This window comes from Culex pipiens, chromosome 2, assembly GCF_016801865.2.
Source record: "Culex pipiens pallens isolate TS chromosome 2, TS_CPP_V2, whole genome shotgun sequence".
NCBI classification, from domain to species: Eukaryota; Metazoa; Arthropoda; class Insecta; order Diptera; family Culicidae; genus Culex; species Culex pipiens.
The window spans coordinates 38,486,819-38,558,527 of record NC_068938.1 but is presented as its reverse complement, the minus strand read 5'-3'; the positions used below and the strand labels follow the sequence as shown (position 1 = coordinate 38,558,527).

Here is a 71,709-nt window from a genome sequence, read left to right as displayed (position 1 = left end):
CACAGCACCTTCCTGGAAAATACCGCAACAGTTCATATTATGGTACCTTAATGCTTGATAAATCGAATCATTGTAACAACTAGATTTCCAAGCTCACGAAAATGGTGAAAATTCCCAGTTCAAGTGGTCATAACTAAACCTTAAGCTCTATGAGTAATTACATATCTACGTATTCGCAATTCGACTTTTAATAGTATTTTTCATTAAAATAAAACAATGTCTATGCATCGGTCCATGCAATCTTTATGTCAAAAGAAGCCACTTTGCATCATTTGTTTTTCCAAACACCCTGTGTCAATTTTTATGTACAACGGTAAAAAACACGATTAAAAACCATTTCTGATAACTTTTTTTTCATTTTAATGCAAAATTTGTTTTTGACGAGACAACATTTTTTCGATGGATCAACTATGGTCCCCTTGGAACGAGCTGTCAAATAGGAGCTTTTCTGTCAAGAAGGACCGCGAGGGCAATTTTTCAAAATTGATTTAAAAATCAATGTTAAACTCTTTGTGGTCGAACAAAGGGTCATGGTACTCAGAAAAATAAGCTCTATCGCTGTGAACAATAATATCAGCAATCTAAGCTTCATTTTAGGACCCAATTTTGCGAGCTGGTCAACACGAGAAGAGTTTTTTTTCTGATCGGCACCATCCTCCGGCAAAGTTTTATGTTATGACACACGAAAAATAATAAGTCCCAATTTTTTGTATGACTTTTAATCACTCAAACTTTAATTCACAAAACAATAATTTTTAAATTTTCGTATTTTTTATATGTTGAAGAAGACTAAACAACCAAATATGGTACAAAAAATTTGAATTTTAGGAAAAAATATCCAAAATAATTTAAACATTCATTTTTACATTAAAAATCATATTTGCAATCGAAAATGACCTCACACATTTTATGATAAAGTTTATCGTTTGCAAGTTAAAAGCATTTTTAGGCAATTTTTTTCGAAAAATTAAGCAAAACAATGTAAATAGGCCAATGTCGAAGTATGTTTATCTTGGACGAAGTCCTCAGAAAAATATTCGAATCTTCATTTCATTTTAATTCTAAAATGACGGCTTCTAATCGAGGCTTCGGGTGAACGTATCTGGACTGTTTTCTGACAATTACGCTAAAAAAACGTTGTTATTAGATTTCAATTCAAATGCAATTACTTATGAATATTTAAACTCAATCTTTTATATTGGCCCGAATTTGGTTAAGGTTAGTTCCTTCACTAAATATTAAACTTTCTTTTTCTATTTGGCCATCAGAGTGGTCCTAGTCTGGCTCCAAAAATTTCAATTAAAAATAAAATGAAAAATTCATAACGCTTCGTCGTTTTGAACGATTTAGCTTCGAGATATGCGGTTTTGAAATGAAACAAGCGAGCCAACCAAAAATTGTGGAAAATATGCCTATTCCAGTAAATTAGCCATAGCTTAAAAAATATAGTCACAAATGATCTATTCACTTTTAAAAGCACTGTAATTTTTGGTTTCGTTACGTTCGTAATTAACAGACAAAACTTTTAGCCATAAAACCTCTTGAACAAATTTGGGTCAATCTCAAATTTTTAGTTTAAGGGTACACAGCAACGAAAAAAGTTGTTGTATTCTTGTTCCAAAATTTTCAAACTTGCGGACCCAATCCCGCAACAACGGGATTGTAGAATTAGTCAAACTTTGTTACAAATTACTTTGTGGACAGTATTTTAGGGGATGAGTAAAAAATATGTCGATAGTACCCGTAGTTTTGAAAATACTAAAATGTCTGTAACAAAAATGTGGGTGCAAAAGCTCTGGTTGATGTACACCGTTAATCTTTTACATATTATGTATATAGGAAATATAGGATTTTATCTACAAATATAAAGTCAAATACAAGCATTTCCATAACTTATCCCAGTTTTATTTGCAAATCAACCTAATCACATACCAACTGTACAGCTCAAAAGCACCAGTTCTCTCCTTACCACAATTTGTCATTTCAGTTTATTTATTTTTCATGGAAGTCTTTAAATTCTCCAATACACATTTTACTTCATTTCTAAACAGTAATTTTTGGGAGCAATATGGTAGCTTCGGTCGCCCTGGACCAGCTCTCCTCCGGCTGCTTCTCGTCCCGCTTCCTTCTCCCACCACTCACCTCCGATCAGCTCTTCGCGATCTTGCTGCACATGTCGTTGTTCTTTTGGTTGAGCGCATGCGTCAGGCCCGCGATCTTGCGCGAACTGCTCGTTGTTTGGACCTTGCGGAACTTGGAGCCCGGAATGGATACCGTTTTGACGGTACGCTTGTTAAGCACACTGTCCGACTGCATCAGCTTCATGCAGAGCGAGGTGTCCGAGGAAAAGTCCAGATCGGACGAGAGGTGAAGTTGGGGTTCTTGGTTGACGTCGAACTCAACGGAAAGCTTAACGAAGGAGGTTTGGAGGAGCAGGCTTCCTTGGAGGGCGATTCCGGTGCTGGAATAAAGAGTGTGATCGTTATTTGGAGACCTTGAAGATATTCTTTATAGATGAAACTTACTTTTGTTCCACCTTGGACTGTGCATTCCGTCCCCAAAGGCTCATCGTAACCTGTCCGTTCAAGTCGATCGAAATGGCGCCCAACGTGCTCAATTTCAAAGTAGCACCGTTTTGAAGAGCGTACCGTTCCTCGTTGTCCTGCAGCAGGGTGGTAGCCTGATAAGCTGGAGTCGGTTGCGAAGCGGTTCCACTCCAAACGTGTCCCATGAGTTCACCCTTACCGTCGAAAAACACCAGAGGTCGTAGCACCGAGCCCTGAACCGTCAATTCCATCCCGGCAATGGCGTCAGAATCGTCTTCATTCTCCTCGTCATCTCCACTGCTGACGAAGGAGGACATTCCACCGGCGAACAGCCCCAGCGTGAACATGCTGAACTTCTCTTCTCCAACCTCAAGCGCAAGATCGACGACTCCTCGCTTCAGCACTCCTCCGCTCATTTCCTGGAGTGATTCCAGCGATGCGTTGAACGACGGAACCGTGGAGTAGGTTCTGGTGAGGGCGGTGGACAATCCCCGTGCACCGAGCACGTGGTAGTTGTTCAGCTTGGAATCTCGCAGAATGACCTTTCGCAGCATATCGGCAAAGTCCGGACAGCGGTCCGCCAGCATCCGCAACTTCTGCAGCAGGTATTGCTTCACTTCGTAAACTTTGTCCGAGGACTTCAGGTGCTGAATAAGGTGAGTTAGCTCGTCCAAGTCCGGCTTGAGATCCAGAAGAATGTCCAACGCCAGCGCACGTGCGCTGGAATCGTACTTCTTCGATACCTGGAAGAATATGTCCTCGAAGATCGCTTTGAAGTCATCGTTCCACAAAAACACGGAAAACGATCGGAGGGCCTTCATCGCGGCTACGCTGATCTTTGCCGAACCTTCCAGGGCTAGCTTCGTCAGCGTGTCCAGCGTTTTGGGCGATTTCAGATTGTGCAGTCCGCGTATGAACTTCTGCTTGCACTCATCCTTTTTACATTGCTCCAGCTGTTGAAGCAAAAAGTCCTTGACCTTATCTACCAACTCTGTATCGAACGAATTGCCAGGCAGCTTCGCGTAGCGATGAGCTAGAGATGCTACTGTTTGAACAAGTGTGTCGAAAAATTTGTCATTTTTGGGCTGTTTTTCAGCAGTTGCAAACAGATCTTCAATAACGGCCTTCTTCGGGCGGGCTCCAACGGCAAGCGCTTGCAGGTATCGCTCTGCGAGATACAGTGCTTCATCGTCGTCGTAAATCAGCAAACTTTTTGCAGCCTCGTGAGATTCTTCGGTTTGAATAGCACCCAGAAGGTCCAACAGCTGGCCTTGTTGTTCCTTCATAGTTTTGGCTTTGAGAATGCGCGCGAAATCTTCAGTTTTCGTCCTACGTCCAGCTTGAATCAGTTGGAGCAAAGCGGACGACGACTCGTGCTTGCCGATGCGTTCGTTCGTGAGGCTCTTCTTGACATCCTTAATCAACTTAACAAGGCCATCTACTTCGACCTTAGCTTCGTAATCCTCCGACAGCAGTCCAGACGGCTTAACATCCAACGTCTTCACGGCTTCCTCAACGGTCTTGCCTTCCAGTGTAGCAACCTTGCCGTTGCGTTCTTCGATCTCCAGCCGTGTGATCGACTCCACAAACGCACCCAAGTTGTCGTAAGCATTCACCAAGTACTTCAAATAATCCTGCGCTACAACCTTCTCCAGCGTTCCCTCCGTACTGACGGTAAAGTCCGTGCTACGAGCCTGCCTTTTCAAACTTCTCAGTGGATACTCAGTCCGTTCAAAACGTTCCCCACCGAACTCGCAGTTGTTCTTCGCCTTATGGTAACGAGTCGTCGAGTGGGACGTGTACTGAACATCGCACTTGCCCGAGGGATCCTCCTCGACGTACTGCCCGTCCAAGATCTGGTACTGGAACAGCGCTGCAACTCCCTTCCGGAAGTTGGTCAGCGATGCATCGTTCTCCTTGTCCTTCAGATAAATCGTCTTCACGTAACCCAGGTTCCAGTACACGTAGAACGGTGCCTCGCTAGAGCTCGACAGCGAAGTCACCCGCTTTACATCTCCAGGTGTCGTGTACAGCGTGGGATCCTCAATCTGAAACGAAATTTGTCAAATCTGTATTTTGTCAAAACTCTTAAATGAACTAATCAAACCTTTATACGCAGCAACTTGTGTTCGTCGTCGCCCCAAACCGTGGCCAAGCGCACTTTGGCCCGGACGGTGTACCCAACCGTGAGGGAGGCATTCTGGGCGCTTCCCGCACGGACCTCGTTCAAGTAGCTGTACGTTTGCTCCGTGCCCAGCTGGAAGGCATCGCCGAATGCTGGAAGAACGTGGGAATTGATAATTTTAAAATATATAAAGTCAATCGTAATTGTAAGAAACACATTTTTTTTACTAACAGAGATTTGATGTTAATATTCACTATTTCTTTAAAAGAAAAAGTCTAGACTAAAAAAACGTGATAGTGCCATAAAAAGGCGCCATGACATCACATGAAAGCGAATGGCGCAACCATTCAAATTCACAGCTGGAGCGCAAACATTCCAGGATCAGTCTGGATACGCGCGATGAGAGCGAAACCGTTATGTTTATATTTACGCGACTCTCACCACGGCCACGCTTAACGATATGAAAAGGTGCAAAATATTAACGACTAGCAATACTTCAACGGTAAGAAGAATGCTCTTTTTTGCGCTAGAGGGTGTTTCGAATGTTTCGGTCTGCTTGACTCAACAATCGGGCTACACTGGAAGTGTGGATTAGTTTTACATGGAATGTTGTGTAAATTTTAACTGATTCTTACCTGGTGCTACGTGGCAGTATTCTGAAAATAAAATAGAAAAAAATAAATCACAAATTAGCTTTCATCATGCAATGTCCAGTGAAATGCCTCTCGTGGCAACATCGAACGATCGATGCTCGCGATAAGCGCATCGAAATCAGCTGATACATCCGAAACATGCAAATCTCGTATGAATGGGCTCCGGACACGTCAACCTGTTTCTCGATAGTGTAGTGCCGGCAAGAGGAAAGACCACGTTGTCTATATTTTGGTGTCTGATTCGTTTCTCTCCTCCACGCAGACACCGGCTAAAACTCATTCACTCTCCTGGCCGCAACTTCATTGCCAAGGTTAGAGGTTATCGACTCTCCCGAGATTGAGGAGAGCTTTTCTTCGAATTTCTCTCCTGGGCAGGTTTGAGAATGACTTTGGGCTTTTGTTGTGACTCTTATGCAAGATGCGTTTTTGGATAGTTTCGCTTGAAAATACTCACCAAACAGTGACACCAAAACGGCAATCGATGCTAGCAACTTCATCCTGACCACTTAATTCATTCAATTAAAGCACCCAACCCGAAATCAGAACGTAATTTCACTTCCAAATCAGCCCAACATATCCAGCACCGCCAAGCAGAGCAGCAAAACAACTGTAAAGTTATGCACGAAATTGATTCTCGACGTTCGTACAAACTCTCTCCACTCAAGTACAGAAGCTCTCGTTGCTCACTACCAGAACCAGAATCAGAAAAAGTTTTAAAGAGCTGATTGCCGAAAGGACTGACTCACTTCCAGCAATTCAAGGGATGAGGGAGGGTGATCGCACCCAACCACTATCGGCGAATGAGTGGGAAGTCCCGCGCAGAAGATGCGACCGATCACCGCGAACGACAAGAGAGAACTGGCGATGGATGGACGGACGGAGAGAACAACCAACTGTTCATTGAGCCTCTGGGTCTTCCAGAAGACCGGCAGAGACCGGTCATGGTGGTGTGGAGATGACGGTGGTTGAAAATAGGATTTTTGGTGAAAATTTAATGACCTTTTGTTGATAAAATTGTTTTCATTCAAAAATCATTATGTAATGCTTTGACTTGAATTTAAAAAATAAAATAACAAATAACAAATAACAAATAACAAATTACAAATAACAAATAACAAATAACAAATAACAAATAACAAATAACAAATAACAAATAACAAATAACAAATAACAAATAACAAATAACAAATAACAAATAACAAATAACAAATAACAAATAACAAATAACAAATAACAAATAACAAATAACATAAAATATGACAAATAACATAATATATGAAACAATGGCATTAGCTAATTATAAAAAAGAATTTTAAACATAACCTTCAATTTAAAATAACCTTTTTTACAAACATATGTCTGAAATGAAACGACGTAATTTGAGTAACACCATAGAAACAAGTGGCAAGAAGTAGCGACCAAACTTGCTGAACTCCTTATCGCCTTCTCTTTTTTGAGCATAATTCTCAACACAACTTTTGTTGTGGTGGGGTGACTTCAGAACGCAGCCTGATGTTTCGTTGAATGTGTTGTTATACAGACGAAGCATAGAATGGAGAGAGAAAGGGGAAATATGTTTCTTTCTAGAAAGAGAGTAGCAATAAAAAGCAACAAATACATCGTTACACGTAGCATGGTGTAATCACTGCGAGGCCCAATGTTTATTTCTTAGGTTGTCTTTACACGTATGTTTTGATGATTTCCTTATCAATAAGATCTCTGTACTCTAGTTCAAAGTTGAAATAACCGTTCAAATCACAGTCTCACTGTAGCTTGAACGATTGCCTACCGCAAGGCGCTACTTCAACTCACTGTCGGCCATCTCCTCGGGCACCGTAAAGCTAGTAATGGGCGATTTGTACAGCGGACTCTGCATCTCGTACGCCGTCTGGTCCTGCTGCTCACGCTCAAACTGTCTGTACATGCGGTGCTCGTCGATCATCAGCTTGATCTTGAACAGCGCAATTACGATCAACCCGAGCAGCAGCGTTAGCGCTCCGATGATGAGTCCTGCCGCTCGGATGTTGAGTTTGGAGCAGTCTGTGTTGAGGATTCGTAGTATTGTTTGGTGATCTTCGAGCGCGTAGGTGTACTTGAAATCGCAGGTTAGCTCCTTGTGGGTGATGCGAGCGGTGCAGTTTAAGGTATCTGTGGAGAAAAGTTTAAGTGAATTGATACTTTTAATAGTTATCGTTCATACCATCTAATGTATCGAAGAACTCTGCACTGTACAACCCCAGCTTCGTTTTGCACTCAGCTTCAAGATTGTCACACTGTTCTCCCAGCTTTTGGTGAATCGCACATCGGGCGCAGTCCTCATAGTACGAGCATAGCTCGGATTCTGCTCCGGCTGTTGCTTCACAGTACGGTCCAAAGTAAGACTCGCTGCAGGTACACTTGCCACAGACGCATTCTCCACGACCCGAACATAGCTCTTCTTTCTGGGGTACCTTACAGGTTCCCTGATCCGTCGAGCAATCGCACTCCTCTCCGGACCATCCGTCGTGACATTGACAAGCACCACAGTCACACACTCCATGATCGCTGCAGATCAGTCCGAAAATCCTACGAAAATCAAAGCGTTGCAGTTTTGCTAGGTAAATCTTCTCCCAACTTACGGTGTACACTCGGAACACTCGCAGTGTTGTCCCTCGAAGCCCGGATTGCACAGACACTGTCCGCAGAAGCACTCGCCGCGGTCGGAACAAACCGGCCCGAGTTCGTCGAACTCACTCTCGCCACGACACTGATTCAGCAGATCGACGCTGCTCTCGAACTGCTGCAGGTTGCAGTCGCAGGTCTTGCCGATCCTGAAACAAAAAGAGTTTGAACTCGCATATACGATAAGATCAAGTCAACTCACCATCCATGCTTGCACGTGCACATTCCACAGCTGTAGTCACCATTTCCAGTACAGAGATCACTTCCTGTCACCGGTTCGTTCTGCAGCTCACACTGGCAAGCCTGGCGCAGGTCGATCTTCAGCTCCACGCCTTCGTTGCTGATCAGTGTTTCCTCGATCTTCACCGTAAGGTTGGACACCGACTCCGGTGGATAGTTGATCAAGCGAACCTCAACGAAGAATTCGTACTCCTTGCCGATCTCAATGTTATCACACTTGGAGGTCAGCTGTGGCTTGGTGTACATTCCACCACAGTCCGTTTTGTACGATATCTCAAGGTAGCTTGGAGAGTCGTCTGTGAACTCTACCTTTCTGACAAAATCTCGGTAGCCCGTATTGACAAGCTGGAGAATGTTCGAGGAATCGTCCTGCAGTGCACCGACGCTGGTAAACTCCGACATTAGGTCGTTCAGCGAACGGTAGTAATCCTGCAGTTCATCCGTTACGGCGAAGATCACCGCCGTTTTGGACTTGACCAGCACCCGGTAGATCTCTTCCAAAGACGGGTAGTCATACTGTAACGTCCCCATGTATTCCCCTTCTTGTGACAGATGGCACTGCTTGTCATTCCTCTCGGTGATCCCCGCCAGAAGACCATCTCCAGCCATGTGCAGATATCCATTCGTCGCCAAGATCACAATCTTTCTGGTGTTCTCACCCCAGCCAATGCGATCCCCACACACCAACACCTGCATCAACGCATCCAAACCGCCCTCCAGGTTGTCCAAATTGGCCGAAACGTTGCTTGTCTTAAGCTTTTCAATGAACTTGTCCGTATTCTTGGTGATTTGCAGACGATGTCTGAAACCATAAGTTGGTTCGCAAACCTCCCTCTCAGATATGCAAGGATTCGCCTGACGGTGAGCTTCCGTCTGCATAAAAGGCATGATCGGCTTATCGATGAAGCTGCCGAACCCCAGCCGGTAGTTCTCGGTCAAGTTCGCCAACGCTTTCGCCAGTTGATCCCCCATATTAACCAACGTGTCCCTATCGTCCTTCATGGACCACGTCAAATCCATCAAGTAGTACAGATCCAACGGGTAGTGTTTGGCCGGTCTGTACGTGAACTTGAAGCTGTGCGGTTCCACTGAAATGCTCAAGCCGTTAGAAATTGTACCATTTTCAACCTCATCTAGTCAAACTCACACTTTCCCAGCTTAAGCTTGATCCGCTGCGGGCTTATTTGGACCGCCTCCAGCCGCTCCCGGTCAAAGTCCCGCGGAGGATCGTCCTGGACGATGTCGAGCTTGCTGAAGTTGAAGTTCGTCTCGATGCCGCTCTCGCTGCAGTTGTTGGCGCGCAGGTCATCCAGCGTCATGCAGCGCGATTTGTACATGCCGTAGGACTGGAAGAAGGTTTAAGATATTTTAAAAATCATGGATTTATAGAGGTTTTTCTGATCATTTCAAAACAAACTTACAAATGATAAATATTATTTCATTGTAACAGTTCTAGACTGGGTTTTAGCCCTAGTTCAATCAACTCCAAAAGAAAACATATTTTCAACAGGCATGACGAATCCCTACCCAAGAACGCCCCGTTATCAGTTCCTTGCCATGTTTGTTTTTCCTTGGCTTGTTTACAAACAAACCGGCATATTTCAGTACACCCAGACGCCTGGGACCACGCTTGAAGCTCTAATCGATGTCCCCCATAGCTGATTGCACGTTATCATCCGCCACACGTTGCGTTTCTTATCAACTTTCACCATGCCAAACGCGATAAGTCACTGGCTCGAGTTCCTTCGCAAGAATTTATCCTCTGACCTTATTACGCAATTTGGCCACTTTTACCTACCTCATCGGTGCACCAGGCGCACGCGTAGTCCGTGTCCAGACATTCGATGCACGTCTTCTGGAAGAAACACTTGGACAAACCTGTCGGAAGCAGCAAACGTTGTTATTTAATGACTCATCTCCAGGCCCAGATTGTGATAACTTACTTTGCGAGGATGCCAGCTGAATGCCGATTGCGGCGAAGCAGAGCAGTAAAGATATGATCTTACGATGCATTTTGAGTGGAATTTTAATCGCGAGATGGTGGAAAGTTATCACATTTTTTAATGGAGGAAGTCAACCGTTACAACTCGTCACACAGCTAGAACTGAACCCTTTTCGGGTGACGGGTTTCGATGATTTCCAGACTTATCAATATCGAAGGTGTTGGATAGGTGTGTTTGTGGAGCAACTGATAAGATATGGTTCCCATGGCGATGGGGGGACATTCATAACACACTTTTACTTAATGTGAAAAAATAAAGGTAAAAAAATAAACTTTCGACAATGTTTTGACATGATTAACATTAGCTTTTGGTTTTAATTTGAGACATTTACTTTGACTTTACAAAGTTTTAGCTATTTCAATACAAACATAATCGCTCTACAGAGACCCCTGAACCTTAACTGATATGCTAATATTTTGCATAAATGTTGTTTTTTTTTTTGCAGAATCGAACAAAGTATTGCATTTTTGAATTCTTTATAAGTAACAAAATGAAATATGCAATAAAAAAAAAAACTCTACATAAATTTTTAAATTGTTACCGAGTAAAAGTATTTTATTATCTGTAAAGGTTTTGACCAAGCTTGAACATGCCCAAAAAATATTTTTTCAAAGAGATCTGAAAATTTCCTGTAAATTGCATTTAAAATATTGAATATTGGTCCAATGATGCTGACATACAGTCTCCTACAAACATTAAATTACCTTGATGTCTGCTGCTTTTGAACCGAATTTTAATTTCAAAAAATAAAAATAATGTAATCGAGTTTCACGAAAGTTTTTTTTTTGAGTTGAAAATTGGCTGAATTGTTGGTGAGATAAAGACATTATAATATTTGACACTATTATGGTGTTGCTCATATAATCTCATTTTCAGATGATGTTTCTTAAGCAGACTACGACAAACAAACAAACTAGACCAGACACGCATCTTTTTTGTGTTTGACTGTTTGCCTGGTCCGCCATATTGTTTTTGGAAAAAAATGTTTACAAACAGTTTGCAAGCGAACAAACTGTTTGTCCAAACTTTTACACAGTAAATCTAGAGTTTTTTTAAAAGTCCTACACCCAAAGTTAAAGAACGAGAGGATAGTCCTCACGAAAATAAACGTGAGGAAAGTGCTATTTTGCTTGAGTAAAGACCTCTCGCGTGTTCATCCGTACATTGAAACAGTTCATCCTATTAAGTGGCTTATATGGACAAATGACCGCCATTTAGTCACCGAACAATGGTGGCCCATACGGCAAAGGCACGGTTCAATATGCCGAAGGTATTGGGTTCGAGTCTCGGTACCGGTACTTTTTTTTGATAAATGAACTTTTTTTGAAAATGAATCCATGAGTAAAGTACTCTCGGTAATTTCGGGAACCAGGGGCGCCGACTCTGGGGGGGCACGGTACTTTTTGCCCCCCCTAAAATTTGGCTGGGGGGGCAGCCCATATATTGTGCCCCCCCAGAAATTTTGGAAGAAAAATATTTTTATTTCATATATAAAAAAAATACAATAATAATTGAAATTAATATCTAAAACTTAAATGGAACATTGTTTGAACACACGTATAGAATTCTTTAAGCGAATCCGTAAAATAGCTCAAAAACATTTGTTGTTTTCGAAATCGCTGAAATTTTTCGAACAAAATCGTTTACAATTTTCTGGATTTAGATGCATTTTTTTCTAAATCGACAACGTTTTATCTATACCACTGTGCTCTCTAGGAAAATCAGTAAGCTTAGTACAAGAGCACAGAGGCATCTTTATATGATTTGAGAGATGTCGTCAACATAGATTTTACGGATTTGCTCATAAGATTTTTATCTGTGCATGTTGTTCCAAAAACAAAACCAATGTACTTTTTCCATAGCACCTTACCTACAATCAAACTTACGCAAACTCTTGCGAAAACAATCATCAAGTTTTCAACGCAACATTCTGCGATTTGCCATTGTAGATCAGGATATTGCAAATATAAACTGAAACACTTTTCAAAATGGTCATTTGTTGGCTGCTTTACATTTTCAAAAATGCTGACAAATTCAATTATTTTTTTGGTAATTTTAGAAAGGATTTGAAAAGATTTCAAATACATTTGTTAATTGTTAACCGTTTTATACTAATTTTAGCCAAAAAATACAATTGCTTCAAAAAAAGTAAATTTTTTAAAAGTAGCGCACCGCTTTACTGAGAAACCGACAAATTAAAACATGATCCGAGACAATTCCACATTATAATTTTAAAAAAACACAAGTGTATCGCCTTCTGCAATTTATGATCGAAATTTCAACTGCACCCTGAAAAAATATGCCAACAAATCAGGGAGTAGAAATTCTTAAATTCTTAAATTCTTAAATTCTTAAATTCTTAAATTCTTAAATTCTTAAATTCTTAAATTCTTAAATTCTTAAATTCTTAAATTCTTAAATTCTTAAATTCTTAAATTCTTAAATTCTTAAATTCTTAAATTCTTAAATTCTTAAATTCTTAAATTCTTAAATTCTTAAATTCTTAAATTCTTAAATTCTTAAATTCTTAAATTCTTAAATTCTTAAATTCTTAAATTCTTAAATTCTTAAATTCTTAAATTCTTAAATTCTTAAATTCTTAAATTCTTAAATTCTTAAATTCTTAAATTCTTAAATTCTTAAATTCTTAAATTCTTAAATTCTTAAATTCTTAAATTCTTAAATTCTTAAATTCTTAAATTCTTAAATTCTTAAATTCTTAAATTCTTAAATTCTTAAATTCTTAAATTCTTAAATTCTTAAATTCTTAAATTCTTAAATTCTTAAATTCTTAAATTCTTAAATTCTTAAATTCTTAAATTCTTAAATTCTTAAATTCTTAAATTCTTAAATTCTTAAATTCTTAAATTCTTAAATTCTTAAATTCTTAAATTCTTAAATTCTTAAATTCTTAAATTCTTAAATTCTTAAATTCTTAAATTCTTAAATTCTTAAATTCTTAAATTCTTCAATTCTTAAATTCTTAAATTCTTAAATTCTTAAATTCTTAAATTCTTAAATTCTTAAATTCTTAAATTCTTAAATTCTTAAATTCTTAAATTCTTAAATTCTTAAATTCTTAAATTCTTAAATTCTTAAATTCTTGAAAAATAATTGATGTATCATAACTTTGAAATTTTCGATTTTTTTAAACATTGAATTTTATTGTTATTTCTAAATTTCTGCTTTTGATTTCTTAACATTTTCAGGCCATGATTTTTTTTATACTGCAATGAATCCTCTTTTTATGCGATGCGTTACGTTTTTCTAATTTGTAAATTTCTCTGGAACGACGCAACATTTTTGTAATCTTTTAAAAAGCAATTTGTAGGTTTTGTTCAGATCTACAAAAGGCTTTTTAAAGCTTTCAAAAAGCTTCTCTGTATTATTTTTTATTTTATTTTGGAGTATTGAATTTGGTGTATCTGTTATTTTTTTCAAATTGCAGATTTGAAAAATGGATGTTTTTTTAAATGTGTTATTGTATTCTTAAGTTTCTGAAGTTCAAAATTTTTGCTTTTTACTTTTGTTTTTATTTTTAGAATATTTGTATTGTTGAATAACTAAATATCTGATTATTTTTATTATTGACTGTTACTTCTAGAAAATAAGTGAGAATATGCCAATGAGAAGGAATTCGCCTTCCAATCATATAAAAAATTCCCATTAATCAACATTCTCAATAACGTTTTTATAAATTATCTTTTTCTAAAGAAAAACGATTCCTGATGAAAAAAAATCGTAGCACATCATAATAAAATTATTAAAATTCGTGAAAGAAACTTTAACATCTAATCGCCACTCTTACGTATCGATTTCGGAAAACAACTGTGCCCCCCCAACATTTTGGACTAGTCGGCGCCCCTGTCGGGAACTATCCTCTCCGTCCGCACACAGTACCATTTTACTACCGAATCGTGCTCTTTATCCTCTCGTGTGCCGATGCCCAGTTCTGGGTGTATAAACTATTGAAAGACAAAACTCTAGAAATTGTCCTGTTGTTGTCCTTCTATAAATATTTGTTTTTATGATCATGAAATAATTGAGAGCCGTTGCCTTTGGAAAAATATTTGATTAACAGGTAGAAAATAACTGTTATTATTTTAAATAAATGTGTAGGGTAATACATAAAAACAACTTCTTACAAAGAATGTGTACATATAAGGTTAACAGGCAAATCCAAATAATTTATTATATGACTGAAAATAAATTATTTGACAACTTATACAGCAATTTCCCACGAAAACAGCATGAAAAAAAAAACAAAAGTACTCGGATCGGGCTCTAAATTTTTCTGAGGGTTCCTTGGCCCAAATAATAAGACCCGTATTTTTTTGTTTGGCCATTAGGGTGACCTACGCCGTCTTAGGTCTGAAAAATTGCCATTTTCGTCGATTTTAGCTGTCTTATACGTAAATGAAAGGTGATCGGTTGAAATGGCGTGGAGCTATGATTTTTTGAAAAATGTGGTTTATGCTAAAAATGACAAACATTGCCATTTTTGGGACCACCCTAGCACGGTGTAGGTCACCCTAATGGCCAAACATCAAAAATAAGGGTCTAATTATTTTGGCCAAGGAACCCCCACAAAAATGTTGAGCCCGATCGGAGAACTTTTTTTTCGGTTTGTGCCCTTTTCAAATTGCTGTATAAACATATTAAACACAATAGCTTATAGGAACTTTTCAAAAAAAAAACTCTGGATTTGTAGTTGCCCTTCCACACATATTTTTTATGCTCATGGAATGCTATTGAAAACAAAATGTAACGAACAGTTAGAATTACCTAGCTATTATTATTTCAAATAAAAGTATAGGGCAATGAATAAAATGTACATTTTACAAAAAAAAAAATGTATAAGATAAACAGGCGATCCAATTATTGTCCACATTATGTCCAATTATGTCACACAAAAATTTGTTGGTTTGTGTCTAGTCTAATTTGTTTTGTTTTTGTTTGTCATAGTCTAATACCTGCTTTAGCAACCTTTGTACCAATACTCAATGTCTTGAAAGAAAAATGTATTGGAAAAAAAAAATCAAGGATGGTCCAGCTTGGTCATAACTTCTAAAGGATATTACAACTGAAAAAAAAACAATTTTACGTTACTTAACTTGCAAAGTTTATTAAAATCTTAAAACGAATCCGAAATTAATTTTGCTTTTTTTTACCAATCGTAAAATCATGATTGTTATTAAAATCTGGCAACATTGCAAAATTAATTTTAATATCATGTGTTATAGCTCACAATATGGCATTTTTGGATATCCAAAACAATTCCAAAAATGAGATATTTAATAAATGATTATTTTACTCAATTCAATTTTTGTTTAAGATTTTCAATGAAAGTATAGTTTTATAACAATGTTTTTAGCCCCTTTTTTTCTTGTGATTTTTTTCAAATATTATTATAATTGTGATAGATCGACAGGAAGCTAAGAAAACAAAACAGTTTCACAGTAAGAACGGTTTATTTTCAGAATATTTCTACATCCACATTATATTGTACTAAAACATTCACATTAAAAATGGAAGGACTTGGCAAAGGATGAGGAGGTGAAGGAAGAGGTTCAGTTCATCAAAACGGGATTTCTGTATGGAATGGGACAGATTCGGTTGGGATCCACTTTCGTACCTGTCTTCGATCTGGGGAGGACAAAAGAAAGCATTTTAAGTGTTTTCCTTGCGGGATGGCGATATTATTTTAGCTCCATCTTACGCTTTGAAATCTATACATTCTAGCACATTTTCTGTCGACTCTGTCTCTTTGGAGATGTGGCTGTGGTTTTGGGCAAGATGGTTGAGACGAAAAAAAAAAACGGTTTCGGTAGGAAGATTCACAGGAAGGTTCGCTTACTAACTAACAACTAGGTGATGTGACCTTATATGCTACTCTACACCCCACAAATAGGAATGATCCAGCTTCGTTTACATTCTAACCTGGCTTAATCACATTTCAAATTTCTTTCTTTTCCAAGAAGGCAAATCACATTTGACTTTTTTTATCCATATTTTCTTCCATAATTGGACTCTTTCGCTCTCGCTTACAAGCTAACTTAAAGTACGCACTGCTTTAAAAACTTAAACTCTGGAATGTTAGGGAAAACCAGTTTGACACCTTTCAATCCATTGTGTATGCTTATTCCCAAGTTCTGCTGCTGCTCCTTCTTCCCCCGACTTGAATCTCTCAGTTCTAAGTAATCAGTAGTGTGCTTCAGGAGTTACTCCTCTCGCTATTTGACCCAACTTAAAGCACCCGCTCGCCGGTCGATAACCGGTGCACGAGGAGGGGCGCCGACTTGGTGTTGTTGTTGTCCGCGGACAGCGGGTGCTCACTGCTGCCGTTCAGTTTGACCCCGTTCGGCGTCTGGACGGGGGTGACGGCGTGCTGCGGGGTCGCGTCCGGCACCAGCCGCCGCAGGAAGCCCGAGTTGCAGCCCCAGGGGAAGATCCTGGAAGGTGAAGGGTTAGTGGGTGCACTCTGAGTTATGGAATGCAGGTGAAATATTACCATTTGATGGCTAGCATGGCACGGAGGTACCCCGGAATGATGGCATATTTTTCGTTCTTTTGTACAGCTTCGATGATTTTATCCGCCACCGTGTTGGAATCGAGTGTTGGGACCCACCTAAAAAGAATGAACAAAAATTAAAAATTAAGACTAAAATATTTGGCACGCATAATTTCCGTCAATTACCTCGAATGCACATCGTCGAACATTCCCGTCGCCTGGATAAAGTACGGACAGATCACGGTCGTGAAGACTCCATGGGCTCCCATGTACTCCAGCTCTATCCGCAGCGCTTCATCGAATCCAACCTGAAAGAAAACGCCCCAAAAATCCCCAAACGCACAATTAGTATTCTCAGTCCCAATCGCTCCCTAGCCGCTTCATACGTACCGCGGCGAACTTGCTCGAACAGTAGTCCACCAGCTTGGAGATCCCGACGTGGCCCGCGAGCGAAGCGATCGTCACAATGTGGCCGTGATCGCGTTCCAACATCGACGGCAGGAAGGCTTTTGTCGTCTGTGTTTGAGGGATGAACAAATGCGGAAGAAAGCCAAATGAGGATCGTTAAAGAAAGAATGTGTGCTTTCGGTTTCAGTCATTGAAGAAGACTTCTTGAAGCTATTTTTACACCTCGCTGAGTTGGGCATATCTGATTTGGTATTCTTAGCCGGTGTAAGTCGATGTCCCATTCGGGAGGAGGGTACTTGACTGCGCAAGTCACGTACCCGCGACTTCTAGACAAAGTTCCTTTGGCGGAGAATCTTGCGTGACTTGCGGAGATTCACCCGGATGATGACTTATCACAATGAGTTAATGAATACCGACAAAAAAACTGGGTAATCGAGTACCACTCAATTTAGACATAATCCAGCGTGAGATCATCCCCGAATCTCATCTTGGAGCAGAGCAATTCTTGAAGAAAAAAAAAATTGATCAAGTATCTTACCCAGAAATGTGCGAGAATGTTCACGTTGAAGGACCGCTCGATGAGGTGATCCGGGGTGTCGAGAAGTGCCCTGCCCGACACAACGCCAGCGTTGTTGAACAGCAACGATACCTGCGAAGAGAGAGAGAGACGGAAGGTCAGTCATGATCACTTTCCGGGGATAATTGCACAGGACAGGTGGATAGGTTGAATTAAGGTGCGGTACACTCCATTGCAATGTGCAAATTAAGGCTTCGGATGAGATAACTTCACTGCCTCCATCTCCCCACTTGTATTAATTGAAATTGAGTTCAGGGAGCCAAGGTTACTGATTAGAGGGCTATTAAAAGCGATTACAAGCGGGGTTGCAAGCGGCGGATTAGACGGTTGTGGAATTTTTTTTAGTGATTCCTAGGGTAAGTAACATCCTTTTGAAGTAATTACTGGAATTAATATGGCATTTATTGATCTCAATTTGAATGTATGAATATCAATTTTCGGCAATGATTTTAGAATAATTTTTTGATAAATTCTTGAGATATAATTTTTATTTATCAAAATTTTATTTAACAATAATTTTGTTTTATCAATTAAATACTATTGAGTTTAGAAAAAATACCACATTTACAAAAAAAAAAAAAAAACTAAAATCTTGGAAGTGATTTGATCAAACATTTCTGCTTGCCCCAAAACAATGTCAATTTTTAAATTGTTTATTATTGCGTGAATATTGGTTTTCGATCAATAATTTAAAAGAAAATTAAGTCTCATTCAACAGTCATTTTTGACGGGAGGAAATGTGCCGAAATGTTTTGTTGCCAAAAACGGGATGGCACTGTATTCATGAAATGGAAACAAAGAGTATTTCATCTTATTTTTTGCTAATATTTCATTAAAGATTCAAAATTGCAAACCATTATCTCATAAACCAAGAATTTGTTTTTTCTGGAAAATATTTTTAAAATGTACACATCAATTTTTAATCGCTGAAATTCAGTCAAGTGTTACTGAATTTTAATCAGTTAAGATTTCACTGAATTATGATTTAGTGAATGTTCTGTCAATTTGACAGATTATTTGTTGAAGTTTCAGCAATCATGTCTGCGTTTCAGTTATCCTGATTTGTTTTTTCTTGTCAGTAGTTTTTTTACAAATTTATTTCTCAAATCACATTTGAAACAAAGCAATCGGGTTTTAATACCCATGTTTAATCAACTTTTTTGTCAATCCTGATTATGTTGTGACTTTCCATAACTGTCAACTCGTTTTGACAGATTTACTGATTTTTCAGCAAAATTGATGATATGAATAGTATTCAGTTATTTATTCTGCTGAATTGCTGAAAAACTGGTCAAATTTAAACAAAATCATTTCTTTAAAAAAAAAGCTCCTTCGTAACATTCTAATAACTCGTGAATAATGCATGCAAATCTCTTTCGTTAATTACATTCTTAAAAGTAACCATGGAATGTTTCAAAAAACCGAAATAATTTTCTCTTTATTCTTAATCAATATTAAGTCTTTTTTTCATCAAAAAATATTTTCAAACTGCTTCCTTTTTGTGTTACCCGACTGTCAATAAATGAAAGTAGAGCGTCCAATTTCCCGTTCCGGAAAAAAAATCCCGGGATTTACCGGAAAAAATATTTCCCGTTTCCCGAAATACAAGCGGAAGTATACATTTTCCTACCTTCTTGGAACCAATGTTTCAAAATTATACAAAAAATAATAATTAGAGCACCTGATTCAGGGCTGCGGAGTCGGGTCATATTTCAAACGACTCCGACTCCGACTCCGGCTTTCTCAGATTAGCCGACTCCGACTCCGACTCCGGTTCCGGCTTTCAACAAATGGTTGGCTCCGACTCCGACTCCGACTCAGGCCTACCAACTCTAGCCGACTCCGACTCCGACTCCGACTCAAGCTTTCAACAAATGGTTGGCTCCGACTCCGACTCCGACTCCACATATTTTTAAATGTTTCAAAAATTAGTTAACTATTATTAGTTAATTATTTTTAAAACATTGATAAATAGGATTATTTGAATACTCTCTAAGCGTCATGTTTTTCTCAAGAAAAATAAGTTAAGTAAAAGTAAAGTAAAGTAAATAAACGGAAAAAAAGTTTCTAGGTTACAAGTTTTATACGTTATGGAAACAGAAATCAAAAAATATCTTCAGTTTTAGAGGCATTTTGAGAAGAACAGTTTTGTAAGTAAATTTGGATTTATTTGCTTAACCTCAAATTTGAAAATATTTTTTTCAAAGCTAATAAATTTAAATATTAAATTGTTATTTTTGAAAGAATAACTAAAAGAAACCTGGCCTTAATGATCTATTGAACATTAAAATTCAATTTGCTCACTTTCAGGCTGACATTTGTAAGAAGCACAGTGACAGGCACCTTGTTTTTAAAATGACAATTTTAAACGAAACATTTTTTTTTGTTTTTTTTTTAAGACGTACATGGACATCACGCCATGGCTGAAGGAGATTATTATTGCAAATCAATGTATCTAAACAATTTCTTCGTGGAAAGGACGCTTAAGATGTCCTTTTCAAACATCTGTGACATGGAAAATATTTTACCCTGGAAATTTTTAATTTATTTTAATTTTAAAATTTTATATACTTTAAAAAGGAGGCGCACGATACTTCGTGAATCTTCACCTAAAACGAAGCTTTATGAATGATCTTGCGCCTCCATCAAAATATATGAAAAAACTTAAAATATAATAAAAAACAAATATCCACAAGTAAAATATTTTCTAGGTCACAAATATTTAATTTTTTAAGGTACATTGTTATGCAATGATTATCACCTTGCGTCATATTGGCGTGGGACATACAGTATGAGAAAATTCGTACCAGTTGATAATATTTTGATTTTGTTTTTTGTATAATATTTGAAAAATAAATTTAAATCCTACATTTTGTTCTATATTTTTTTTTAATTAGTTCATTTATGTACTGAATTCTTGAGATTTGTTCAACGATAATTTGCAACGATATCAAAATAGTTAAACTAAAATCAACATCAACATCAACAATCAATAATTAATTCAAAATTTGTTGCAACTTCTTTTGATATTTTTTGTTAGTTTCAATTATTTTAAATGCAGCATATTGATTTTCTTGTACTTAGTGATAAACAAAATGCGCATGTTGAGTTCCAAGTAAGAGATTGTTATTATCGTTGATTATTTGTTACAAAAGTTAAACTGTCAGTGACTCTTTTTCGATTTGCAAAAACAGTGATTACTATTTTTAATCTTTTTATGTACCTCGTACCAAGACATATGCTATCGGGGTAAAAGATGACTGTGTGTGTACTTTTTTCAGAAATAACTGGATGAAATTTGGTCAAATTGGAATTGAAAGGGCACATAAATATAGGCAAAAGGAAGCATTCAAGAATCAATTAGATATGTCTGACTACATAACCAATATTTTTTTTTTAATTATGATACTACATACTTGGGTAAGAGGTTATCATTTAGTGAGTATAGTGTAATAACACAATTAGAGCTTTTCAATCACAATAAAAAGCTTCAAAAACACAATGGCATGTGATAAATCAATTAAAAATATAAGATGTTTTAAGATAACTCCGGCTCCGACTCCGACTCCGGGTTATCAGAAATCCTCGGCTCCGACTCCGACTCCGACTCCAGCTCTTAAAATTTAGCCGACTCCGGCTCCAGCTGTTAGAGTTTTGACGACTCCGACTCCAGGTCCCCAAAAAGACCCGACTCCGGCTCCGACTCCGACTCCGACTCCACAGCCCTGACCTGATTTGATATTATTCATTTCAATCTTCTGTTTATTTTGAACTAATCAGCTTGTCTGGAAATTTCATGTCAAGGTTTGATTCAGAGAATATATATTTTTTTATAATATTGTTTGCTAATATGTTAGGCAACAAAAATTACGCTATTATAGAATGAATATTAACTATTTTATTTTTGCAACCTATTTTAACGAATTTTTTTGTTATATCATTTGAAAATAAGATATTCACCTCTTCCGGCCGAGATCAAAATTGAGATTTGTTTAACAGTTTTGTTTACCTTTACCAAATTGGATGAAAATTTAATTGATATAATTATTTTTTTCAAAAAGGGTGTTCGAGAAGAATTTGTTTTAAAGTATTCGGGAAATTACTGTTTGAAGTTATTTAGTTTAATTAATAAAGCACGTGGGCTACCAAGGGCGTAAAAGAGTTAAATATGAAAAATATCGTTAAAAAAACTTGTTCTGGAATAAGTTATTTGCCACGAAAAACATTATTTCTACATGATTTTTTTTCAATTTCAACTGTATGGTCACTGAAACAAATTTAAAAGCAATTTTATTGTTGTGAAGCATAGATTTTCACTGTCCAAACACTTTGATTACAAAAATACTTCTCAACAAAAAATACTAAAATAAATGTTTTTGATTTGGTACGATTTGAATAATTTTTTACAAGCAGTTAAGCCATTAATTGATCCTCACACTCATTTTGACCATTTAAGTTGCTAATATACACAATTCTCTTGCAAAATACTAATCAGAAACTTGTCCCCTAACCCCTAACTTGTCGTACCACTTACCACTTTTCTGGTTTAATGGCACTTTTTCAGGCTAAATTGAGGTAAAATTACAGCATAAAAGAGGTAATATTCAACCTTCCGAAATTTCAGCTTCGAAAGCGACGTACAACAAGTTAACACCACAGCATCGATTTTATGTTTCTCTACTGTAAAAAAATGAGAGATATTTCAATTTAAAGGAAATTTTCTGTATTTTTCGAATCTGCAATAACCCAAATTGCAGACTTGAAAAAAGCATTAATTTCGAAATATAATTAATATACCTCAATTTTTGAAAGTTGAGTACAAAAAATGGAATCGGTTTTAGAACCGTAATCTGGGGTGAATCGGGACTACAGTCTGAATAGGGACAGCAGTTTTTAGAGCACTTTAAGCTTTAAATTTGGAAATGGATGTACACATTTTGTTGGCCTGAGTCTGTTCTAACCGAAACCAGCCAGAAAAATCAAAATATTGTGCTCCAACATGGTTAAAACTGCTGTCCCAATTCGCCCCATGTGTCCCGATTGACCCCAGTTTACGGATTAATGTTTTGATGAAGAATAGTTTTTTTTACGAAATTTTCAGTACCCCATCTTATTCGGCATACAATTTTAAATAAAAGTCCCTTTGGCACTAAAATTCTTTCTCTTCAAGGTTTAGAGCTAGAATTTATAGTCTGTACATTAAAAAAACATGTTCACAAATTGAGACGTTCAATTTTAAAGCAGCAGCAAAAACAAAAGCTATTAAACATTGTATCTTTATACGGGAAACAAACACCGTCTCGATTGCATCGAGGGGTCAATAAGTTAATCGCATTGACCTGCAAGACCTATCAATGCACCAAGATCGCACAAGCTTCCGGTGCGATTCATGGCTTGATGACAAGAAAAAGCACGAGCAGTTGTTCACGTGCGTGTGTGTGTGTGTGTGTTGGAGATTAATCAAACGTGGACTTGCAAAGGTCGTCATTACGGTGCAGCACGAGCATGAAAGGTGTTCCCATACGCGATAAGTAACTATAATTGAAATCACAAAAGTGATTGCCATGCGAAAACTGCGGGCAGAACGGAAACACCCTAATCAAGGTTTGCATGCTAATGACCGTCGAATATCTGCCAAGATCACAGATTGGCACCGGTCGTAAAAATGGCAAGTCTCACATATCTGCAAGCAGCCCTTTGGCATACCAATGATCGCTGCGAGTTTTAAAAGTGAGACCGGGGTGGAACTGATTGTATGCAAAACAACCGCTTTGAATAATTCTAATGGTTCTGCCTAGACATGTAGAGTATACAGCGCGCACAAAGTATTGATTTCTATTTTTCTGGAGCGCTGAACTTGCCTGACCGACCGGTCTAATTCCATTTGCAGCTTTTCTTTGTCGGAAAACCCCCCGCACCAATAACCTTAGCTTGGCCCCTTTATTTAGAAAGCTGATTAGAGTCGCACTTACCTCACCGACTTCTTCGCGCACCAAGTCGGCGTATTTGTACACCTGATCCTTGTTGGAGATGTCCACCTTGTAGCCTTTGCAGAATCCACCCATGGATTGGACTATTTTGACCGTTTCGTCGATACCTGTAAAGAAGAGATACAATGTGTTACTCAAGTCGATAAAAAGCTCAGCGGCTTAATTGTGGGGTTTTACCAGGGGTGCCAGGTTGCCAGATAAATCTGGCATTGCCAGATTTTTTGAGGGCCAATTAGAAAAAAATAATTTTCTATTTCTTCCACACATTGTTTTATTGACCTATTTTGTTTATTTTGTGAAGCTATAATGTATAAAAAGTGAAAATACACTGTTTTTGAACAAAACATTGCTTATTACTTTGAGAAAAGTGGCTTGCCAGATTTTTCCCAGATTTTTTGACAGATTTTTTCTCTTCAGACCTGGTAACCTTGGGTTTTACAATCATAAATCATTCAAATTGCTATGACTTGTAGCGACATGTGGCTGTGACTGTGTGCCAAGATCGTTGTTGAATCGGTTTCTCAATATTTAGACAAGCATTAAATTAAGCTTTATGTGTTAACATGTTCGTTAACAAATGTCCGTAGTTTGTAACTTCACGTTCAAATCCAATTACAAAACATGCAGTTCTTTCAGTATAAAGTAGTTCAAAAGTGCGATAAGGTTGTTGTGAACCATGAACAATATTTGAAATTGATTAACTCAATCGGCAAGATGTGTTGAAATGGCATTATCATACTAGTTCAAGGAAGCTTTAGTGCTAATAGAAGGGGGAATGCACTTGATAACGACTCAAGAACATTACTAGGTCTTTCGTGCTCGTATAGCCGATTGTGTACTTTTATAAATTATGGACTGAAAGTTTTGCTTTATCTAATAAGAAACCTAATTTGTTAACATTTAGATTGTTTTACCGAATTAGGCGAAGATTGACGAGTTTTCAACTGCTGAACTGTTTGGTAAACAGAATGTTGCCAAATACATTAAAAACTTACTAATTCAGTTATGAAGTTTATTCTTGTTCATCGTACCGCCAATTTTAGGTAATTTAACAGTTTTCTAGATAATAGATTTTGGTATTAAAAATTAGTGTTTTTTTATCTTTATCATGCACAGAAAGAAAAAAAAAATAATTTTGGAAGGTTTCAATTTTGGTTGGATGAATATTGCCGCTTTTCTCTGAAATATTACATAAAAATGTGTAAAAATAAGAACCTGATGAAAATTAATCAGAAACTGATGAATATTCATCAATTCTTGATGGAATGTTACAAATTTTTTTGACACAAAATCTGTCACAATTTCCTGATGAATATTACCATCATTTTTTTTCTGTGTAAGTGATCTGGCCAATTTGAAGAAAATAAAACTGTCACATGTTCTGAAGAAGTAATAAAAACAAGCAAAAATTTCTCTGACGCCATCGACTAACCGGCGCGCTGGCGAGATTGGCTCGCATCCCTAGCAGAATTACAAACTATAATACTTTAGAATTTAAAGTTATTTTAAAATATCACTAAACAATGGAATATCTCTGATTTCAAGTTACTAAATAAACTGCGCAAAACAATTCAATTCAACATGTGACAGTTTTACTCCAAAAACCTAGAAAATCGGACTTGGTGTTGCTGAGAAACATTTTGTGAGGTAAAACAAACGGAAAAATCTAAGATGACACTTCAATAGTAGAACAAATCAATCAATTTCACCAATGTATTAATTAAAAATGAAATAAAATGGAAATATACGGTTTTCTGTTTATTTTTCTGTTGATTAATTCGGCAGATTTTTGATTTTTTCGTGATTTTCAATTTTGTTATTAATTGATGTGAATGAAACATTGTCTAAGCATTTGCATTCTTTGTAGGCTCCATACAATTTGTGGGCTGATCATTCAAAATGGGCATGTGAATATTCGAAAATCTGTATCTTGAAAATGAATGAAAAGGAATTTTATGTTTGGTGTCTTCAGCAAATTGTAATTTATGATCAGAACTTTTCAGACAAAATAGGTACATGTAAAAAATAACGTTTTTTGTTATCAATTTTTCATCTTTTAAGGTGTAATTCCAGAAGTATATATTTTTGAATTTCATTTTTCTAAATAAGTTTTAAGAGACCAAAAATCTATTGCTTAAGAGTTTAGAATAAAATTATGCAAAAAAATAGATTTAAAAAAAATCAACTGAATATCAAAAATCTTATTCAAATGCAAATCAGATTTGCAATCGATAATGACATTCAAGATTTTTGATAAAGTAGGGGAAAGTGGGGCAAGTGTAACAAGCTAAGGAAATGCTCGTTATATTCGATTAAAAAGTTAAAAAATCTGTCGGATTTTATTATAATCATCTTATTCTAGGTCTGGACTAAGACTTTGTAAGAACAAGTTTTTAAAAAATCCTGTTTTTTAATGTAAAAAAATTGATTTTAAAATTTTTGATTTTCCGTACGTTCTACTCAACTAGTGGGGCAAGACGAACAACCCGTTGGGGCAAGAGGAACAATGCATGAAAAAACATGTTAATTTGCTAACAATTGAACTGTTATCACTTAGATACATCAGATTAGAATGTATTTGAAAGGTTTCTTCCATTTTTAGATTAAATAATAATATTTTACTAAAAATTTTATCGTTTTTACGAAAAAAATATTACTTAGATGATAAATAGTAAATTTTCATAATATCACTATATTTTGCATGGACAATTTTTTTTAACAATTGTTTATCAGTTTAAAGTGCTTTGCTGTATTTATTTCCCAATAAAATATGTTGTTACAGCAATTCGTATTTTTTTCCATACTAAAAATCCATATGGTACACTTGCCCCAACTGAACAATATTTTTTAAAAGCTCTCAACAAAAATAACCAAAAGTTAAATCATACTTTGTAATAGGTGCATGTCATTGGTAGGGACACTACTGATCTAGGAAAAATAGCATTTTGATAAAATGAGCCTTAAAACGAACCCTAAGCCTTATTTTGTACTTTCCAAATATTATAAGAAAACAAAGGTTTTGAAAAAACTTCATTAAATCTAATGCCCCGTGGCGTTTACGTCGTTTTGCCGGTTATGTGGTAGTAGAATCAGCTAATTGCATTGCTAGCAACAATTCCTCATACACTAAATCCCCTAAATACGCTCCCCCCGATTGCGCCTCCCCCGTTTTGCGCCCCCCGAATTGCGCTCAAACCCCGAAATAACGCTCCCCCCAAATAACGCTCTAATTGGCGCAAATCGGGGGAGCGCTATTTCGGGGTTTTGGCGTAAAATGGGGTTTTCTTTTTAAATGTACTTTATTTACATATGAATGAAACATTTGTATAAGGGGTCATCCACAAAACACGAATAAGGGGCCATCCACAAATCTGGGTATCCAAGAACTCCCGGAAGTCATGCCCTAGATATCTACCTGATCATCGAGGGTCTATATGGGTCTATTAACCATTGGTATAGCTTCAGGTAGCTTCAGTAAACCACGATGGATACTCTGGGGTACGTTGGATTGTTATGGGTCCTCCAGGAACTCCATGGAGTTATGACCTGATGATCTACCTGATCAACGGGGGTCTATATTGGTATATTAACCATCGGTATAGCTTCAGGTAGCTTCAGTGAACCACCATGGATACCCTTAGCCATGTTGGATTATTATAGGTCCTCCAGGAACTCCATGGAGTTTTGACCTGATGATCTACCTGATCAACAGGGGTCTATATTGGTATATTAACCATCGGTATAGCTTCAGGTAGCTTCAGTGAATCACGATCGCCATGTTGGATTATTATGGGTCCTCCAGGAACTCTCGGGAGTTATGACCTGATCTACCTGCTCAACGGGGTTCTATATGGGTGTATTAACCATCGGTATAGCTTCAGGTAGCTTCAGTAAACCACGATGGATACTCTGGGGTACGTTGGATTGTTATCGGTCCTCCAGGAACTCCAGGGAGTTATGACCTGATGATCTACCTGATCAACGAGGGTTGGTCTATATGTGTCCAACAATCCAACGAACTCCAGAGCATCCATCATGGTGCAGTGAAGCTACCTGAAGCTATACCGATGTATAGTTTATGCATATAGACCCCCGTTGATCAGGTAGATCATCAGGTCATATCTCCCGGGAGTTCCTGGAGGACCCATAACAATCCAACGTACCCCAGAATGTCCATGGTGGTTCACTGAAGCTACCTGAAGCAATACCGATGGTTAATATACCAATATAGAACCCCGTTGATCAGGTATATCATCAGGTCATAACTCCCTGGAGTTCTTGGAGGACCGATAACAATCCAACGTACCCCAGAGTATCCATCGTGGTTTACTGAAGCTACCTGAAGCTATACCGATGGTTAATACACCCATATAGAACCCCGTTGAGCAGGTAGATCAGGTCATAACTCCCGGGAGTTCCTGGAGGACCCATAATAATCCAACATGGCGAAGAGTATCCATCGTGATTCACTGAAGCTACCGGAAGCTATACCGATGGTTAATATACCAATTTAGACCCCCGTTGATCAGGTAGATCATTAGGTCATAACTCTCGGGAGTTCCTGGAGGACCCATATTAATCCAACATGGCGAAGGATATCCATCGTGGTTCACTGAAGCTACCTGAAGCTATACCGATGGTTAATATACCAATATAGACCCTCGTTGATCAGGTAGATTATCAGGTCATAACTCCCGGGAGTTCCTGGAGGACCCATAACAATCCAACGTATCCCAGAGTATCCATCGTGTTTTACTGAAGCTACCTGAAGCTATACCGATGGTTAATACACCCATATAGAACCCCGTTGAGCAGGTAGATCAGGTCATAACTCCCGGGAGTTCCTGGAGGATCCATAATAATCCAACATGGCGAAGGGTATCCATCGTGATTCACTGAAGCTACCTGAAGCTATACCGATGGTTAATATACCAATATAGACCCCTGTTGATCAGGTAGACCATCAGGTCATAACTCCATGGAGTTCCTGGAGGACCTATAATAATCCAACATGGCGAAGGATATCCATCGTGGTTCACTGAAGCTACCTGAAGCTATACCGATGGTTAATATACCAATATAGACCCTCGTTGATCAGGTAGATCATCAGGTCATAACTCCCTGGAGTTCCTGGAGGACCCATAACAATCCAACGTACCCCAGAGTATCCATCGTGGTTCACTGAAGCTACCTGAAGCTATACCGATGGTTAATATACCAATATAGACCCCCGTTGATCAGGTAGATCATCAGGTCATAACTCCATGGAGTTCCTGGAGGACCCATAACAATCCAACGTACCCCAGAGTATCCATCGTGGTTTACTGAAGCTACCTGAAGCTATACCGATGGTTAATAGACCCATATAGACCCTCGATGATCAGGTAGATATCTAGGGCATGACATCCGGGAGTTCTTGGATACCCAGATTTGTGGATGGCCCCTTATTCGTGTTTTGTGGATGACCCCTTATACAAATGTTTCATTTATATGTAAATAAAGTACATTAAAAAAGAAAACCCCATTTTACGCCAAAACCCCGAAATAACGCTCCCCCCGTTTGCGCTCAAACCCCGAAATAACGCTCCCCCCATTTGCGCTCAAACCCCGAAATAACGCTCCCCCGAATTGCGCTCTCCCCCGGTGTGCGCCCCCCCAAAAAGAGCGCACATGGGGGATTTAGTGTACTGAAAATAATCAAAATTGTAAAAATTACGGCCGTACAAGCGATTGTTCCTCTTGCCCCATATGGTCGTCTTGCCCCACCTTCCCCTACATCGTTATAAACACAGAAAAAAAATGATGGTAATATTCATTAGGAAATGGTGACAGATTTTGTGTAAAAAAATGTGTAATAGGGGAAATATGCCCATTTTAAGCCTAATATGCGGTCGTGTTTCAATGATGCTGGATAATCTGGAGTGTTCCTTGAAATTTACCAAAACCATGTACACCAACGAGTAGAGCAACTTTTTGTGAACATTTCTGTTTATTTTCACTTTTAAAAAAGTTGTTTTATTTTATTTACAAGCATTTAAAAAATGATTTCTCAAAAGTATTCTAATCAGACGAAAATGCATTGGGCCACGCCAATTTTCCTATTTTCAGCCTAGTTCTTTTTTTTCCAGCGCTCTTTTGGGTCTGCTTAGTTCTGTCAATTGTGATGAAATTTTAAGCGAACACTCACAAAAGTAGCATTTATAGAGAAAGTTTCCTGGCATCACTGGCTCACTCCAACAGGCGCTGCTGGTGGTGTTGGTGGCCACGCTTTGTTCGCTCGGTTTTCTTCAGCCTTCGATTGGAATGGGTCGTCAAAAGTCAAACGTCAAAAGACTCGGCGCGTTTGATTTTTGGTGGCGCTTGCTAATTATTTACATGTTTCGGGATTATTTTTCAAGTGAGTGACTAACTAATGTTCAAAAGAACGTGTTGCCGGTAGTTGGAAGTAATTTCATATCTTAAGCGCTTTGAAAACGTTAGCGCAAGTGAAAAGATATTGATGACGACTTTCGTTAAGCAGTTAAGCTCTCATCTTGTGTGTGGATGTGTGTGCCAATAAATTGATTAGAAATGGTCTCGCAAAATAGAAATTATGATTAAAAGTGCATTAAATTTGATCTTTTTGGCCAGTAAGTGGCATACAATTGTGTGATTTTAGATTAAACATAATTTTGAATGAATTTTGTTTCACTTCAATTTTTGTGAATAAAATCATTTCTCCGGTACGGTAAAATATGCTTGTTATAGTCATATTTTTTCTTAAAAGTAAATCTACTACTTTGCCGAAGTTGTTTTATGATTCATTTAGGATATTCTTATTAAGAAAAACAAATTTGTTGTTTGATTTGGGATGTTGAGTTCAAATATGACCTCAATAAAGTTATAAGGTGAACTGGAAATATGTAAAAGAAAATGGTGGCCAATATGGCAATGAATTCGACTAATTTGAGTTCGCTGATCTAGAAAATAATATTTTTTCGATGTTCAAAAGAACTTCGGATAATCAAGTGTTAACTGTATTTCGAAAAAATCCAAACAAAATGAATTTGAACAGCATCAAATATGACAAAATGTGTGTACCAATTTTCACATTGTTAAGACTTAATTTAACAATTGTCCAAATGATAATTCACTATTTCGCAATATCTTGCAGTACTTTAAACCAGAACCACAACTCATCAACAGAAATCCCCTCAGCTATAATCAGCACGACGCACAAAGGTCAACGAGGTCAGGCGGTGTAATCTGCCGCGCCAAAAAAGGAAACATGCACTCCTTTCCATTTCGTTGAACTTGCATCACGCCCCAGGTAACGACAGCAAGTTCTGAAGAAGTAATAAAAACAAGCAAAAATTTCTCTGACGCCACCGACTGACCGGCGCGCTGGCAAGATTGGCTCGCATCCCTAGCAGAATTACAAACTATAATACTTTAGAATTTAAAGTTATTTTCAAATATCACTAAACAATGGGATATGTCAAGTTCATAAGCGTAAATCTACCATTTTATGGTTGAAGAACAGTAATAACCATACATTTTATAGTTATATGATTGCAACAACGTTTTAATCGGGTCTGACCCTCAAGAAACAGACTTCAAGATAGACATGTCCAACGGCGGTTGCCGTTTCACCGGAAGGTCACTGAAAGAAATTTATGCGCGTTCTCCGCCACTTTTGTGCTATTCTTTTGTAGACCTCTCTTGCAAGCCCCTGAGCTGAACATCGAGACCAGACAGAAATATTTCTCGTTTTATGACCAAAATGAGGTGGACATTATGACTTCAAGTTGGCATTTTCACCTTTCTGCGAGGCCCCCATTGGTCATGGTTTCGAGATCACCGCGCGCGACCGCCTTGTTGACTCCTTTGCGGGGTTCGTGAGATCATGGTCACAGCGAGAGGTACAAAAGTCGCATTAATTACAGAACTTTACGCACAGTGGATGTCCTCTCGCGAGCAAGCTCTCTCGAGTAGTAGGGATGCTGACAATGGGCCTGACATGTCACGAGAGCCTCGCAGAGATGATGGACGACGGCCGAGGGGTTGAACCTTCAATTACTCTTGACCTTGGCTGTTGGATCGCGGCGTCGCGGCGATGGGTTGAAAAAACGTACGGGCTTCGCTGTGGTGTTCGAACATTCGGCATGATTTGTGCATTTCACTCTCTAACTCTTATTACAAGTCATATTTGCTTCAATTAGGATTCATTTGTGCGGCAATTCATTAGCGAATAATTGTACGATGACTTGTTTGAATCGAGTTGGAAATTTGTGTAATTATTAGCTCATCATTAGTTTGATTTCTTGAGAAGTTAGAGTTTCAACTTTGAATAACCGGTTGATATTTTAACATTAGTATTTCTTTTGTTGTTCACAGTCAACTAAGAAAAACTAACATTGTTGTCTGTTACTTAGCTGAGAACCCTCTAATAAAACCAACTTTACGACGTAGTTCAAGTACGGAAAAAATCCTGCTCATGAAGGGTTAACCCCCTTCAACGAGCGCCCTTCTCAACACCGACGACCGGTTGACCTTGCCGCGTGAACAATAATTGAATCTGTAAGTTTTGTTGATGCAACGGCAATCTCCAGGTCCCGTACGGTTCTGTCTATCTACTTGACACTGCACTGTCAGTTTTTTTTCTAGCCAAGACACACTCCACTTGTCCTCTTGAAGTCTCGGAGGTCACGCCCAGGTTGAATCGTGCCTGTCCAATTGTTGTGCAAAGTCACACCGCCGTCGTGCCTGAACTGAACCTCCTTCATCATCTAACGCCGCAACTGTGCGCGCTCGCGGATCGTATTTATCTCAATTAAATCAAGGCAAAGGCATTTGGAGAGTACTTGCCGTAAGTACTCGGTACCTGCTCACGTTACCTCATAAGCCTTAAAGCAGCATTTTTTTTGTTTTGTTTTGAGTCGTGGGTAAGGCTACCAACCGGCACTAAAACTCCAACAGTTTCGAAACATTTCTTCATAACCCCCCTTAAGGGAAAGGGGGGGGGGGGTCTAATTCGTAAGCCCCACCACGTAACAAAAGTGTAAGTATTCGTTTGATGGACAAAAGGCAAGAAAAGGCGAGGACGTTTTCGGAGATGATACTCACCATCTTGGTTGATGTCCCAGACGATCACTTTGGCACCGAGTTTAGTCAGCCGCATTGCCAGCAGTCGACCTAGACCTCCGCCACCGCCGGTGACCATTGCCAGCTCGCCGTACAGGTCCTTCTTGGGTTTGCCGAACAGGGCGTAGTAGATGGACTGGAGAAGAAGGAGAGAAAAGGAAGAGATTAGTATTTGAAGAAAATTCGATGAACATTTTGGAATTAATTTAGGCTGGTACAAACATTTTTAATTTTTTTTGTTTTTGTTTTTGACAATCTATATATAAACATAATTTTGACTGTTTTGTTCGAACGCGAATCAGCTCAACACGGAGCGTCGGATCGAGTTGCTCTTTGTTGCGTTGGGTTCGTATGAGTCCAAGAAAGGTTCTCACGCCAAAAAGGGACAACTTTGGCCACTCTGGAACCGATTCTGGAAAAGCTGCAGATTGTATGGGAAAAGGAGCGTGAAATCAAATTTTGATCACAGGATGCTGAAAAAGCTAACAAGCTAAAAACGTCAAGAAACGAAGAAAAAACAAAACGAAGATTGTCGGGTTTAGCTTGTTTTGTATAAAATTTTCTATATAGACCATGTCCAATCCTTGTGAAGATACAGCGGATAAAAAATCATATTTTAAATTTTTAAAACAGGCATTTTTTTGTTATTTTTGATCATTAATGTAAGTTTATTGATTTCTCTCTCTCGTAATTATAACGGAAATGTCGGCAAATTTTCCCTAAATTTGCCTTTGACAGCATTTAATTTATTATCCAGGTTATTTACTACCATTAAACTAACTACACTGAAACTAATATCCTGTTTTCAGTTATTAACAATTATTCAAAAGGACAGGATTTAACAAAATCTGAAAAATCGATTCCATGCAATTTGTGTTCCTGGTATTTAGAGAGATCATGATGACAATTATTCAACCCTCTGCAACCCAATCTAGTTTCTAGAGAGTCTTCGAACACAAAAATCTCAAAAAATCATTTTAAGTTCAGTTTTGAATCTTCGATTAGTTTTGGAAAGGAGATTTTACTAAATCTTGGGTTTGGCGACTATGCTTGTTTCGTGTGACTTTGCCAATGCTTAGAAAAAAAAAACTGAGGTCAACCTATTTTAACTTGTCCTAATTTAACTATCTTTCGTTTTTCCAGTTAAAATAAAAAAACGAAAACGAAACTATTGGCACTACGCCCCCCGGGGCATGGCCTTCCTCTAACGTGGGATTTCTGCTCCAGCGCCTCTGACGAGACAGGAGAAACCGGGACCGACGTTTTACTTCACCATCCGATAGAAGCTCAGTGGATAAGGCGGGAATCGAACCCGCGTCTCATAGCATCATCGGGATCGGCAGCCGAAGCCGCTACCCCTGCGCCACGAGACCCACACCAGTTAAAATAAGTATGCAGTAAATTTTGTTATGTCCCAAATTATGTTTTGGCAACCATTGTTGCGACTTTAAAGCTAATAGTTTAAGTTTATAAAAAAATATGCCAATACACAAAAAAGCTAAATTCAAAATAATGAAAACCAGCAAATTAGTAAAAGATAATGATTGGAGTTTGTAGAATAGGCCTGAAACAACGAATGACAAACATAACTTTAACAATAAAAAAGATTCTAAAAACACTAAAAAATAAAAGGACAAAAATAAATCAAGAGAAGTTTCTCTAAAGAATAAAAGTTGCTCAAATTAACCTCCTGAACGCGAGAAAAAATATGTGAGCGGTAGATGGGTAAATAATAAATTCAAAATAATGAACAAAATTCTAAAACCTTAAGTGATGCTCTCTAAACCCTATCGGAATTAATTATGCAGCAAATTACAACTTTAAAGCAAAAGATATAAGCCTCTACACAGCAAAAAAAAACCGATGGTAAAATCGCATGCAAAAGCATGCACATCACCTTCGTCAAAATAAACACTTAATATTACACACTGCATGTACATTTTTGCAAAAACAAAAAAAAAGTAGCAACCGACGGGAATCAAACCCAGCACCAAAAGTGAGGACTGGCGCCTTAGCCCACTCGGCCATCAGACCGATGAAACGCTGTAAGGATAAACGCATATATGAGCTTAAGATTTCGGTCAAGTAGGTTTCCCATACTAATCTGCCCATAATTGAAAATTCGACTATTATGCCAAATCAAGTATTTCGAGAAAAACGCGTTTTAGTATTTGTCACAAAATCTCCGTCAAGGCAATTTCCCATAAGAGTGGCATAATAGCCGTTTAGTTTTTTGCATCGGCCTCTATCACCTGGTGCTAATATCTCGTTTTTGCCAAAAGTGGATATTAGCCGTTTTTTCAATGGTGGGCAGTAATGGGCTACATATTTTAGGGTGTAAAATTACATAAAACAAGCCTTACCCGACAAACTTTGTTCTGCTTTTTTTTCGTTTGTTGACGTTTCTAGCTCTTTTGCTTATTCAGCCTCCTGTGATCAAAACTTGATTTTACGTAAATTTCCCCATACAATCTGCAGATGGTCCGGAATCGGTATCAGAGTGGCCAAAGTGTCAACTTATTAGCTTACAAACCTTCCTTGGGCTTATACGAACTCAACGCAACAAAGAGCGCTCCGATCCGACTTTCCGTTTTCAACTGATTCGCGTTCGAACAAAACCGTTGAAATTTTATATATATATAGATAGATTGCATAAAATAAAGCAATATTTATTCTACACCCAGGCCTTTTACACGCAGCTGGATTACTACTTTTTTAGCTGTGTAGGCGAGCTTCAATCTTACAAATTCCCCAAAAATCAATTATAAAAAAAAAGAACTTTAAAAACATTAAAAAGAAGAACTGTTTAAAAACTTCAAAATTATACTGGAATTAGATGTCATATCTACTGCAAACAATCAGAAATGCATTTTTCTGCATTGATATATAGCATGTTTTTTTTAGAAAACAAATAATTCCAAAACACGTGGACTGGTCTTAAATTCATTTAAAAACGTTTTTCATTAAAATGTTGAAATTATGACTTGTCATTTAGTTTTTATATTTTTTGTCCACTTTAGTCACAGTCGAGGGACATAAAATTCAAAAAAATATTTGCAGCGGCTCAAGTATTCAATACATTGCGTACTGCACAAGACTATGCATCTACGCGTCTATTATTTCAATTTAAATGATATCATTTTTTAGTTGAAAAATGTAAAAATGGAGTAAAAAAATAAAAGGATTCAAAAACATGAAAAACTGAAAACTCCATGATTGGAGGTAGAATTCGCCAATTTCTATTAGAAATAAATTTAAATAGATAAATGCAAGTCAAAATACTAAAATGGAACAAAAAAAAAACGTTAAACAAAAGAAGTAAAGCTTATCGTTGAACAAAAGCGACCAAAAATGACTACCTAAACCTGGGAAAAATAAAGAAAATCAAATCTTAGCTAAAGAAAACTATTTAATTTGAATCTTTCCGAAACTTACAAATGCCAATTCCATAATCATTAAAAAAAATCTCTACGAATTTATTTAAGCAAAATATTATATCACATGAAAATTTGAAGAGTAAGAAGTAAGAAGAAAGGATCTTCTGTTTATTTACGCCCAAATCTCTCTCAATATACTAAGAAATTTGTCAGCAATATAGATTGGTGAATAAATTCATTGTGTTTCTGGGTTTAATGAATTTCAGGAAACAAGTTTTTTTTTATCCGTATTATATTTTTGAAGAGTGAGCTATTAAACTCTTATCAATTGAATTTATTTAATATTTGGTTTGCGGTTTTCATTGTTTGTGAAGAGATACTTTCATATGAATTTAATAAAATTTACTGAAATCTGTGCTGGTGAAATTTTTAATTTGAAAATCTGCTGAAATTTAAGCAATGTTTGATAGCTTCGTACTCATTTTAACTGAAGTCAAGTATTTTTGTGTTTGCCGCCCCCATTAGGGAGCTCAGAAAAAATATCCCCTGCTCTACACGCTTTAAACGGTTTTGGGGTTATTTTAGGCTTCTGTGCCAATTTTTAGCGTAATTGGTTACTAGGGTAGAGTAGTCATCAATGAGACACGGGGAACAATGATAAAATGGCTCTCACAAGTCGTAGTTTCAACCAATCTGGCTCATATTTGGGGAAAAGGTGTGTCTACTGGGTACACGTCTGCCATAATAGTGGCTTTGGTTATAGACGCTCCCTTGAAAAGTTATTCATAAATGTTTGATTCTGGGGTGTAAAAGTAAATTATGGACAAAAAATACGTTTTCGCTCGTAGGCAGCCATTTACACTTTTCAAATCTATGGAAATCTTTCAAAACATGAAATAAAAATGATTTTTAGCATATTTATAGAGTTTTAACTTCATTGAACCAAAAATACAAATTATTTGGTATAAATATATGGATTTTACAAAATTTAAATGCTTTTTAGTATAACTTTTGTTAATTGAAGTTTCATGTTGGCAAAATTGCTCTAAAATGTTCAAGGCAAGTTACCTGCAAAAACCTGATGTTTTACTAGAATTTTTTTAATTTTCCTAGATTGTCTCATTGTTCCCCAGCTGTCTCATTGTTCCTGCCGAGTGCGTCTACAATGAGACAGTTGAATAACTCTGGCTGTAGATGTTGGATCGATCTCATATTTTGGTCAATGTTAGAAAACATTAAAAGAAAGAAAATGCAACAAAAAGCTCATTTAAACATGCTGATGAAAAAATTAAAAAAATCATTGAGAGTTGAAAACCAAAAGTGTCTCATTGATGACTACCCTACCCTACTAGCCCATTGATACTCGAGCCTTAAGTTGATGAAAAAAATGTTTTTCATGCAAAAATGACTTTTTCAAATCGCTATTAACTTTTCAGGCTCGAGTTTTACAGCTTTGGTGTGTTGGACAAAGTTGTAGAGCATTAAATTTCCCATGACAATCTCACTTTTGGGAATATTTGGATAGAATAAGTGCACCCTGCAGGCAAAACTGTAAGAAAGCTTGGTTGTTCATACACTTTTCCGATTTTTTCCCATACAAACTTAACCCTTGAGTATCAATGGGTAAAAATTGACCGATTTGGCTCATATTTGGCCCAGAGTCCTTAAGTAACTCAAAGAACAATATTCAGCTTGTGGAGCGAGGTTTTGAAAAAGCTAGCTAGCTAGCTCCCATATTCATATTTATGTTCAATTTCTGTTTCCACGCTCCATAAAAACAAGTTTTATTATGTATAAACAATTGTTTATTGATGGCCTCTAAAGTACATTATTTGATAAATAAGTGAGCAATAGGAATTGGTCTGCCGCACGCCAGGTTCAAATATTTGCTTTCATTCTAATTCTTCAATCACTTTATTAGCTTGTTTCACATCGCGAAAATCAATGCCACACGATGCACAAAAACTGCTGTGTTTGTCTTCACAACACAAAACAACTCCAGTCACTTCAACGGAACAGGAACCCCGAGTGCACTCACAGCCAAGCCGGCGTTCGGAACCCCGGACCACGGTGGCCAACGTCCATGGTCAAGGTAGTTGGTATTTGTCTGTGTTTCCAAGCGTATACAAACAATCTTCGGCCGGTTGTACAGTTTAACAACAAATTTTGTTTGCTAAACATCAACATAGGTACGGATCAACATATGGTCAGGTTGAGGGTGATGCCACGGGGAATACTTACTATCGGAATAGTTGAAAGATGACGGAGAAGTTGGCAATGTCTTTGGCGAGTTGAAGATCATGACTGCCCTCATGTTTGGCGAGAGCATGAGAAGTGGAGTGACTTGCTAATTTATAAGTGGTAGTGTACGATTGCTTCAAGGTTGAACAAAGATTAAATAAACAGTTCGAGCATGGGTTTGTATGTTACGATCTCAAGAACCCGGGGTCTTCGGGTTCCGGAATGAGGAACAAATTCCCAAAGAGTCAAAAGCCCGTGAAGGTACGAACATTGCGTAACATTTGTTTTGATGTCGTCGGCATCGATAATCGCAGTTAAACAGCTGCCGATTAGCAGGTGATTGATGTACTTAGTCGTGTACTTACTAAGCACATGCTGCAGGACCAATCGAATAATATAAAACAAGTTTTACAGCAGTTGCAGCTTTTTCCTCAAACAACTGCACACACAAAAACTGCAGCAGCTGCAGTAGGTTAGTGTGTGCATTGTTGGGGTGGTTAGTACAAAACTATTTCTAATGATCTGCGGCGGTGGCTACAGCTGATCGTGTACACGGCACCAGGGGTACATCGAAGTATGATGCAATTCGATGAGGTAGTCACGGGTACTTGAACCGGTTTGCATCGACTGGATTGCGTCTCGTGTGTTTTACTGTTTTCTGAGATTTGCACAAGAATCAACGGGGTTTGGAATAAAACAAGTGAAAATACTTAAATAAAGAACAAAACATGCCATTTTCGTAATTATAAATTGGCGCTACTTTAGCTTTAACCACACATCACTTATACTTGAGAATGATTATCAAGCTAGTTATTTGCTCAGATGTTCCGCCTGGCACATCCTCGACCGTTGAGAGCTGTCTGTTCTCAACCCGTTCAATTACGGAATGTCTCGCGTGCATTAAGCCGGTTCACAGGTTATTCTTGATATGTCGATAATTCTAACGTTTCTATAGTCTGTACACAATTTGCGCGAATCAACTGTAATAGTTTGCCGGAAGTCACATGCGATGATAATTATCGTGTAACGAATGCATTTTGTGCGATCAGTTGAGATAATCCGGAGGAATTTCTTCACATGCAAAAAAGTGTGCATGGAAACATGCATCTGAAACGTCATCAACAGGTTATTTAATAAAAAAAGAACAGACAAAAAATCGCAACGAAAAAAAAAGTTGTTGCACTTGCTGGACCATCAAAAGTGACGTGATGACCTTCACCGAGACCGGTTTCCCGGACTTTTGGTCAGTTACACAGTTCGAAAGGGAACTGCATAATGCACGGCAAACCGGTATTGAGGGAAGAAGAAGGTAAAAGCGAAAGGTAGCGCAGGCTCGGAAGGAAGTTGGCGTTCCATTGGGATATGCGCCAAAAACGAGCATTCAATGTCACAATGTTCCGTTGCGTGACCTGATTATTGAATTAGCAGTGACGGTGTTTCAAGAACACAAAATGTCTCATTTACCAAGATTACAGCTTAGAGAACACATTGAGGTTATCGTTCTATCTTGTCACACGTCACTTTTTGACGTTCCGAGGAAAACGACAAAAAATAGAGCACCGAATGTAAACACTAGCAAACACGTTTTGTTAAGTTCGCCATTCAGTGCATTGTCCCGAAGTTTCGTTAAATTTGGTTGCCAAAATCCCGAGTTTTAATTACATACAAATGTTTACAGTACAGTTTCAGAGTGTGTTAAGATAGCACGATCTGATCGAAACTTCTTTCACATGAAAGGGACAAAATGCACGGAGTTTTTTTTCAGATTTCGTACTTGCCATTTCATTAGGGCACATAACTTTTTTAAACAAGAGTTTGTCCCTTTCACACCTTATGTAAACTATTTGAGTAAAAGGGATACACAAGTTATGTGCCCTTTTGAATGTTTGGCTCCATTTTGTTGAATATCTCAGGATTGAAATTGAATTTTGGGGACCTGTGAAGGTCAAACTGTGAGGCCCAAAATCGTTGTGCGACAAGAGATCTTTTTACAGCAGACGTGTCCGAGATAGCACACAAGTGGCAATAAACCTAATGAAAAAAGGCTTAAAATTTAATTGGATATTATCTGGATCAAGATTTGCATGATTTTCAAAAAGCCTCTTTTAGGAAAACAAACTGTTTGTTTGTTTGGGATATTTTGAAAAATGGAATTCATAATATTAGTGCGAAAATGTTGAAAAGTCATGTTATTATTTAACCCGAGCATTTCAATGCTGATTTGATTTCAATTCTCATAATTTTTATTTTTGAAATGTCGAAAAAAGTTAAAAATAAATTATAGATTTCATTAGATAAAACCGTGCACATTTTTTTAAACAGGAAAAAATATTTCATAAAAAAGTATAAAATTGCTTGCAGCCTTACAAAATGAGCAGTTGATTTCAGTTTCTTTTGTCAATACTGCTCAAGTTATTCTTTTATAATTTTGAAACCGTTTCTTTCACAGTCAGATTATTTAAACAACATTTGAATAAAAACTGCCAAGTGCACGACAAAGTTAATTTCATTTTTAAATAAAATTGTTCGGTTTATTTCACAAACTGCAATGTTTTTATCTCGTCTGAATTTTTTTTTATCTCAAAACTTCAATTTTATGGTAAAGATTGAATCTAAGATTATGATATTTGTTCAAAATTCAAGGGAAGGGGAGGAACGAATGTCTCGAAAATTAGTCAAGGGAGGAATGGAACAAAAAAGGTAGAGGAAGTAGTTGACAAAAAAAATCTGTTCATACAAACATGTATTTTTTTAAAACGCAAATAACTTTGCAGCATTCACTCGGATCGTCTTGCACTCTTCGACAAACATTATTCACACTCAACAAACGCTACCTTCCAGAAAAAAAACGATTTTTTATCCAAATATTTTCTGAAAATTCCCATGCAAATTTCAATTCTCAATAGCGACCCGTAAAACTTAGCCGATTTGGCTCAAAAATTGGCACATTTGCTTGATTTTGCCTAAAGAATCGAAACAGGAAGTGTCACCAAGAATTTTCTGAAATTCCCCATTTTTCAAGTCAATGTCAATTCAAGAATGTTAAAAAAAAAAGATAAATAATGCATAGATTTTAAGTAATTGCAGGATAGTTTTGGAAATTAAGATTTTTCAATTATTTATGGCCCAACAGGCCAGGACCCAAGAATGGGTAAAAAAAGTTGTGTTGAGAATAAAAAAAGTTTTTATTGCCGAAATTGACATTATTCTTTTTAAAATATTTGTAGAGTTAGAAATATTGTATATACTTTGTATGAATTTTTCGAGTGTTTTCACATTATCAATAAGAATTTAAACCACTGGCTTTTATGTCAAAACAAAGTTTGCAAAACATAATTTGGGATATAACAAATATAAATTATTATCACAAAAAATGTAGTAGATAGTAGTTAAACACTGACAAAGTTGTCCCGAGAAAAATACTTTTTTTAAGCATAGCCAATGGTCATAGTCATATAAAACAATTGAAAACATCAAACCCTTTTTTAATTAAAATTCTCTTCTTCGATGCTTCTTAAAGATTCAAATTGGGTTTAAAGTTGATTTGTATTGAAATTTTAGATCGAAGCTTCTCTAGAGGCGGAGTTGGATCTTTGTGGGTTAACGTGGCTTTAATTGAAATGAAGTCATTTGTCACCATTTGAATAATATTTTTCGGATATTTGCACTTACCTGCAGAATATATCCCGCCGACACCAGCAAAAAGATCACCACATCCATCACGGTGCTCTTTACGGAGGCCTTCTTCCGGTTCGGATTAATCTCCGACTTGTCGAACGAAAACGGTTTTCCATTGCGGACCATCATTTTGAGCTCTCCACTTCCTTTTAATTTCTTCACAATACACTTTCACAAAAGCCCTTCTTTCTTCCTTGATCGCTTTTTCCCTTTTGTTTAATCACAAACTTTTCACAGCCAAATGCCAACCCGGCAGTCTTCACCCATCCAGAAAGTTCGCCAGTGTGTGTTTGTGTTACGTGAAGAAATGCCTTTTTTCCTGGGCACGTGGAGAAAAACTAGTTTTTCCGCAAACACTCACAATCTCTTTTTCTCTCTAACACTCTTCTGTGGGCCGTACAGTCAGCCGTTGCAATATGTCTCCTCGCTCGCCGCTGCCAACACTGCCGATGGTTATGTTAATGTAACATTCGTTTCCACATTTCACTTTCAGCACCCAACTTCTTCTCAGTCTGGTGCAACCACCTTGGCTCAGTACCTCAAGCCGTTTACCGCCTCAGTACCTTTGGTTTAGAGTAATTTTCTGTTTGTTTGAACCACTTGCCAGCACTGCTCGAATCGAGCTCAACCTTCTTCTTTTATCGTGCAACTGCGAAGCCTGCAAACTTCCTGGAAGAACACGACGTTATCTAACAACAACACGCAAAAAAAACCCACGAAAGAAGCTCCTAGAAGGACCTGGCTGGAGCACGTCCACCGCCGGCGACGTTCAGGATTCGAGTGAGCGTCTCGCCCGAACGGCCCGAACAACCCGAAGTCGAGACAAGCGACGCCACCAACAACAACACACGCGAACCCACTTGTCTTGAAAAATGTAGATTTTGCACACACACGCCAAGTGGGGCGCCTCTGCGTGCCGGGAAAATTGTGCTGCTGCTGCTGGCGGACGAGCTTGAGAAAATCTTGATGACCCCCGGCGGCGGTGCGCCTCCGCGTCCACTTTGACCTCTTGTCGTCGCGGAGGAGTTGAGGGTACAGAGAGGTGGTGAGGGAAAGGGAGTGCCCAAACGGGCAAAATTATGCATCATTTTAGAAAAGAATGGATCTTTTATTCATTTGACAAATGGCTTGTTTAAAGGTGAGCATTACTTGATATATTTAAAAATTGAAATAATTATATAGCCAATTCGTGTAATTTTTGATTTGTATAAAACTTTGTCTATCGATTCCTTATGTAAAAAATAGTAATTTTGCACATTTTCATGATAAAAGTCTCCATACAAATGTTGGGGCTGTCCATAGAATTTTCGGATCGATTTGGTGTCTTCGGCAAAATTGTAGTTGGTGATCAGGATTATTCAAAATTAAAATTTACCTTCTATTAATAAATTACCTACTTTTTAAATAACTTTTCATCACAAAAGCTCGATTTTGACAAATTTTACCCCCTTGATTTATTTTTTGATGACTTAGTAGAAAAAAAGTGCCAACTTTTGAACTACATACAGCAAATTTTGGGCTGCCATTTCAGTAATATAAATAACTGAATGCGATTCAGTAATCATCACATTTGCTGAAATTTGGTGATAAACAAAAACATAACTTAAAAAACAGTAATTTCATAACTGTCTAACTGAAATGTCACTTCTGACTTATTGTTTGGATGCTGCCAAGAGAAAATCCTCTTTCAAATGTGTTGTTTTTAAAATTTGTGTTGTGATCTTTAGAAACAAAGGTAAGAAAAATGTTAATAACAAATGCCGCGATGCTAACCACCTGTTCTTTTTTTAAGTTTGGACGAATGATGAAATAAATGAATTAATAACAGTATTTTTTAATGCCAAGCAAACTCACATTTTGATAACTGAAATACCAGCAATGATTGCTGAATCTTCAGCAAATGATCCGTCAAACTGCCACAAGAAAATTAATGAATTTTCAGCAAAATAATTTGATGTTTTTTTTTGCTGAAATTTCAGTTGTTTTGACAACTATTTTACTGAAATTTCAGTAAATCATCTGTTAAAATCAGTTAACTGAGAATTCAGCAAAATCTAAATTACTGAATCGTTTACTGGAATATCAGTAGATGAAAATTCAATAAAACTATACTGAATTTCAGCTTACAAAATTTGGTGTGGTGATTTGACGAACGTTTTGTTTTTGGCCAAGATATGATTTTTTGAAAAAAAAAAAATGAGATTTTTTAAAGTATGCAGACTGACCAAAAAATAAAAAATAAATTTACATGTGAAATTGGATTCTAAATAGAAAGTACTTTATAAAAAATTGAAAAAGTGCACTGTTTTTAAGTTAAAACAATTTTCAGGTTAAATTATTCAACAACAATGTCTTTTAATTTTTTTAACTGGTCTTCATCCTTGTCTTTAAAAAATATGTTCGAAAAGCTGCCAAAATTCTCTAGCAATTTGCTTTTTTGGTCATTGTTGATACGAGTGTTGGTTGTTGAGCCTTGGCCTTGCTTGTTGAAAATGACCAAAAATATGTTTTTTTTTTAGTTCTAAATTTTCAATCGATAATGTCTTGGAAACCATTGATCAGATTTTCATTGTAAAAAAGTGAAACTTGTGTGAAATTTTCTCAAATTCTTAAGAAAAAATATATTTTCAGATTTTTAAAGTCACGACTTTCATTTTAAATGAGCATAAATCATACAATTTGGCGTTATTGAAATATAATTCGTGATTTCAAAAATCTAAAAATATTTATTTTTTAAAGTTGAGTAAATTCAACACAAGTTTAACTTTTTAACATTGACAGTCTGATCAATTGTTTCCAAGATATCATCGATTAAAAATTGAGAGTCAATTGAGTAAAAATTGGAAAAAAAATTTTTTTTGGTAATTTTTATTGCTCGAAGATTATTTTTAAAATGATTGACGAGAATGGATTGTTTTTTTAGGAATTTGAAAAAAACAATTTTGCTGAAAAAATAACCTAAAAAGCTATTATTCAAAATCAGTGCACCTGATTGAAATTTTACAAAACTGCTTTTAAATTTAGAATTCATCTTTTGAAGATCAGATTCCAAAAGTATAATTGTCTAAGTTGAGTGCTTGTAGATAGGCCATAACTAAACTTCAATTTTCCTGTCCTTTTTTTTTCATCCGCTGTTCCTTAGTTAGGTTTTAAGAAAGCCATAAAAGCCTAATAAGGTTGTAGAGGGTTTTCAGACCCATAATAAAACATGTAAGTTTAAAAATGTTGCTTTTAAGGAAATTGATTCATTCGAGGAATTGACACTATTTTTTAAATTGAAAATCATAAATTTTAAAGTTAAAATTAAATTTTGGATCGTGTTTTTCAATGGTTCAAAAGATGCGGGTTTTTGTCCCCTGAAACATATCGAAAAAATAAGTTTTAACGCTTTTGAGAAATATATATTTTGTGAAATAAAGTTTTAATGAAAAATAGGGAAGAATTTATTTTCTTGAATATAAAAAATGTTCTCATCAATACCTACAAGTTCACCGACGATACCACGACGATCAGAAAATTTCTCCAAAAGATACAGAATTTCTAATATTTAAGTACCATTGTTTTATGGACCGCTGACAAAATTGTAAGGAGCTTTGGCTCAAAATGACTTCTTTGGTCATGGGAAGGCCCCTACAAAGCATGCAATATAAATGCATGAAATATTCCAATTTCATAAAGAATTGCTCATTTGCGTTAGTTTTTTTTTTCATTTTTTTTAAACGCGATTAGCTTTCCCTGAAAATCAGACATTGAAAACACATGCCCCAAAACTTAAAAAAAATGAGGTCAAGTACAAGTTCTATACGCCCCTGTGGCGGAACCTTACCCTGCCCGCAGGTCATCGTCAATTCAGAAACAATTGAGGGCTCAAGCACCAGATGATCTTTGCAGCTATCTCGCACCAGGTCAGGTGTCTCTTCGGAGAAGTTATCCGATGTGTCAATTACAACCGCGAGAATGCGAGATGGTTGATGTAGACACCAGGGCTGCAATTTAGTTGCAATTAGAGCCGCTGCACCAAGCTGTGCGACTGCGCCGTTTAGAGGGCAGATTGAAATCTGAACGTGGATGCTGCTGGTGGGGTCAGACTGGAAGCTAGAACTGCAGACGGGGTTTGATTTTGAATTGCAAAGCAGAATGCAAGTAAAGTGGTCACCTTACGGTGATTACTCTGGAACTCTGGGATAAATTATCGCTTCAACCTTCTCTGTAGTCAGTGAAGAAAGGTTATCAGAGCTGTTGGAAGTGTGCCCACGTGATTGTTGAGCACGCTGTAATGGTTGTGAGTGTTTTAGTGACATTTATAGTATCATTATTTATGAAATTCAAAAATGTTCGTAAGGTTCCTGGAAACATTTGATCCAGGATGGCGGTTGATGAGGCGATAGTGTAATAAATATGAAAAAAAAAACAATCCATGATTTGATTTTCCGAGGTTCCTGAAAATTTTCCGGATAATCGAGCCTTCGAATGATGAAGTCCGAACTGCAGGCAATCAACCACTCAACTTTAATTAATGTTGGGACGCTGATCTCGATTTTGATATGGCAGTTATCCTCGTAAAAGGCAGTCTTCCTTATGAACAATTATCAAAAATGTTGAACGTTCTCTTTTAAGCCACAGACACACATTTCTGAAGACTTGCTTTAATATCACTGACGTCAACCAATCTTCACCATCACAAACCGTGACGTTGAACGTTCAATATAAATGCAATATTGAAAAAATGAAAAGTTGTTCGCATTTATTATTTTTCTTTGTTCTCTAGAACCCTGTTCCCTGTTCATCAAATCAACAAGTTTGCAAAATCAAAATGCCTTCATTGAACTAGACAATACACCGAAAAAAACATGCTACTTGATTCAGCGACGAACCCCCGACCAAGCTTCACAGGCACTATTTCTTGATTATTCCACAACTCTAAAACATCGCGCCAGCGCACGTCGGAAACCAGAAAGTGAAACCAAACCAAATCACCTCAATCTACCTGGCGCGATCCCACCTGCACTGTCCTACCCTGCTCGACTGCTTTCGGTACACTGACGGTGCAATTGCTCGGTACTCGACGACCCCTACGACGACGACGACGACGCCGCCTCGTTGCCACAGTATGGTCATGCCTGGTTTGGTTGAGGTTTCCTCTTCTACGTGTCTCACTACATGTTGCTGCCTCTACTCTATGCTTCTATGCCAGTTGGCTGTTTGAGGTTTCTGCAGAAACCTCGCGCCGGTATGCATTACGCGGGCGCAACGCTTGATCAGAAGTGCAGCCAGTTTGCTTAATGTTACCCAAGGTGGTTGAACTTGGTGCAGCAGTGTTTAGAACTTGTTCTGCCGGGTGCGAAACAAAGAAGTTGTTCTAACCAGTTTTGCAAACAGAGCGAATTCTTGTCACTATAAACGTTTACTTAATAACTACCTCCATGATTACAGATTGTGATGAAGCACCGCTCCCAGTTGGTGCATACCATCCAGTTGTGTAATAAACCTTTCTACCTTGGCTGGTAAAGATAATGGGCAAATTTAGCCATTTCTATGCAAAGCTGGCTCCGAGCGAACGAACGCAAGAAAAAAAATACTGTCAAGTACCACGTGCATGCGGAGAAAGAGTGAAGCCATCAGCCCTCTCTAACTAAGACAGTGGTGGATAGGCACAACCGGGTCATTTCAGTGGAAAGAGAAATAACATGAATGGGATGGAGTACTAAATGAGATGTGTGCAAAAAATGGGAAAAATATGGAAACCATTTGAAAACGATCTTTATCCACCTACGTGGATGACGATTTCCTCACAAAATTTTGAATCTTCATGTCCCAACTAACTTTGAAAATAACAGTTCGATGTTTTATTTTGTATATGATTATTAATTTGTCAAAGAATCAGCTATTATATTATGTGGGCCATTCTCCGCCAACTCACACAGCAGTTGCCCCGACCTCTCTTCGATTTGAGTGGAACTTTGTCCTAAGGGGTAACTTTTGTCCCTGATCACGAATCCGAGATCCGTTTTTTTGATATCTCGTGACGGAGGGGTAGTACGACCCCTTCTATTTTTGAACATGCAAAAAAGAAGGTGTTTTTCAATAATTTGCAGCCTGAAACAGTGATGAGATAGAAATGTGTGGTGTCAAAAGGACTTTTATGTAAAATTAGATGCCCGATTTAATGGCGTACTCAGAATTCCATAAAAACATATTTTTAATCGAAAAAAATACTTAATTTTTTTTTAAAACTTTGCCATTTTCCGTTACTCGACTGTAAAATTTTTTGGAACATGTCATTTTAAGGGAAATTTAATGTACTTTCGGATCTACATTGACCCTGAAGGGTAATTTTTTCATTTAGAACAAAAACATTCATTTTAAAATTTCTTGTTTTTTATAACTTTGAAGGGTTATTTTTTAGAGTGTAATAATGATCTACAAAGTTGTAGAGCAGACAATTACAATAAAATATATAGAAACAAAAGGGGTTTGCTTGTGAACATCAAGAGTTATCGCGATTTTACGAAAAAAAAGTTTTGAAAAAGTTGGTCGTCGTCGATCATGGCCGTTCATCGTCACCCGCGACAGACACGGACGACGAAACAAAGAGAAACGAAAAGTGTAACTTTTTCAAAACTTTTTTTCGTAAACTCGCGATAACTCGTGATGCTTATAAGCAAACCCCTTATGTTTATATATCAAAACTTTGTAATTGTCTCCTCTACAACTTTGTAGAACATTATAACACTCTAAAAAATAACCCTGCAAAGTCGAAAAAAACACGAAATTTTAAAATGAAAAAAAATTGTTCTAAATGAAAAAATTACGCTTCTGGGTCAATGTAGATTCGAAAAGTACATTAAATTTCCCTTAAAATGACATGTTACAAAAAAAATTACAGTCAAGTAACGGAAAATGGGAGAATTTTTTAAACTATTTAAGTGATTTTTTCAATGAAAAGTATGTTTTTTTTTCGGAATTCTGAGTATGCCATTAAATCGGGCGTCTAATTTTACATAAAAGTCCCTTTGACACCAAATTTTTATCTCATCAACGTTTCAGGCTGCCAATTATTGAAAAACACCTCTTTTTTCGCATGTTCAAAAATGGAAGGGGTCGTACCGCCCCTCCGTCACGAGATATCAAAAAACGGACCTCGGGTCGTGATCAGGGACAAAAGTTACCCCTTAGGAAAAAGTTTCACGCAAATCGAAGAGGGGTCGGGGCAACTTTTCCCGATTTCTTGTGAGTTGGTAAAGAATTACCCATGTACATATTACTTAAAATATTACTTAAATTGGATTAGATTTAGTGACCAGGTCTTCAAACTTTATTGATCATTGTAAAAAAGCGATTCTCTGGGATTGCGGAAAACAATGAATGCAAAAAATCGTGAAATTATCTGATCTTTCTGATAAGCATATTTCAAATTATTAAATATTGTCAAAATGTATCAAATTCTCACAGTAGTTGCCCTGACCTCTCTTCGATTTTCGTAAAACTTTGCTCTATGAGTGGCAATCCCTGATCACGAACCCGAGGTCCGTTTTTCAATATCTCGTGACGGTTGGCTCCTTTCAATTTTCCTGGATTTTCACTCAGACACTTTGAGCTCGAAACTGTGAAGAATTAAAAATGTGGTGTCAAAGGGACACAATTATATTTTTATGGAATTATGGACGGCCGATTGGATGGCGTACACAGTAAAACATTGTGTAAATTTTGAAGGTGTAATTTTGGAAGGTTGAATATTAACTCTTTTATGATGTAATTTTACCTCAATTTACACTGAAAAAGTGATGTTTCACCAGAATTTTTTTTTTCACATTTTAAGAGGTAAAATTACACATTTTTCTGACATAAAAGATGTACCCCTTCCCAGATGCTGAGACAGAGTTGCCAGATCTTCTTGCCTCGTTTGGAAGATCTATTGATAACCTATTCAACAACTGCTCGAATTATTGATTCGGACACAGTTTTCATAGATATAAGTGAGATCACATAACGTATACCACATAGCACAAAGGGTTTGTATAAATTTCCACGAGTTATCAGGATGTTACGAATAAGTTTTGTTTTGAAAAGTTGAATTGTTGAATATTCATCAGTTTCTGATGAATTTTCACCGGGTTCTCATTTTTACACATTTTTTTACTCCAAATTTCCAACTTCCAAAACTTTTTTTTGTGTGTAGATTATGTAATATAAAACAATTCTAGAGTTTTTTTTGATTAGGTCCTATAAACATATGAAAGACAATAGTTTATTGGTCCTTTTCAAAAAAAACTCTGGAATTACATTTTCTCCGCAAAGAGAAAGAGCAGATACTGAATAACTGAGTTTGCACTGTATCAGTAATACACTGAATTGCACTACGAAAACGAAGAACTAGAGAAAGGTACTCGGCAATAACTGCCAATAGTTATTGGCTTTGTGTACCTTGCTTTCTTTCGCTTAAAAAATCTATTTCATTTACACTCATTGAAGCAACACGCTTGGTCTATTTTGTAAACAAAAATTCACCAAAAATGTATCATGTCATCGATCTACTTTATTAGCGTTGATATTGGTTATATGCAGTATGGTTGCAGCTGTGTTTGTTTAACTTTTTTTTTGTTGGTTGTATTTGTACGTGATTTTTTTTGCAAAGCACAATAACTCGTTTGTTTTGATCGATAACGTGCAAAAATAGTACCCGTTTTAACCTTGACAATGTTTCGCTCTTAGGGATATTTTTAGATTTAATTTATGTGATATATGATTTTGACATTCCTCAGCCTAACTTTTTGTCGCAAGGCTCAATTCTCCAAATGGTACGTGATTTCCGCAACCTTCACCAATATTAAATTTTTAACACTGCCGGTTGGACATTCACTCACTCACTCGCACTAACTGTTGGACGTAAAAACTAAATCACTCGACTCTTTTGTAAATCTTTTTGAAGCAATAAAACAACAACGCGTCGTCGGCTGGACATCAAAACATCAAAACCACCACCGGCAAATGGGGTTGACTCATTATTGTTGTGGTTGAGTTGTGCAATACTGGGGCCCCTTGTCTGCGCATGTGCGTCAAACGGCACAGAAAAGGGATGTTCTGGCGAGGGGTGTGCTCTTGCTTGCGAAGAGAGGTCCTTGAATTTGAGGAATAACCTTTGAGTGTCAAGTTTGTCAAAATTTTCTGGAATTACTAATTCTAGTAAAAATTAGTAAATTTATGCCAGATGAGCTTATATTTGTCTATTTACAACTCATTACAGTAGAAATGACTTGCAATATTTTGGACAGACTCCTAACGCCAAGTTCGAGGTAAAAGGTGGAGCACCTCCCCCCCTCAAGTGGTTAAATTTGATTTGAGCCAGTAATAGCCACCGTCGGTGGCGGCGTTGTACACAAATGTTCATACAAAGCACCATCATTTTGAGAAAGGAGGTCAATTTCATTATTACGACTTTGAACAACTTTTTGTTTTCTACCTTCTTACATTCACAACACATTCATACTTCACCATTCTTCATGGTGGTACCGCGGGCCAAACCTGACCAAGTGCAATGTTGTACAATACATCGCACAATTTTCTAGGCTCGATTAAGGCACTCATCAATTTCGGTGTTTGGGGGGTGTATGAGGCTGCTCAGCAGTTCTTTTCTGCGATCGAATCGCTGCAGAGCGAGATCCACCTAAACGATCCCAAATTAATAATAATAATTTGCACAAACGCCAATTAGGAGAACACACGTAGGAAGGGGGCTCCTCCTTAAGGTCGGGCAACACGTGTTACTCCGTAAGTCGTAAGCAGCACAGATTGGGTGCAAATAAGCGCCACCGCGTTCCTGCAGTAGAGGCTCTCGTGAAGAATCGAAGGTGAGCAAATCGCCCCTCGCGCTGGTGGAGAAGACTAAACAAATTACGCGCCGAAGGTCCACAGTTGGATTGCGATCTGCACTACCATAGACGCTTCATGTATGGAGTGTCTGCTGCCTGCTAAACAATGTGAATGAGCTACGACGAGAGTGACCGTACCATACTGCTGACGTATCGGATAGAGCCACGCTTCTTTGAAAGTGAAGTGAAAAGATTATTAAATTATGGTGGTTTGCTTCTTGAAGAGTGAGAGCCACAACCTTCGGTTGCATTAGCCGTTTGCAATTGAGATGAGGTCGTTCGTTTGAGTGTTTGGAAGTAGGAAAAGGCAACTTGAAGATTGAACACACTGGCCAAATTGTCAAAGCTTGCAGAAGAGAGCAACGGAGAGAGGTTCGAACTTTGGTCATTTTTTGTCCATTACAGGGCATAATCTTGATGATAAACAGAGCTCGAAATGTTCTAATTAGTTTAAGTTGTATTGAGAAAAATACATACTAATTACATAAAGCAGAAAGAAAACTTTTTTTTATTATTATTATCCCATATTTTTTTCTAAAAACTTTGGATATTTGAATCTGAACTTCAATACATGTAAAATATTACCATTTCAGTTGCAACAAACTGCGTAAAACGTAAACCAAAATTATATTTAAAAAAACTTTTTTTTTTTGCTCAAGATTTAGAAGAAAATTGTGAAACCGAAGCTTGACATTTCACCGAATTTGCTCTTAAAATCATGAGTAAAGCTTTTGTATTAATAACGCAAAATGTTTAAACTACTTAGCTATAAAATAATACAAAACCCCACAAAAACTTTTTTCCAAACAAATTCCCACAGAAAAAAAATTATCAAAGAAACTTATTTTCACACGAAAATAACTCATGAAACATTTCTCGTTGGAAAGAATGAATATTAAGGTGAAAAGTTTATTTAAGATCTTTTTTATTTGCAATAAACTGTTGATCATTAGAAATTTGTTTGAAATGATTAACGCTAAAACTCACAGAATTACTTTTTCCTGAAAACTCTTTACCTTTGATTCCAAGGAAGTAATCATGTTTGATACAAACTACCTATTAGAAAAAAAATAAAAATAAAGTTAAAATGTAAAAACGTAAAAAATATTTTTTTTTGCCCCTTGATTTTTCGGGGAATTTAGAAAGGGGAAGGGGAACAAAATTAAAATAAAATTAGCAATCAAAAACAAAAACTGTTTCTGAAAATTTAGAACTCATTCAAATTTTATTTTAACTGATTTGTTTTTTATGAGCTGGTCATGTTAAAAACACAAAAACTATTAGAATTTTTTACAAACAATTTATGTACAAATTACTGGTTATGTTCGTAAGAATGCAAATAACTCACAGAAATAAATTCACATCCTTCCCGTGTTTGACAAAAAATAAAACTTATCGATTTTTTTTAAAAACGCTTTGGTTTGAAATAACTGGTAATATTTGAAAGACTGCAAAAACTTCTATTTTTTTAACAATATGTTTACAAATTACTGCTCGTTAGCGTGATCCGTTTCGCAAAGGTTCCTTGGATCGGCCAAGGAATTTTTAGTTTTTAGCCTTGTATGAAAATCGATATTTTTTTAGTTTTCAATAAAAAATTACTTCTTTTCATGTAAAAATATCGCCTGGTGAAATTTTCAGCCAAATTTGTGCAAATTTTGTATATTATAAACACAATTTTAGATAATTTATAGCTAAAATAACTAATTTTCGAACAAAATACATATCTGCACCGATTGGGCTGAATATTTCTAAAGGGCAATATTCGACCTGAAAAGACTTTGAACAAAAACTTAAAAATCAAAAAAAAAATAACGATCATCATAAATGGCCGAAAACTAAAAACTCATGTTTGAAAGAATGCAAAAAATCATAGAATTTTTTTTTGAAAGCAATTTTATTTCCTGACACAACTCATGTTTAAAACACAGAAAAAAAAATCATGGTAAAATTACATCTGGGAAGGGGTACATCTTTTATGTCAGAAAAAATGTGTAATTTTACCTCTAAAAATGTGTAATTTTACCACTATTCTGTTGTAATGTCACTTTTTCAGTCTAAATTGAGGTAAAATAACATCATAAAAGAGGTAATATTCAACCTTCCAAAATTACACCTTCCAAATTTACACAATTTTTTGCTGTGTAGAATAAAAAAAACTCAAAGAATATTTTTAAAACAATTTGTTTTCAAAGAACTGTTCAATAGATTTTCGCATTCCTTGAATTATTTTAAAAAAACTTATTAATTTTTAATGAATTTATTATGTAAAAATAGTGCCAAAACTCGCAATAAGTAATAAAAATAGTCTTATCAGTATTAAAAAACTGCTGATGTTTAAAAGTATGAAAAACATTAAAAATTAAACTGTCAACTTTTTTCCATTCGGTGAAACTACTTTCTGCAAAAACGACTCAATTGAGATCCTATAAATAAATATTACATGAAATTAAAAACTCATCAGTATAAGTGCATTATTAACTCACAAAATAACAAAAGAAGTAATGTTTTTCACAGCACAAAATTTGCCGCCCAATCAATGAAAAAACACAATTGCTCGTTACGGAGGGTTAAAACTGCTGCTTTCGTCAAGCTCAGAATTTGGTTGTTATTTGTGGCACATCAATGATGATCGTGCGACTGTTTTCTATGCCAAGTCAACGAGGACAAAAAACGAAAAAAAAAACTGCTCGGCAATTTCACCTACTCGCAAAAAAAGCAAAAAATACAACTCCAAACACCTCAATTGAAATGGGTACCAATGTCATCGATTATGAACGAACACCCAAAATAGGCAGAAACAACACAAAAAGGCAGTAATCATCGTGTTATGCATTTATTTCGGTTACTTCTTCACCAGTCATAGGCAACGCAAAAAAAGCACAAATTTTGACTGCACATTTCGCTTACGGGGTTGATGTTTGGGATGATGAATGAATAAATAGAAAAATAAATAATCTGATTGAACGTGCACAATTAGCCTCTGTCAGTCTTGGAATCCCCCACGAAAAAAAAAACGATTTTACTGCAGCTTCCTAACCTCGTTCAGGGCTTCCGTCAGCTGGGGAAATTCGTCCAAAATGTTGAGCTTCCGGCTAGATTTGTGCGTCAGCACGGTGATGCTCCTTCCCGACGGCAAATTGATGATCAGCGAGTTGTACCCGTACCCATCCACGAGGTCACTCTTGGTGTAGTACGTGTCACCGGTTTGGAAGGACACGTTTTCGGTGGCAAAGTTCGAAAAGCTCTCCAGCGCTCGGCCAACCGTTTCGATGTACGGCCCAAAGCGTGCCACCAGCCAACGTTCGATCATCGGTTGAAGCATTCGACCTGGAGAGTGAAAATCGATGAGTCATCAAGGAAGCATTTGAGTTTTGAATTGATCCTTACCAATCGGAGTCAGGACCACTCTCAGCACTGGAACGACCGTATCGTAGCGGATCATTGGACTTTCCGCGTAACTTCCGACATCAGTCGAATCGGATTGTGGTTGATCTGGTTCGCCGGAGCCACCGTCGCGCAACGGTTCTGTCGTGAAGTAGTCAAGCAGGGGGAGGGCTCTCGAAGATTGGATGCATAATGTCGCAAATAATACCACGCATAAGAGTTTTGATGATTTCTACAAAAAAAAAAAACTTAAATTTAAATTTTATTGAATAAAAAAAACCACTGAACTTACCATTTTGTAAATTTTCAAAATTCTAACATCCGAACACTTTCACTGCAACTCGTCAACTAATCGTCACTCGTTTAGACTGCCAAATTCTTTTGGGACCCGTTTCTACCTGGATTAACGTACTTCTTTGGGATAACCCTACCTGGAATGTTTGAGATTGTTTTGACTACTCATTCGTCATAAGCTGGAACACGCTAGGGTGGATCGCAAAATTTGCAAGCGAGAACTTTCTGGACTGTGCTGGAGTTATTTATGGAAGTGTAGAACCAAATTCTAGAAAGGGGTTCCAAAAATATCAAAACTAAAGGAGGTAAACACAGTTATACATCGCTCAACATATTTGTAACAGAAGAAAAGGTAAATATTTTTGTTTGTTTTATGTCAGGCCGTTGCAAATATTTTTCAAAGTTTATGTCACCCCCCCTTCAAAATTGCTCTGAAAATTCAGGGGGCAAAAAAAAATATTTTTCCAAAAAACTTCAAAATTTCCATGAAAATAAAAGTCTAATCAACTGAAAACAACCTAAAATGCATTTTTCTGCATTGATAATCATATTTAGCATGTATGGGCTTGTTTAAAAATGTTTTGAATTTTTATGAAATTCCAATGTACAGCACCGCAAAAAAAATATTTTTCGCAAAAAATAAAATTTTCGTCAATACTTAGATATTTTGGAAACTAGTGATGGCAAAACAACTGAACAGGTGTATAATGCATTTTAAAACACATTTTTCATTACAATGTTGAAACCATGGCTCGTAATTTCAATTTTTATACTTTTTTATTTTTTTGCCCCCCCCCCCCCCCCCTCGACTTTGGTCAGAGTCGAGGGACATAAACTTCAAAAAATATTTGCAACGGCCTCACTGTGTAAAAATAATTTTTTTAGAAAAAAACCAAAAACAAAAGAAATCAAAATGTATACTTTTTCCTGATTTTGCAACAAACAATTTTTAATAATATAAATTGCTTTTGAAGAAACAACTTTTTTTTAAATAAGTTCTTAAAACGCGACAAAACTTGAAAATCTAAAATGATTTGATTATTCTATGTTTAATTTACTAAATTTATTCACCCGTTTGTAATTTTTGCACTCAATAAATTTTGTTACAAAGGCGCGCAAATTCAAAAAAGGATTTTTTATATATTGAGTTTAATTTTTTTCTTTTTTTAGTATTTGCCACACAATATTCCAAAGCTTATTAAAATTATTTAAATTTTGTATTGTGACCACATGAAAAACAATCAGGTAATTCTGGTTATAAATCAGCATTTTTTTTGTTTCAAAAAGTATTTCAACGTTAAAATTTATACAGACATAAAATGTAATTAAAATTGAGAAGATTTGATTTCATCTTTTCCACAACAAAAAGTATCATGTATAATATAAGCATTTTAGTTAAATTCATCTAGACTATTAACATTATCAAATATCCAATAAATTTAGATATTATTGCCTTTATAATTTATATAGGTAATACCTTAGAATTTTCAAACACAAAGTTAGGTTACTTGATTTTGAAAAGATAGAAAAAGGTCAAGTATATTTTTAAAACATTACAAAAAAAAACAGTTTTCTGTAAATAAAAATTATAAAAACTTTGTAATAATAACCTATTTTATTTTTTGGTAATAAATGTTTTATTTGACTTTTTCAACAAAATTCTAAAATTTGGGTGAAAAAAAAATTTCAGTGCTTTTCATAAATTATAAGAATGTCAGAAATTTCGTTTGAAATCAGGTATGTTTATCTTATCCTGATTATGATTATTATCCAATTTTTTTGTTTGGCAATTTTGTTTCAAATCGATTAAGGTTTCAATTTCAACTCAGTTCGTTTTGTGGGTTTCCATATTTTTGATAGAATTTTCGCAAAAGAATTTCAGATTTTTTTTCGAAATTTTACCCACAAGTGGTCTCATGTTCTGAGTTCTGACTGCGCACTCAATAATATTCTTGTACAAGGAAAAAATCCTAAATAAATAAAGAAAGATTAAAAAAAAATACAGACTGCGCTTTTTTTACTTGCCTAAGGCCGTTGCAAATATTTTTTGAGGTTTATGTCCCTCGACTCTGGCCAAAGTCGAGGGGGGGCAAAAAATAAAAAAGTTTAAAAATTGAATTTACGAGCCATGGTTTCAACATTTGAATGAACAAAGTGTTTAAAAATGCATTTTACACCTTCCCAGTGGTTATGCAATCATTGTTTTCAAAATACCTAAGTATTGACGAATATTTATTTTTTATGCAAAAAAATGTTTTTGCGGTGCTGTACATTGGAATTTCATAAAAATTCAAAATACTTTTAATCCAGCCCAAACATGCCCAAATATGATTATCAATGCAGAAAAATGCGTTTTAGACTTTTTTATGTTGATTTGAATCCGAGTTTCATTAAAATTTTGAAGATTTCTGAAAAAATTTTTTTTTGCCCCCTGATTTTTCAGATTAATTTATGAAGGAGGGGGCGACATAAACTTTGAAAAATATTTGCAACGGCCTAACTGTTTTGCAAAAAAATGTCTTCTAAGTTGTTTTTTAGTTAATTGCTCGTATTATTATCAAGAGTTATCATAAAAGTAAGTTCAAACATGTTTCACAGACTTGTTTTAAAATTAATTAACTGATCGAAAAATTGATCTTCCAAAATATGAAAAAAATCACAATTTCAATTTGTGTTTCAATCAATTTTCCTAGTTTTTGTGGAATGGACTGACTTTCTTAATTTTGATATCTTGTGACGGAGGGGCACTATGACCCCTTTCATTTTTGAACAATAATTTGTAGCTTGAAAGGTGATGAGATGGAAATTTGGAGTCAAAGGGACATTTATGTAAAATTGGGCACCCGATTTAATGGCGTAAAATTCCGATAAAAAAATATTTTTCATCGAAAACAACACTAAAAAAGTTTTAAAACTCTGCAAAGTTATAAAATTACAACTGTAAAATTTTTGGAACATGTCATCTTAAGTAAAATTTAGTGTTCTTTTCGAATCTTCATTAACCCAGAAGGGACATTTTTCATTTAGAGCATTTTTTTTTCATTATAAAATTTCGTGTTTTTTTCTAATTATTTTTTAGAGTATAATAATGTTCTATAAAGTTGTAGAGCCAATGATTACAAAAAAATGGTATAGAAACATAAGGGTGCAAATTATTGAAAAACATGTCTTTTACCGTTTTTGTTCAAAAATTGATAGGGGTCGTATCGCCCCTCCGTCACGAGATATAAAACAAAATCGTGTGAGCTGGTAGAGAATAACTCATATCACAGACAAACAGACGTACAGACGTAAATCAAAAAGTCATTGACCATTTCTCACTAAAGCCGGCTAACAGTTAAATTGTTGACTGATGGATTTGAAATAAAATTTACGTCTGTTTGTTTGTGCTCATATCAATCTTCCTTGTATTTAAAAATAAATCTTTTCGGATTGTTTTGCAATTTGAAGAAATTCAAATCAGGTTTGGATTACTCTTGTGATTTGAAGACGTTTAAAATCGAATAATGAGGGTCGTTCAAATAATGCTTCCATCACTCACCACAATCCCTTCTACGGCGCTGATATTTCTACAATCTACACACCATCTACCGGTCGCGCACGCAAACATCCTCTACGCGCAGGCGCAAATCATCCATCTCACTACTACCAGCTCACCGCACCACAACATAACCCCGTCAACATCTTCCCTCCCCGTAAAACCCATGCTCACCGCAGCATAAACACAAAACCAACCTTTCCCTTTTCCTCCTCCTTCTCCCTTAGCCCATCACATCGTTCTGTCAAAACACCAACCTGACTGTCACGGCAAGCACGCGTGATTGGTTGCTTCCCGTTTTTGCTCACTCTTCTTTTCGCTCACATTCTGGCACTGCTCACCGCTCACTCACTTGCTCTCACGCGTCAGACAGTTTTTCCTTCCCTGTTTGAGTTTCCCTTCAGTCACAGACTGACTGCGGACGGGCCTTCTCGTGTGTTGTTTGAGTTCGTCTTCCCCGATGGCGGTGGACATTTGAAGGAGAGAAGCAAGTGAAACAAGAGAAGGATTTTTTTTGGTGGCAGTCACAATAAAAGAACAGGGGAAATTTTGGTGTGAGATAATATATTAATTATAAAGGAAATACTGGGGAAAACCACGCGTGTGAAAATGTGCTGAAGAAAAATTCGCCGAGGAAAAACGCTTTTCTATTTTCTTCATTTTCATCTCTCCTGCGGCTAAATAAAAAATTCTACTCTCTGTGTGTCAAAAGAAGTGTAAATCCTTGTCGAGCAAGTGTTTCTGTTTGTGTGTGAGCGCTCGTGAAAAAAAACAGAGGAAAAGTGAAAATCTGTGAAAATTAGTGCTGAAATTAACCCTCTGTGCGGTGAAAACTAGTCTCCTGGCAGTCGAGGTGAATTGATTTCCACCAAAAATAGTCATTCAACCCTCTTTCCCACCACAATTTTCCGAAAGAGAACCGAGGAAAACTTCAAATATTGGCAGCATTTTGACAGACGGCGACGAAGGAAATTGCAAAAAAGGACAAACTTTTTCCAGCAGCAAGTACCAATACACACAATTGCGGGGGGTTGATAACAGTCGGGCCTTCAATGAGTGTTTATAGATGTGTGTGTGTTTTTGAAAAGGAGAGGAAATGTTTATTGATCAGTTTTTCCGCCTTTCCTTTTGTGCTCGTGGTTTCACGTGAGTGCGCGATTCGTGAGGGGTTTTTGGCCACTGCTGCGATGTGTGACCAAAAATATATAAAGAAGGAGCTGGGATCACGGGTCAGGTGGACGACGGATAATGAAAACGTCGTAAAGTCTCGGGCCTTCCAGCTGTCTCTGGTGGGATGGTGATGAATGAACTATAATTAGATAAAAATATGCTTGATTGATATGCTTGGTTAAAGGCTACAATTCAACAACAGAGATAACCTGATGGATTTTTGATTCAAATCATTAAAAGCATGGTTTTTGAACCTTTTGTGAAAGAGTGAATGTTTTGTTTAAATAATAGATACCTTTAACTGAAGAATCAGGACTATTACCTGAATGGGAACAATAGTTTTTGAAGCACTTATTAGCATCAAATCTGGAATTGGATGTACAGAATTTGTTGCACTAGATCTAATCTATCTGAAACCACCCAAAAAATTCAAAACACCGATCAAAATCATTGCATTGTCCCGAATCATCCCAGACGAAGGTTCGCAGGTTAATGGAAAGAATGGAATAAATTTTTAGTCAATTTATTCACTGAAAATATATTACATTATAATATCCAATAACGTTAACTTGAGTTCAACCTAAGTTACAATTTTACTGAATATAACAAATTTTATCATTTCTTCTAGACTAGAACTAATCTCGTTAAATTTTATTTACATCCTTGAACACCAATGGTGTTTTTTTTTTCTTTTTGTATGATTTTATTGGTGTCAACGGGTTCAGATGTCTATTTATTATGAAATATGTATTCATAAGATTTCTATCGATTCCCAATCGTATTTTAATAAATTGATGCTCGTTGGATAGATTTGTCATATTTTGCTAAATAAAAATAAGATTTTAATATTTTAGAGTTTAAGAAGGTTGATTGATTCTCAGCCAGCTGACACATAGAGCCATTTTGACTTTTTGGAAAAAAAAAACACTTAAAAGTTGAAGAAATTTCTGAACTTTGAGAAAAAAAAATGATTTAAACAACATGATTGTTTTCAAAGATTTTTTCATTTTAAAATTGTCAAATAAATATTTGATGTGAACCTTCCAGGTGACCTTAACATTAATGCTACATACACTTTTGCATGATAGTTTTAGAATTAGAACTGGATTCTGATACTATCATTTAAAAAAATTGGATTCTTTTTAAAAAAAAAGTTAATGTTTAAATATAAATTTAGCTTAAAATAATCAAATTCAAGAAATTTAAAGTACCCAAGTAACATATTTAAACCAAATAGCCACCACCTAGTTTTGTTGAGGTTTTATGGTAGCATTTTGATTGCTTAATAGTTTTATTTAGGCATTCACCGCAACCAATAAGCAAGCGCTAATTATTAGGTTCTAATAGGGTTTTATGCCTCGGACATAAAACCTTGTGATAATAAATGCTAAATGGCTTTCAATAAGGTTTTATGAAAGTTTTAAGAGAGTCTTGAAAACCCAATGGCAATGTCGTGCCAAACGGTTTTATCGCATGCTTCTTTAAAACCAAGGGTGTTTTAGCTGTCAAGTGCCATTAGGTATGCAAAAAGTTTAAATAAAACCACAAGCACCTGAAAAAGCTTTTAACGCGGCCAATTAGCAGTGCATAAATATGGCGCTAAACGCGTGTTCTGATTGAATGATTGACCACCATCTTGGTTGAAAAAATAGCGAACTGAGAAATTTGATTTAAATTTGACGAAAACACTCATTTATGCTGAATTTCTGATATAATTAATATAGCGATAGATGTTTAAAAATAATTTGAACATTTTTTCAAAGAATTGCAATAAAATATTTTTTAACATTAAAAACTATGATTACAAATAATGATTTTTTATGAAGCGAGTTGAATTTTTTGGCTCTATCTCCCTTACATTTATTAATAAAATTTCAACCACAGCTAAATTTGAGCCACCAAATGCGAGAAATAAGCTTTAAAATTATTTTCATACCTCCAATATCTATTATTTATCATCGCCATTTTTGCAAACCATCTCCATTTTATCATTTGGCAAGACAAAGACTTATTTTTTGCCAAAATAAAACCTATTTGGCATAAGACGTTTGAAGACGTATGAAATGTCATTTTTCCTTAACTCCTGACTAGGTTTTAACAAAGGTTTTATCAAGGCTTTGAGGATGTTGTTAGGATTCAGTTGTAAAACCTTGAACTCCTATGTAGGTTTTATAAATAGGCCGTGACAACCTTTTGCGGAGGTTCTTTTCGGTTTTAACAGAGGTTTATCGGGGTTCTGGGGAGGCTGTTACGACTTAGTGGTTTTAATGTTGGTTTTGGCTGATAGGTTTTATAGCGGTTGTGACAGCTTTGATAAATCCTAAAATGTTACTTGGGTACACCTCACTTTTTGTTAAACTTAAAATTGTTGCTTCTGATTTCTTTGAAAATGTTCATTGTGTTCATTATTTTAAATTTTCATCGGACAGCCAAATAAATATTTTTTTTAGTTGTTTTTTTTAAGTGACATGGTAAAATTTTAGAGTTTTATTTAAACTCACAGCTTATATAAGACCATTTAAAAAAAAGTGGAATTAAACTTTAATCCCATGAAGCTGATTTTTTTTTCAAATTTAAAGTTTTTATGTCCTGCGTTGAGCTTCAATGTCTTCAAAATCATTTAGTAAAGTAGCTGAAATATCGTTATTATCATTAAACCATCAATAAATTTCAATTTTCAAAAAATCCTCGTCTTAATTTATATTTCCTTTTTATTATTTTGAGTAATTTATAAATCAATTTTATATCAGGAATACAGAAAAAAATTGGCTAACATACCTGTCTCGATTTTTTATGTTGGATTATTTTAAATGGAATCTTAATAACTGGTTTGCATCCTTCTTTAATATTGATATAAACACTTGTTCACTGCATCTCATATAATTTTCGGAAAAAATGGCACAATCCTGATTGATAATATTGATTTGTGCTAAGAGGCAAAGAAACTTATTGAAATTTTCAGCATGTTTCTATCAAAAAAGCAGATATTTAACATTAATTATTTTGTTTAAGAATAAAAAATAAAATATCGATTCAGAATTTATCAATAAAGGCCTAGAAATGACTATTTAAAAATATAAGCTGGCAGCTTGGCAGTAATTTTATAAATAATCACATCGTCTTTGCATACTGAATATTATATTAAATGGGACAAACATTGCACGAAAAGCTCCAGAAGGATAAGGCGAGAATCAAACACGTGCCCCATAGCAACTTAAGAATCGGCAGCCGATGCCGCTTTCAAGAAAATCTCATTAATTTTGTGACATATTAGGTAGTTTCTGGTAATTCCGAATAATTTTGAGAAACTAAAAGTAATCCTTGACATACTGCCAGTAGTCCTGGTAATTCTACTCAAACTGCTCAGTATTCTGTGATGTTGGAAACCCCGAGGACTTCGAAAATCGAGTGTGGACTAGGATGACATGAAAAATTGTTTTTTTTTTTGGAGAATCTAGAGAGATACCACCGGCTCGATTCTTTAGGAAATAATAAGTAACTGTGTCAATTTCGAGCCAAATCGGTTAAGGATAAGGGGTCGCTGTCATCCGACCCACCGTGGTAGGTAATCGAAAACCCTTTCCAAAGAATCCAACACATTTGAAGATCTGGCAACCCTGTCTCAAGTTGTGGTCACTTAAGTGATATTTATGTTTTGAAACCGGATCTCACTTAAATGTATTTCAACTATGTCCGGATTCATCATCCGACCCACCGTTGAGTAGGTAATCGAAAAACCTTTCCAACGAGACCAAAACATTGAAGATCTGGCAATACTGTCCCGAGTTAGGCCCACTAAAGTGATATTTATATACTTTATTTGAAGCCGGATCTCACTTAAATGTATTTAAACTATAACCAGTTCCATTATCCGACCCATAGTTTATTAGGTAATCAAAATATCTATCCAATGAGTCCAAAACATTGAGAATCTGGCAACCCTGTCTCAAGTTATGGTCACTTAAGGGATATTTATGTACTTTTTTGAAACCTGATCTCACTCAAATGTATGTAAATTATGTCCGGATCCATCATCCGATCGAAAAACTATTCCAATGAGATCAAAACATTGATGATCTGGCAACCTTGTCTCGAATTTGACTTCTTAAGTGATATTTGTGTACTTTTTTATTGCGGATTTTTAGAAAAACTAGATGAAATTGGTGTCCAAACCCATCGACCCATTGATGGTAAAGAGTTAGGAAGGCACCAACCACATATGTGGATTAAGTTAGTTTCTTTATTAATTCAAACTTGTCTTGGGTTGATTTAATAAAACCTGATATCTACAAAATAAAAAATAATATTGGCTTATTCCACAAATCTTTGAACCAAACTCTAATTAATCGAATTGTTCCTAAATCAATGCTTGTTAAGAGTCCATGTAAATTGAAAACCATACACCCTTTTCCTGTTTCCCGTGCACAAAGTGCCTCGCCCCATAACCACTTTATACCAGAGAAAATTTAATTTCCGCCCCGAGGCGCTTCAACGACATGTCACACAGAGAATGTGAGTGAGTGTCATGATGCAATAAATCCCGCCTATATTTATAGTGCTGCTGCTGCTGCTGCTGGCACTACATCGAGCAAGACAAGTGCTTTGCATTGTAGTTGGCGGGACTGTCTATAGGCGAGGGAAATGTGATCATTGTTTCACGTGTCCTTGTCTCCTGAAGGTATGCAAACTACTGGTGACAGGTGGGGTGGGGAACACACATTAGCTGAGTCATTCCCGGTGACATCACGGATAAACATATTTTGGAAAGTGATTTCGACGAACGGTTAAAACTTTGAAGTTTTGCACTCTAGCGGTTATCAGGCAGCATAATTAAATTTCGAAAATTCCCCAAGGACATGCTAGCGCAATTACGACCAAAAATAGCAACGCAGGATCGCTGGACAAATAACTGCCCCAGCAAAATTCCTCCGTTCGGAACATTTCCCTCCAAGCACAAGGTCCATCCCCCCCGTTGCATCGTCCCGTCGCGTCCAAAGGCGAGCATTCTACAAGCGGCTTCGGCCGCATAGTGTGGACCGGCAAAACCCCTTCCCGCGGCGAAAGGTTATGCGTGGTATTTTTAGCAGCATGATCTTCAATATTTAAGCACACATTTTGGGGCCACTCCTCCTACTCCCCGGCGATGCCAATGGCGGCGGCAGTGGCCGCGGGGACAAAACTCATCATAAAATCGAGTGCCAGTTTGGCCGCTAGGGCCGGAGCGTTCCAGGGATGGTGGGGACGATGTCAACCCTTTTGGGGTCATATACATTACACTTGCAGGAGCCAATTTTCGATTGCCTTCTGGGGAGAGGGGAAAAGTCGATGTCGACCCAGGCTCTGGAGTTCCATTTTCATTCCGCATTCTGATGGGAAGAATAACCCCTTTGGACAGTGGATTGGATTTGTTAGAGAATTTTGTCAAATTTTGTGATTTTCTGTAGAAGAACAATGAAAAGCATAATTGAAACTGATTAATATTAAATTATCCCTTAACATAGGTACACCCAGAACAGGGCATCGGCATACTAGAGGATAAAGAGCACGGTTCGGTAGTAAAATGGTACTGTGTACGGACGGAGAGGATAAATCCCGAAATTACCGAAAGTACATTACTCATGGGTTCATTTTTCAAAAAAGTTCATTTATCAAAAAAAAAAAAGTACCGGTGCCGAGACTCGAACCCAAGACCTTCGGCATATTGCACGGTGCCATACTTGTCTTACTGATCTTACTTGTCCATACTGATTCAATGAACGAATGAACACGCGAGAGGTCTATACTCTCGCAAAATAGTACTTTCCTCATGTTTCTTTTCGAGATCCCCTCGGTCTTTAACTTTGGGTGTACAATGGGTATTTAATAAATTACGTATTAGTATTTTTTTGTTAATCCACTAGTAAATTTAACAAAACATGTTGATAGATAACTGCGAACAATAAAAAATCTTGCCTCAATCAACTGTCTTTAAATGCTTTGGAAGTGATTATTAATACATAATTCATATCTTTAATTTCACAATTTTCCAAAAGTAAGTAAACTATTGTTTTTATGAAAATAAAAAAGTTTTATTTTCAATTTATCTAATTTACTAATTACCTCAGGAAATTCTAAAAGAGAATCCTCAAGACATTATAATATTATATGAACTTAATGTTTAGCAATGCTCTGGATCTTTTTTAATTTGTCTCAAGCTTTTCATACTCATTTGTTATGTCCAAAAAAAACAATTTTTCATCATCAATTAGTCCAAATAAGTTTTCATATATATTTGAGAGGTAATCATACGAAAATGTCATGTAAATGTATCTTGAGGAGCAATTTTCTGATCGTTTTGGTGTCTTTAGCAAAGTTTCAGGTTTCGAATAAAACTTACCGGGGAAAATCCTGTTTTTATTAGACTTGAAATGGTCTGGGTGATTTTTTTTTTCAAAACCTTGGTGGTTAAAAATCTACAACTAGTAATATGAATTTTGATAAAAAAGTGATTTTTGGAAAAGAAAACCGAAAATACTGTTGAACAATATTTCAAAATACAAATTTGGATTTCGATTCGAAAATGATTTTACAATTTGTTTAAAAAGAGCCTTGTTTTCATAATATAGGCACTTTCAAGTTGAAATTTTCGAAAAATGTGAACTTCTTTGGAGTAAAAAAAATCGCGAAAGTTGTGTACCATGGCAAAACATTTTTTTTAATGTTGAAATTTCCAAAAAAATTAACAAATCGGCTTTGTGAAATGATTGGTAACAGCGATACGACCCCTTTTATGATTGATTTTTTTGAAAAATTAGGTTTTCTTGGTGTTTATTATAAACTTGGTATATAAATTATTGGTTTGAAAATTTTGAAAATTTCACCAAAGTTCTTGATTATTTTTAATTTTACTATTTTTCAAATCAAATTCAAATTTCAAAGCGATCCTATTTAAAAAATGAAAATTGAACCAATAGTTTTCGAAATAAACTGAGTTATGAATTATATAAAACAAGGTGACACTGAGAAAAACTTATTTATCACCAAATTTAAACTCCAGGCTGTATTTTAGCAACTAGCAGTCCAAACAACATGATATTTCAGAAAAAAATTCTCAGCACTTCGAATATATTTAAAATAAAATAAAAATCATTGTTCTTTAAATTCAACATGAAAATGCCTATAACATAAAATGTTTGCATTTTATCAAAATAGTTGTAAAGTAATTTTGGATTGCGGATTCCATTTTGCATCTGAAAATTATTTTTAAAATTTTGCTTGTCAATATTTTCTTTTTTTTCTAAATTAAAGATAAATATATAACGTTAAAAAACAATTCTCAAGAATAATTTGATTGAATTTATAATTATTTTTATGTTTAGATTCCAGTCTGATTTAATTTGTCATGCAAGGCCGAATTTTTTTTTCTTGAAAGCCTGTTGATGAATTGTTCATTTCCGATTGAAACAATTAAGGATTGAGGTTTATTTAAGAAATGTAAATTTTTGTGGGACTATGTCAGTAAAATGATGATCATTTGTTGTGTGTTCATAACTTATTTGTTAATTTTCAAATGGTTTTGAGAAATTTATAAACAAATAAGAATTTAAAATATTTTTGCATTAAATTATTTCTATCTTTTTAATTCATTTAAATCTTTAAAATAAAATAAAGCTGACCAATCGTTTCACTAGAATGGTTAATCAAATGTAACTTTCCCAATTTTTTATATTTTTTTGATTTTTGAAAAAATATTTCCTATTTAAATAATCAAAATATAACACGTTCTTAAGGAAAAAGAGAATTTTTTTTTATAAAATTGTAATGTGTATCAAGTGAATCGAAGATTCAACAAAAAAACTGTTATTCAAGGTTCAAGGTTTACTCAACATTAGGAAAACTTTTTGTCCTTTCTTTATTGAAAGTTTTTAAGATTCGATTATTCGAAGCCTTTGTAAAATTTTCACTTCAGAATATCAATTTATAAATTATTGTTTTTTTTTTTTCGTTCAGCTGAAATATGACTCCAAAAATGCTCCTAAGTAATGTAGGAATCTAGGAATATGTAATCCAAGATGGCCAATATGGCAATATTAAAAATACTTATTTGGTAAGCTTACCCAAGCAGCACACTTTGTCAGATAAACGTATTTCCTAACTGGTTGTATAACCAACCCGCCTCGTTGTCACAACTTGTTCTACAACTCCTGTGAACTGCAAAAAGCGCACTTTTTTCTGTTGTATAACTTGCCAGAAAAAGATGCAAGTTATCAGAGTAAGTTGTACAAATGTATTTGACAACACTGTGCCATCTAACAAGAGATTTAACGAAAAAAAGGGGCGTGGTTTACGGCTGTGCTGTCAAATCAAAGCGCACACTGGAAAGGAAAGTTAGATTGAAAACAGCTATCTAACCGTCGACTAACTTACATGTAAACAAACGTTTCTTATTAGAATTTTAGTCAACGACGAAGCTAATTAAAAAAGTACGCTTGTTTCTGCAAGATTCTTTTAAAATAATTCGAAATTGAGTTTAAAAAAAAGAAAAACAATCATGGCGCACATGTGATTAGTGTGAAATTCCCTGCATGGAGAACTTTTAAATTTTCCTTTTTTGATGAACTTCCTCTGTCCCAAGATTCGATCCGATGACTTCGACGATTTGTTGTTATCTCCACGGCAGGTCCAGGCGCGCTTCCACATCTCTCCACGGGGCTTCATAGTAAACAAGCTGGCCCAAGCGTCAATAAGAAGGCTGCTGTCTGTTTTGTTAGCTAAAGAACTTAATTCCAACGAAGGCTGTCATTGGAATTGAAGTTATATAAGTTTGTTTCAAATCAGTTTTTATAACTCCACTATATAACTTTGTTATAACAAACCGTTTCAACTGTCATTTCGATTACCGTACCACGGAGTAATATTGAAAATCGGTATGATTTTGATTTGTTGTTTTCTCTATCATAAACTCTATAAGCTGATAATTTTTGTAGCTTTTACCAGCGATATGTTCACAAATGAATCGGTCAACAATCAAAACTATTGCAATCTTCAATACATAAACATTTTTGAAACTCTAAATTCCTCATGTACAAATTTACACCACCTAACAACACGCAATGTCAAGTTGAATATGTATGTTGAGCATCAGTTATATAATCTATTCTCCGATAACATTTGTGTAACAAAGCGAGAAAACCTAAGGTTATTTATAGAATGGTTGGCCACGCCCATTTTTTAGAAGATGCCGTCACATGACAATGTTAGATAAGCAGTGAAACAAACAGTGCAATATTGTTTTTATTCAACAAACTGTTTTCGAGTAAAACATTGCAGATGAGGAAACAGCATCTTGGCATATCAGCATTTTGACGTTCAATTACAGCTCATAAAAAGTGTTTTCGAGTGAAATAAAGTGATAAATAGCTCAATAGGAAGTGAGCAAGTAAGTTTCTATCAAAAGTGTTCCAAAATAAATTGTTTTAATAGTAAAAATCAGTAAATTGGATGGAGTTAGGAGCGAGTGCATATTGCCTATGTTGTGTGTAAAAGTTGGAAAAGAGCGAAGTTGACTGTGTTTTAACACTTGTATAGCACACATCTCATGAGTTACATAAGTCAGTTATACAAGTAGTGAAACAAACTGATATGAAACTCACATTGACATTTTTTCTCGTATGTTCATCCAAAACAGCTGTCTAACTATTATTCAACAGTCGACAAGTTATGAGTGATACTTGGGTATCGTCTATTCGTTTTTTTATATATTTATTTAGGGTCATTCGATTCCAGTGTGCACCCAACATCATTTCCACTCGAGGGACTCGAGCGGGTTATCTATAAATGAAAATGAAAATCTTTTCCTCGGTAGCATCAATCCTCACCATAGGGACGGACGTTCCCGGTATGAAAAATGTATTTCAAAATTGAGATTGAGAGCCTCATGCGATTGCCATTAACTTATTTACACAATGGATTCTCCTAGGGACTCTTGGGCTTAGCACACAGGCTGGCCTTCTAACATCCTAATACCGGTGCAAAACGCACCTTCCAGGATGGCAGCGCACAAGCCAGAGAGGCTCGTCAAGGATTTCAAATTAATGGATTGATTGAATGCCTAATAGGTTTAGTCCTTGGAGACGACCTGCCGCCGGCAGGCAGGCCGGCTAAGCTTGGAAGCAAAGAGAAGATGTGAACATAAATTTTACGCGAGTGTTGGGTCCCCGATGGGATCCCATAAATTGAACGAACTGGACGAATTGGGCTAGGGGCTTGGTTGGGTTCCATTCTCACTTTGGATGATCTGTTAAAGCTGGTAGATGTTGAGGTAGTGTGGAGTTTATTGAACTTTAATAAAATTTTGAATAAATTGAGAAAATTTGCTGGAATTTATTAAACCCAAACCATTTTGTTTGGTCTAAACGCTAAAATTATTCTTTTTACTCTCATTATTCATTCAAGATTCATCTTCACTGTACCGAAAGGTCTGTTAAACCGCACCTGGCCAACAATGCGTATTTTCGTAGACATTTTCCTTGTCATCCGACGCGGTTTTTCCTGAAATAACCACAGCCTGAGTATTAGTGTCTGTTTCATTCGTTTTGCCTTCTCACTCTTACAAATGAAACGCAACAAACAGCTGACACGGCGAGAGTCTTTTTGGCTTTAAAGCTTAAAATTGTGAAATAGGGTAGCTGAACCTCATTTTGACCTAATCTTTTTTTTGATGAAAGTTTTTTTACATGATTGTGATGTTGCATGTAAAATATTCATAAATAGTACAACTATCTAATAAAAATACAAAATAATAGCACATTATCGCTGTCAGTTTCGTAACGACCTAATATAATGAAATTACGCTCCAGATTATCCCAAAAACTGCCTCACAATATAGGCTGTTCTTGACGGCTCCGGCAGATCCCTTTGAGAAAAGGACACATAATATGCGAAACAGCCGTTATAACGTTAGTACTAGTAGCGTAAAGTAGTAAAATGCTATTTTAGAGTCCCGACACGACAATAGAGTGGTTCTCACTGGTTGATTCTGAATTTCCTTTCTCTATCTTAAGACCAGGAATTTCCGAGAAAATGACGATAAAAATGAGAGGTAAACCGCGTGACCAATGAAAGACAAACGAAGACTCTAAGAAGAGAAGAATGCCTTTTTTGTTAGGGTGATTCTACAAAATAATTTCAAAATCGTTTCATTTTAAACAAAAAATGGTTATTATAGAAAAAAGCTTTCAGTGTCATAGTTATGAAACAGTAAGAAGCGTTAAAAACAAACCAAACAGTAGAACCACCCTAGCCAAACAACTCTGTTATGTTTTTCGCCAATCCTCTCA

The 71,709-nt window shown here is 36.3% G+C and overlaps 5 protein-coding genes across 9 annotated transcripts in view; 1 reads left to right on the top strand and 4 right to left on the bottom strand.

The window, feature by feature from the left end:
- Positions 1–1,883: 1,883 nt before the first annotated feature.
- Positions 1,884–6,187, bottom strand: LOC120425337 (microsomal triacylglycerol transfer protein). Of its 2 annotated transcripts, XM_039589829.2 has the most exons (6): positions 6,071–6,172; positions 5,779–5,931; positions 5,307–5,327; positions 4,654–4,823; positions 2,526–4,594; positions 1,884–2,461 (listed from the first exon to the last, which is right to left on the bottom strand). In XM_039589829.2, the coding sequence occupies exons 2-6, from the start codon at positions 5,819–5,821 to the stop codon at positions 2,149–2,151; spliced, it is 2,616 nt and encodes an 871-aa protein (XP_039445763.1). In that variant the 5' UTR covers positions 5,822–5,931; positions 6,071–6,172; the 3' UTR covers positions 1,884–2,148. The 2 variants fall into 2 exon arrangements, with proteins under 2 accessions (XP_039445763.1, XP_039445762.1); XM_039589828.2 differs by having other exon boundaries at positions 5,779–6,187.
- A 752-nt stretch (positions 6,188–6,939) lies between these two features.
- On the bottom strand, positions 6,940–10,334 carry LOC120425341 (integrin beta-nu). The gene is made up of 7 exons (XM_039589834.2): positions 10,169–10,334; positions 10,024–10,103; positions 9,373–9,571; positions 8,188–9,313; positions 7,943–8,134; positions 7,525–7,889; positions 6,940–7,472 (listed from the first exon to the last, which is right to left on the bottom strand). Exons 1-7 carry the CDS (start codon positions 10,236–10,238, stop codon positions 7,123–7,125), a joined length of 2,382 nt encoding a protein of 793 aa, XP_039445768.1. The 5' UTR covers positions 10,239–10,334; the 3' UTR covers positions 6,940–7,122.
- A 5,346-nt stretch (positions 10,335–15,680) lies between these two features.
- On the bottom strand, positions 15,681–51,143 carry LOC120425339 (short-chain dehydrogenase/reductase family 16C member 6). Its single transcript, XM_039589831.2, has 9 exons — positions 51,002–51,143; positions 42,128–42,802; positions 32,820–32,973; positions 23,697–23,821; positions 17,686–17,796; positions 17,130–17,255; positions 16,926–17,047; positions 16,740–16,856; positions 15,681–16,680 (listed from the first exon to the last, which is right to left on the bottom strand). Exons 2-9 carry the CDS (start codon positions 42,260–42,262, stop codon positions 16,476–16,478), a joined length of 1,095 nt encoding a protein of 364 aa, XP_039445765.1. The 5' UTR covers positions 42,263–42,802; positions 51,002–51,143; the 3' UTR covers positions 15,681–16,475.
- Positions 51,144–54,881: 3,738 nt separating this feature from the next.
- On the bottom strand, positions 54,882–55,610 carry LOC120425332 (uncharacterized). Its single transcript, XM_039589807.2, has 2 exons — positions 55,393–55,610; positions 54,882–55,332 (listed from the first exon to the last, which is right to left on the bottom strand). Exons 1-2 carry the CDS (start codon positions 55,445–55,447, stop codon positions 55,025–55,027), a joined length of 363 nt encoding a protein of 120 aa, XP_039445741.1. The 5' UTR covers positions 55,448–55,610; the 3' UTR covers positions 54,882–55,024.
- A 4,206-nt stretch (positions 55,611–59,816) lies between these two features.
- LOC120425335 (MAGUK p55 subfamily member 7) overlaps positions 59,817–71,709 on the top strand; it is a 47,871-nt gene continuing 35,978 nt past the window's right edge. For 2 of the 4 annotated variants that reach the window (XM_039589822.2, XM_039589820.2), the window contains exon 1: positions 59,817–60,074. The gene's annotated coding sequence lies outside the window, so the exon portion shown is untranslated. The remainder of the gene's footprint in view (positions 60,075–71,709) is intronic. The other 2 variants (XM_039589825.2, XM_039589826.2) reach the window with 2 other exon arrangements.

Excerpts from the sequence above, each read along its gene's own strand:
- LOC120425339 (XM_039589831.2), bottom strand. The coding sequence starts at position 42,262 with ATGATGGTCCGCAATGGAAAACCGTTTTCGTTCGACAAGTCGGAGATT. Across the intron at positions 17,048-17,129 it reads GTTCGAGCAAGTTCGCCGCG|GTTGGATTCGATGAAGCGCT; the intron begins GTACGTATGAAG and ends GTTTTCTTTCAG. Across the intron at positions 16,681-16,739 it reads GCCATGCTAGCCATCAAATG|GATCTTCCCCTGGGGCTGCA; the intron begins GTAATATTTCAC and ends TTCACCTTCCAG.
- LOC120425341 (XM_039589834.2), bottom strand. The coding sequence starts at position 10,238 with ATGCATCGTAAGATCATATCTTTACTGCTCTGCTTCGCCGCAATCGGC. Across the intron at positions 9,314-9,372 it reads CAAGCTTAAGCTGGGAAAGT|TGGAACCGCACAGCTTCAAG; the intron begins GTGAGTTTGACT and ends TGAGCATTTCAG. Across the intron at positions 8,135-8,187 it reads TGCACGTGCAAGCATGGATG|GATCGGCAAGACCTGCGACT; the intron begins GTGAGTTGACTT and ends TTTTTGTTTCAG.
- LOC120425332 (XM_039589807.2), bottom strand. The coding sequence starts at position 55,447 with ATGATCCGCTACGATACGGTCGTTCCAGTGCTGAGAGTGGTCCTGACT. Across the intron at positions 55,333-55,392 it reads AGTGGTCCTGACTCCGATTG|GTCGAATGCTTCAACCGATG; the intron begins GTAAGGATCAAT and ends TTCACTCTCCAG.
- LOC120425337 (XM_039589828.2), bottom strand. The coding sequence starts at position 5,821 with ATGAAGTTGCTAGCATCGATTGCCGTTTTGGTGTCACTGTTTG. Across the intron at positions 4,824-5,306 it reads ATACTGCCACGTAGCACCAG|CATTCGGCGATGCCTTCCAG; the intron begins GTAAGAATCAGT and ends ACGTTCTTCCAG. Across the intron at positions 4,595-4,653 it reads ACAAGTTGCTGCGTATAAAG|ATTGAGGATCCCACGCTGTA; the intron begins GTTTGATTAGTT and ends ATTTCGTTTCAG.